The 72,089-nt window shown below is 39.2% G+C and overlaps 3 protein-coding genes and 1 long non-coding RNA gene across 7 annotated transcripts in view; 2 read left to right on the forward strand and 2 right to left on the reverse strand.

Annotated features, from left to right (window-relative positions):
- The first annotated feature begins 1,402 nt into the window (after positions 1-1,402).
- Positions 1,403-8,443, forward strand: LOC148096660 (major histocompatibility complex class I-related protein 1-like). Its single transcript, XM_087834714.1, has 6 exons — positions 1,403-1,550; positions 2,590-2,859; positions 5,434-5,712; positions 7,204-7,524; positions 8,084-8,164; positions 8,403-8,443. The coding sequence occupies exons 1-6, from the start codon at positions 1,403-1,405 to the stop codon at positions 8,441-8,443; spliced, it is 1,140 nt and encodes a 379-aa protein (XP_087690840.1).
- Positions 8,444-14,429: 5,986 nt separating this feature from the next.
- LOC148096661 (uncharacterized) lies at positions 14,430-15,667 on the reverse strand. Its single transcript, XR_015717077.1, has 2 exons — positions 15,569-15,667; positions 14,430-14,750 (listed from the first exon to the last, which is right to left on the reverse strand). It is a non-coding gene; the product is annotated as an uncharacterized LOC148096661 (long non-coding RNA).
- A 9,394-nt stretch (positions 15,668-25,061) lies between these two features.
- On the reverse strand, positions 25,062-31,552 carry LOC102793551 (major histocompatibility complex class I-related protein 1-like). Its single transcript, XM_087834724.1, has 6 exons — positions 31,492-31,552; positions 29,197-29,466; positions 27,761-28,033; positions 26,620-26,928; positions 25,330-25,434; positions 25,062-25,138 (listed from the first exon to the last, which is right to left on the reverse strand). Exons 1-6 carry the CDS (start codon positions 31,550-31,552, stop codon positions 25,062-25,064), a joined length of 1,095 nt encoding a protein of 364 aa, XP_087690850.1.
- Positions 31,553-61,560: 30,008 nt separating this feature from the next.
- Positions 61,561-72,089, forward strand: part of rxrba (retinoid x receptor, beta a) — a 22,422-nt gene continuing 11,893 nt past the window's right edge. The window contains exons 1-8 of one of the 4 annotated variants that reach the window (XM_087834703.1): positions 61,561-61,797; positions 62,587-62,735; positions 65,066-65,301; positions 65,821-65,974; positions 66,068-66,247; positions 69,064-69,084; positions 70,708-70,868; positions 71,100-71,229. In XM_087834703.1, the coding sequence (XP_087690829.1) occupies positions 62,720-62,735; positions 65,066-65,301; positions 65,821-65,974; positions 66,068-66,247; positions 69,064-69,084; positions 70,708-70,868; positions 71,100-71,229 (898 nt within the window). In that variant the 5' untranslated portion in view covers positions 61,561-61,797; positions 62,587-62,719. The remainder of the gene's footprint in view (positions 61,798-62,586; positions 62,736-65,065; positions 65,302-65,820; positions 65,975-66,067; positions 66,248-69,063; positions 69,085-70,707; positions 70,869-71,099; positions 71,230-72,089) is intronic. The other 3 variants (XM_087834705.1, XM_087834704.1, XM_087834706.1) reach the window with 3 other exon arrangements.

Genomic DNA, 72,089 nt, shown 5'->3' on the forward strand with positions numbered 1-72,089 from the left:
TATATTCATTTCTTATTCAAGTCTCACTAGAATAAAGACTGATGTCAGCTCTCAATCACTGTTATATTTAGATAAGTTTCTTAGCCATTGTCGCTTCATACTGACTTGATGGATGTTTACTCTTTGTTTTCAACTTTGCTACATTGTTCCTAAAAAATGTAATGGGATACTGTTTTTATTTATGTACATACATGCAATCAGAAACTTCTCATTAGATAATCATTTATAGGGACATGAGATTACAAATAACAGTTGTTGTTTGTTTTGTTTTTTTTAACATGACACAGAAAACTGAAAAACCTCAAACTTGTTCTAGGTGTTTTGCACTTCTTTTTTTTTTTTTACAAGATTAAAATGTAACAAAAGCTCCATCCTCTTTGATCACTCTTCAGGCAAGAGCAGCTGTGGACTGAGTTCAAAGTCTAAACTCCCTCTAAGGTATGAAGAAATAAAGTTTAATCTTTTGGTTAATTTGTACAAAGACACCAAACAGCTGCTTGTTGTGCCAGTAAAACACATTGTATCCGGTTTTGTTCAGTACAGTTTGTATTTCATGCCGACGTGTGTATGCTACATGTTCTACACCTAGCCTCTTCAGTTCACACCGTTATGAGCGTCCTAAAAGGAGTAACGGGGTGGGACACCAAAGTCGTGGTCAGGTGGCGAGAATCTAAAATAAAGACCACCATAATATCCAAGCAGCTTCACCTTTAAGTGGATATTATTGGGCATTCTAGATTACTGGACTGAATATTATTAAGCTGTAAATTCCACCTGTTATTCATGCTGCTGCAGACCAGACAGCACAGACTCCTGCATCCTGTGATAAGTGATAAGTGGTAATAAGTCCTCACTCCAAAGTGAAGCATGTCTGCCCCCAGGGACCATGCACACGTTTTATTCATGCTGCTTTCAAATCCGAGCTGCTAGAAAACACTGCATATAAAACCAGAACTGTGAGGGCGTCTCTGAAAGTTGATGCAGTAAAGTCAGCAGTGAAAGAACACTGTACAACTGCAAGAGATGCAAACTAAAGCTTTCAAATGTCACGTTTTTTTTTTTTGTTTGTTTGTTTTTTTAACATGTGCCGTATGTATCCTATATGTAAGCTACATCAGTTTTTATAAAAACCTAATTTATACCCTTTACAATGTTTCAGTGCAGCTGGAGGACAACAACAAATCTACAACTCTGAAACTGGACACTGTAAAACTGTGCTGACAAGTACAAAAGTAGGATGTAAGATTTTTGAACCTATAAAAGCATTTTTTTTTTTATCAAGCTTTCAAAATTTACCTTGAATCTTGTAAAACATTTACAATTGAAATGTGAACATTTGAAAGCTTGTTTTTAAGTCATGGCACAGCATTAATCACTTACTTTGGAGGCAGAACTTCAACGCATGTGGGAGGGGCAGGAATCTGATATTTGTACTCTTTCGGATTTTCAAGGTCTCCAGATTTTCATGGTTTCTTGGTCCGACAGCTTTAATCATAAAGAGAAGATGATATTACTTTTGTTGCCTCTCTTCTACCATGGTTTATTTGCAGGTAAGAAAGACTTTGAACTCCAACAGCAGCCCCCCTCTATTTCTCTCTCTTTTAAATGCGTCACTACAATAATAAAGAGGATATAAACAGGAGACAGACAAAATCGGGTTTTATCAGTTATGCTTAAAAGTTTTACTTTTCTTAATGAGGTGATATATAGGTGATATATAATTAGAAATATTTTGATAATGGAGCATAAAAACTGCACAAAGTTTTATATCAGATTTACCCTGTTACACATGTTTTCAAAAGATACATATCTGTAATATTTTTTGGCAGACTATTGACTATTAGACTATTGGTTTTAGTTGCTGACATTGTTTTTCTGCATATTCACAAACCGAAAAGACCTAAATGCAATCTTTCTCGAAATCTTTGCAATTTATTAAAAACTTAAAACAGTACATGAAGAAAATCGATATTTTATGACAAATGTTTTATTATTTAATGATAAGTCTTAAATATTTATCATGGACCAAAAATATCTCTGATTGTTGTTCTCGATTGTCTTTTGGCCCAAGCTGGACACGTTTTATTTTTCGGGATAGTGAGCACAAGTAATGTATTTTAACAGGAAGCAGACTATTTTTCATCATGTGACCTGTGTCCAGAGAAAAGGAGAACATGTCACCATGGCGATGTTGTATTTTAACTCGAAACACAATTTTAATATTTAACCTTAACTAATTTGTTGTTAGTGAAGTGAACTTGAACTGGGTCTCTGGTGTGAGTGTCCTGGCTTTACCATCAGCCTCCACCAGCCTGATACTGTTGTTTATGTGTGTGCGTGCGCTCGTGTGTTGTTTTTTAAGTGGAAAATTTTTTTTTTGCTTTAACGAACACGTTTTGATAGACAAAAGCTTGTGACTATTTCACTGCCATGAGAGTCAATTGTTTGGCCACGGGAGTTTACCAACCTGAGATTAACGTTCTCTTTGGGAGACTGTATAAAACATATTATAGTGAATTAATCATAATTCTGATGATGTTTGTATATTTCATGTACTTATTTACTTATTTTGTAAATATTGTTCCACAGTGAAACACTCGTTGATGCACTCTGTCACTGGATCCTCTGGAGACCCAAACATCTCAGAGTTTGCAGGTGTTGTATTGTTTGATGGCACTGAGGCCGTTTTCTGTGACAGCAGGAACAAGAAATTAGAACCAAGACAGGACTGGATGAAAAAAATATTCAGCAACGACACTCAGCACTTGGCATTGTACACCCAACAGTGTTTTGAAGATCAGCCAAAGATCTTCAGATTCTTGATTTCTACTGTAAAGCAGCTGTTACATCAAATAGAAGGTGCAGTATTTTGTGTTAAACCTGATTATTGGAGATTATGTATCGGAATTTCAGGAGCGGGACCACGCCTCCAAACACACTCCTTCCGGCTGTCATCTATATAGGTTCCCCCAGTTCTGCAAACTGATCATTCTCATTTACGTGCCCCACCCTCCTTCCATCCTTGTTCTCCATTCTTCAACTTCTTCACTTCTATTTAGTACATGGGGATCTGCCAGGCCCCCCCTTCGTGGCCTTTCCCAAACCGCAGCTTAATTCATGTCAAAGCATTCACTTTTACCTACTAAAATGCTGTAAAACCTAAAATGAGGACGTGGGCCCAGCGAGTGAAATATAAATCAAGGAATATACTTCAGGAAAAATGATTAATGTGAAATTGTTATTTTATCTATCTTCCACCTATCCAGTTCATGGTCAGGAGCTAATCCCAGCTGTTTTAGGGTAAGAGGCAGGGTACACCTTGGACAAGTCAACAGGGTGTCACAGGGCCAATAGAGAGGCAGACAACTATTCACACCAGCAACCAATTTAGAATCGCCAGTTAAGCTAACTCACATATACATTTTGGAGTGTGGCAAGAAGCCAGACTAGCTGGAGAAACACATAAGCATGTAAGCACAGGAAGAATCTGCAAAGTCCACACAGAAAAGGAACACCTGGCACCAGGATAGTGTAGTGTGATGCTTTGAGCAACTTTCTCACAGTATTCCCTAATGGCTGTGGCCTCTTGCAACATGATAATGGACCCTAACACAAAGAAAAAATGGATCAGAAATGAGGAGCACAGCAACGATTTTTAGATGTTGACTTGTCCTTCAAATTCCTCATATTTCAATCCATCCTAGCACTGTGAGATATGCTGGACAAACAAGTGATTCATTCAGCCCCCTCCTCACAGCTTACAGGACTTAAAGCATCTGTTATATACCAGCAAACCATCAGGGCTCTAGTGGCGTCCATACCTCGATGGTTCAGCTGCTGTTTTGGCAGCAAACGGAGGGTCCAACACAATATTCAACATGTGGCCATAATGCTCGGTCTGATTGGCATAATGTAGATGTATTTTTTTTTAAAAATTGTCAGACTTATGCCCCCAGCCTAGGGGTAACTTGCAACTCCCCAATCTTCCTATTCCCAAGAAAGCGCCAACAGGACAGGATAATTTCAGATAATGAGGAGCAGTTCATTTGCTTTTGAGTTGAGTTGTCCCCAATAAAACAAACATAAGTTCTTAATAAAGGCCAAACAAAGGACAATTCTCAATCCTATACTCCTGATCAATATAGAAGGGGAAAATAATTTTAAACACAAAAGTCTTCCCACTCTAACTTGCCATAAAGTGCTCAATATTTACAGTGTATGTAAGCAGAGTGTGGCGGGGTGTGGTCTGCGGCGCCGGTGCAGGGTAGGCAGGCGCACTTGCATGGCATCTGCAATCACTCCTCGCCAGCTTAAAGTGTAGGTTGTTGTTGGAGTGTGTGGCTGTGAGCTGAAAACCTACATCCAGTGTGTAAACAACCAACCGTGAGTGATAATAAAAGCAAGATGCTGAAAAGCATGTGCGTGTCGGGTCTGTCCTGGGTCATTTACACACAGTTATCAGACTAAATTGATAGCTTCTAATCTGGCTACGCACTCACGCTCAATTCCAATGACAAGCTGGAGCAAAACTGGGGGCAAGGACCATGCTGGATGTCAGCTAGAGTTGTAGAGGCTGCTGTTCGTCTAGTGATCAAATCCACCCATATGAGTCATAGGACATTGAAAAAATAAAGTTGTGAGTTGTAAAACTCTCCCCATAACCTTTCATTTGATATATTACTCAATATGGTTTCTTGAATATTTTTCAAAGCTCAAGTCTGACCTTGGGCACTAACCATGAAGGTTGAGTTCCAATGCTTAGCCAACATAGGTACTCGTGTCCCCAAGGCCTCAATATATTGTTGTGCAGTTTGAAGACAATCCATTAAAAAAAAAAATTTCACTGATTTTCACCAAAATTAAATTTTGCTTGTATCTACGACCATGCTGTAAATGACTGCGACTCGACACACCGTTCTTGTGCCTGGTTTTGGAGTTTTTATTGACTTTACACTCATGTGTCTTTACTTGTTTCGGCACCTACGTCAGCCAGCTTTCCAGCTGGGTGCACACACTCTTCTCCCTTCTGGTCTCCAACTTCACCATACAAATTAAAAAAAACCTCATAACCTCATTAGACCAATCATCTCAACTTTTCCCTCCTACCTCCCTGGCACCGCCCCTTGAGCTCAGTGCACCACCCCTCCCGTGCAGCTGAGCCAGGGACCACACCTCTGCCACACACGCAAAATTTGAAAAAGATATCTTGAAAACTAACATGGTTTATAGCCTATAACTCTGTCAGATGATTCTTGGGATTAATCAGTTTACTCCCTCATCTTTTTTATCATACAAACTTTAATAATAAAAAGTCAGCAGATGATCTGACTTGAATCATGTGTAAAGTGCTAATTTCAGATAATAGAAGTTGCTCATACAATGTAGAATATTATCATAGTTTCTTGCTTACCCTGTTTTTTTCTCTCTTTTTAGGTGTTCACATATTACAGAGAACAGGTGGATGTGAATGGAATGAAAACACTGATGAAGTGGTTGGTATGGTACAGTATGGGTATAATGGAGAAGGCTTTCTTGAACTGGATCTTAAGACACTGACATGGATCCCACTGAAACCAGAAGCTGCCATTATCAAAAAGGAATGGGATACTGACACAATTGTAATCAAAGACATTGAAAGCCTCCTCACTAAGGTTTGTCGAGAGTGGCTGAAGAGGTATTGGAGCTATGGGAGCAGCTTCCTGCAGAGAACAGGTAACAGGAATCACATGACCTGATGCAGTTTCACGGATACGGTATACAGTTTATATTGTATTGTTCTGATGATATCAAAAGAAAATGGTAAAATGTTTAGGCTTATTTTGTATTTAACTCTTTAAATGTTATTTTGTTTCTTTGTTTTGTTCTTTTTTTGGCCTGAAATTTGCATTGCTCTGTTTGCCTCATTCTTCCACACAGTCTTCAAATCCTGAAGGTTCTGTGGGCCTCTGATATGAAGTCTGACCTTCAGCTCTTTCTTAGATTTTTAAGTGGATTCAGGTCAGGTGATTGGCTAGGCCATTCTAGCAGCTCTATTTTCTTTCTCTGAAAACAGCTGAGAGGTTCTTTGGCTGTGTGTTTGGGATCATTGTCTCACTGAAACATCCACCCTATTTTCATCTTCAACATCCTGGTAGATGGCAGCAGATTTTTCACCAACTTCACTGTTGATATGGTGTTTTTGGGTGATGTGCTGTGCCTTTCAACTCCAAACACTGTGTGTACTATGGTGTGTATTGCTATGCATTGAACTATCTATATATTCCCCCAGTAATTCTAAGGCTTGCCTAAATGTTGTTTAGAAAACTTTCAACAGACTTCACTTCTGAAGAAAAAGCATGTTGGAGTTGTGAGCGTGCATACAGGCCATGGCAGCTGAGTGCATTACTTCTAGTTTTCTTTGAAACAGTTGTACCTTTTGATTCCAGGTCTTTCTGTAGTTCGCCATAACTACTGAAAGACCTTCTTTTACGACTCTTCTGATCATTGCTCACTGGAGCCTTCAATAGTTTAAAAATTATTTTGTAATCAATGCCATCAGCATATTTGCAAAAATAAGGTTGCAAAGGTCTTGAGAGCTCGTTGAGTCTACCCTTCGTGAGATGTTTCTTATGTGACACCTTGGTGATGAGACACTTTTTAAAGGTGATCAGTTGGGACTGAACCAGCTGAAATTAATTTGCACTAAGGCTTAATCCTCCATGTATTAATGTTAGGCTATGTATAGATTTCTAATAGATTTGTTGTCCAAAATGTGTGAGGGATATGAGGGAATTTTGAGCCAGGTCAAAATTGACCTGAACTACTTTGAAGGTATAGTGTATGAACAGTATTTTGGAGGCAACTCTAAAAGAAGCTAAGTCCAGGCACTGCTGTGCAGCTACAATGTTTTGCTGATGTGGTTTAACATTTTGATCAATGTCATCTACAGTTTTTAAATAAAAAATTACAAATGTAATGAAGAACCTTGTTATTCTTACTAGTGACCTAATTGAAAATTAAACAAAAAATGCAGCATTTTGGACAACTATCACTGACTGTCAGTACATAGATATATATCACTGTTAATTATGTAAAGTATCTGGTTATGTGATTTATTCATCTTTGTATTTCTACATTGATCATATGGATTTAAATCTCTACTTCTTCCATTCATTCACGCTTATTTACCTCTTTGCATCTGGTTTCCACCTTCCCTCTCTGCAGTTCTTCCTTCGGTGTCTCTCCTCCAGAAGACTCCCTCCTCTCCAGTCAGCTGCCACGCTACAGGTTTCTATCCTGACAGAGTCATGATGTTCTGGAGGAAAGATGGAGAGGAGATTCATGAAGGTGTGGACCACAGAGAAATCCTCCCCAACAATGATGAGACCTTCCAGATAACCGTTAATCTGAATGTTTCATCAGTCAGACCAGAAGACTGGAGCAGATACGACTGTGTGTTTCATCTCTCTGGTGTTGAGGACAACATTGTAACCAAACTGGATAAAACAGCAATCAGAACAAATTGGGATGAAAACAACAGAACAAGTGAGAGAAACACATTTAATTCATTTTATTTGCTTTTATTATATGTGGCGTTTGTCCACTTTTTGTGTTTAAACTCGGGGAGATCCCAAAGACCATTTTTTTCCATTGCCCTTAAAATTAATCCTATTTAAATTTCACATTTACTGTTTAGACTATGCAACCATGACAGTGATCCTGGAATTTAATGTTTTTAATCAATAAAAAAAAATCATGTTTATTTATGTTTAGCCTCACAATTGCAGCGCTGTTACTAAATGAATTTAGGGGTGTTTTGGGGTGAGAAAAAGGCATGCATACAAATCTTACATAAATGCCTCCTACAATGAACTTCTTTAGCTGACAATACAATATTTCAGGACCACTCTGGTCCTGTAAGATTGTAGGATATTATTTTTTCCCCACATAATCATCATAATTATTTCGCATCGGTATAGCTTCATACAGAGATGATACTTTATTTTTTCCCCCTTATCAATATGTGATTTTAAGATTTCATGATGAATGAATATCATAGTAATGAGTTCATGTGTGTATTTCATCTTGTTGTTTTTCTGAGCAGAATTAATCTCCATCATTGTTGTTGTTCCTGTTCTCATCGCTATTGCTGCTGTTGGATTTGTTGTTTACAAAAGGAAAAAAGGTGAGAGCTTCAAACGGACTGAACTGTTTCTTTAATCAAACTGAACATGTCTGCAATTATTTGTTTCCTTCTTATTTTGGCAACAGAAATTGCTCCTCGTAAGTAAACTGTTATCATTTTACTTTGATCTGTGGATTTAAAAAAGGTTGTGGTATAATATTGTACAAGAGAGTCTTATTATACATGTATAAATCCAAAATAGGACCAGTGGAATAACTATGTGTTTTCGATCTTACAGCTCCCGTTGACATCGATGAATTGTATGAGTCACTGAATTGAAATTGGAAACCCAGCCCACACAGCGCCATATGGAAAGCTATACACACCTGCAGTTAAACACATTAAAAGCAAAGATGTCACAGACTTTGAACTCGGACCCGGGATTTTGATGGGTTGTGATTACAGCATGTGATCCAAGCTGCCTCGAAAATACTTTTGTTTTCTTAATAAACCAAATGTTGTTTTTTTTTTTAAATTTTTAAAGTTTTGAGTCAGAGGCTTTAATCACTGGAAAAAAGAGAAGAAGAAAAAAGATTGGTCAATTCTCCAAAAACACTGTTCTAAATTACTTCATGTTGGCTTGAGTCAGGAGTGTATGAGGTCCAGTGTCTGCCCAGATAATACATCATTGTAAACAAATAATCTCAGTCAATATCTTATAATATATTGTTTGGGTACTATAAAGCACGATCAACATACCCATCTGTGATCTGGATTAACTTACTTATTCACTTAGTTACGGTATTTCGGATGACATGTCTGTTATCTGTCTTTAGATCTGTTTTGTCATTTAAATATTAAATTATAATATTTAATTACTGCAAATTATTTAATTGTGCATCATGAGCTTACCTGCAGATGCAGTCTGACAGAGAAGGAGCGGCACCATTAGCTTCTAGCGGGGTTTGAAGGCAGAGGCCTTGGCATTCCAGTCTTTGGTTGCCAAAACTGGCTTTGGGTACAAAACGTCACCTCTCTGTTGGGGAAGAAGCCTGAGCTATTACTTGAGGCTGAGGGATACTTGGGTTCTGGAACCAGCTAGAGACAACCCTTGACTTGCACTGGGGTTCCTGGTGGCGGAGTTTGACATGTGTCAAAGTCCAAGGCCATAGTCCTCAGTCCGAGAAGGGTGGAGCCTACTCCAGGTTAGGAATGAATGACAGTCACAGGACAGGGGTGTAATTACTTCAGAATCTTGTTCATTACTGAGGGAAGAGTGGAGTGGGAGATTGACAGATTGATGGGGCATCAGCAGCCATGCACATTACTAGACAGCTGAGCATGAAAATGAAGAGATTCAGTGTATGTTCCTACCATCACCCTACTCTACTCTCAACTCAAAGTACTTGAAACATAAAGGGTGACATCAAGAAAACCAGCCGTGGAACAACATACTTCTGCAATGCAATACACTGTCAGTGTTTTACTATTAAAGATTATAATGATGATCAAATAATGTAAATCTGAAAAGTTGATCAATTAATTTAAAAAACAGCTTTATTGTCTTTTATGAGGCCCACCAAAATGTGTTTTTCTCTTCTTTTCTCTCATTAGTGGAGTATACATTATCTATTAGTTTAGTTATTACTTGAGTTATTTCTTTGGCTCTGCCTAATGTTCAGTAATTTACTTCTGAAACTGTCATGGTCTGTGTCAATAGAAAATTGTACTTAGTAGTCAGTATAATCTTTTAATAATATAAGTTTGCATATGGTAGAATACTGCATGTTGACCTTTTGATGACTTAGGCTGTTGTTCACTATAAGACTTTGTGTGCATTCCAGAGTGTTCTGGCATTCACACCCACATCCTGGGAGCATGGGTGAGGTCGTACCTTCTCTTATTCTTTTATGGTAGGATAAACGTAGCTATGTCAGTTTTAGTCTAAGTGCCTTTTGTTCTGTTTGTCTGTCTGGTCACACCAAATATGAAAATCAGAAAAACTTTAGATTAAGCACAATTTCTATGGACACTAAGCCTTGCGGGATATAAGTGTTTAGGTCGGCTAGGCATTTGACCTTAACTTTTATCGTTATTACCCAAGGTTAAAGTTGACCTTGAGAAAAAAATTTGAAGACACCATATTAAGTAATATATCACCATTTAGCACCTTTGGCTTGGAACAAGCTGCAGAACGACTAGAAAAGTTGACAAAATTAATTCCGTTAAGTGCTTTTAAATCAAAACTAAGAATCCTTAAGGCCAATTCCGTGACGTTTCAGTTAGATTGCTTGTCATTTTGACTAATTGAATTTTATTTTATTTTATTTTATTTTATTTTTTATTTTATTTATTTTTTTTGCATTTGTGTGTTGTTGTTGCCTGATTTTAGTTGTGTAATTTTTGTAACTGTGAAATACTTGCTGCTGCCTACCTTGGCCAGGTCTCCCCTGAAAAAGAGGTTTTTAATCTTGATGGGGTCTTCCTGGTTTAAAAAAAAGGAAAGCCCATGGAGAGAGCTATACAACACTTTTTAATTTTTAAATACAATGTCCTAAAACATCACAATGACACACAAACAGGCCCAAAGCATGAACAGAATTTAAAATCTTTTTACAGCTTATAGAAGCCAACAGTTTTAGCCAATTCAGCAAGTTGTAATGAAAACATCAAACAACACCAAAGTTCTAGTATAACCCTTTCTCCTTGTGGGGCGTCCTAATTGTTCACATCTTGAAAACTCTGGATGTTAGACTGCAAACAAAGAGACAGAAGAAAAACAACTGCAACCAATAATATACTCAATTCAATTCAATTTTATTTATATAGCACCAAGTCACAACAATCTGCTGCGACCGGTTGGGGTACTCCTATCTTCAGGGGGAGAATAATGCATTAAACATAGTATCAGGTAGTTTGCCTGCCAAATGTAGATAATCTAGAAATGCACATCACAAATAACACTGATGTTCTGCTGCTGGTTGATGGTGTTGGCAATGGGGAATATTACCTCACAGCGTCCCTGATTGTTATCAGGAACTACTAAGTTGCTGTCCATGTCCACTCCTTTATAACCAGCATGTCCCTATGTTGTCCTTCGAGCAGGATAACAAGACATGTCACAAAGTGAGTTAATGAGTCTGTATATGGAGGACCACAAGAGCCACGCGCATCGAAATAAAAAATCCTGTGCTTAATTAATGAATTGTAGAATAAAATCTGCATTTGTAAATTCATTTTTGAATTCCAATTTAATAAACTGATTTTTAAAATGCTTTTTAAGTCTTCATTTCAAAAAACATTTTCGAATTGCACTTTAATAAACTTCATTTCAAAAACCTTTTTCGAATTGCACTTTAATAAACTTCATTTCAAAAACCTTTTTTGAATTGCACTTTAATAAACTTCATTTCAAAAATCTTTTTCGAATTGCACTTTAATAAACTGCATTTCAAAAACCTTTTTCGAATTGCACTTTAATAAACTTCATTTCAAAAACCTTTTTCGAATTGCACTTTAATAAACTTAATTTCAAAAATCTTTTTCGAATTGCACTTTAATAAACTTCATTTCAAAAATCTTTTTCGAATTGCACTTTAATAAACTTCATTTCAAAAATCTTTTTCGAATTGCACTTTAATAAACTGCATTTCAAAAACCTTTTTCGAATTGCACTTTAATAAACTGCATTTCAAAAACCTTTTTCGAATTGCACTTTAATAAACTTCATTTCAAAAACCTTTTTCGAATTGCACTTTAATAAAGTTCATTTCAAAAACCTTTTTTGAATTGCACTTTAATAAACTGCATTTCAAAATCCATTTCCCTTTCCTGTTCGCTCAGGGATTAACATGTGGATTAGCATTTGGATTAGCAGTTGGATTAACAACTTCATTTTAAAAATCCTGCTGCTATTCAAATGAGCCACACCGTGGGATGTAAGGAGCTCTCTGATTGGTTGGTCAGACACAGGCTGTCTGCCAGCCTGGATGTTTCTAGCTCATAGCTTCGCCCTGCTAAGAAGCCTGTGTGCTTGTACAAAGGCCGTTCCACCTCGGGATTTACACTCGGCTCGACACGGATATGTGAAGAATGAAGGGACCCTGCAGCGAAACGGAGAGCCCAACCTCTGGCTGAGTGCCTGTTTACAAAGTCTGACCACCTGTGAAGGTAACGTGCTAACGTGGCTAACGCTAGCATCACCGCACGTAGCCCCGTTATTTTAAGGTCATCTTAGCTTATGAAAGTTTTACGTCGCAGCAGTACAAGCTAGCTACGTGTTTTGTAAGCTGCTGTGCTCTTCACAAATAAAGCTGGAAGCAGCTCAAACTATTAGAACCAGCACTGAGGCCTGTTACATTTATACAGTGTTAGAGCAACGGCTGCAGCCTACAGCCTTTAAACTAGCGATTAAAATGCTGACAGTAAACTCGTCAGTCCAGATGTTACCACATTACTTTGTGATACTTGTGAGTTAAAACAACTGAAACAGGCTGATTAAAATAACAGCTTTCAGTTCTCTCATTCAGCATATAAAGACTGGAGATCACACTACTGATTTCAGCTCATTTAATATGTGAGTGCACAGATTCATTCTCAACTGGACATAAACGATGATCAAAGGTTGTAAATATGATGAAGTCATCAAACCCCAGCCTGTAACACAGTGCGCTGAATCTTAGCTTTGAATGTCCAGTATATTCTAATCAGTGCAATCTAAGCATTCACTGAACCTACAGTATCTACACCTGTGTGGTAAATGTGTGGTAAAGATACAGATAATGAAATTTAATTATTAATACAATATACGTCATGAGAAACGAAAGCTGAAATTGATTCAGTTTAGTACTTTTCTCTGTATGCTCTGTGATCATAAAGGCCTTAAATTCTGTGATATATACTGTAAATGATTTTCACAGAGGTCTTAAAGTACTTAAATCACTGCTGATAGTCTGGTTGTTTATATTTTCACATTTTTGTATCTGTAGGGCTGTTTGATGACAATTTGGACTCCTCTGGGAGATGAGGACACACCCACACCTGTTCCATACTGCAGCCAATGATGGTGTTACGGCTCTGAGTCAGCTTTGGGCCATCAGACGCACACACTGGAAAACCAGCACCTGGACTTCATGCAGGAGAGACGGCCTCAGTGATTTAGGTTCATAAGCAAGTTCAAACATTTCTGGCCTATTATCACTTAGATTTCTTAATCTTAAAAGTGAATGCATTTAAAGCAGGAACTGCACACCTAGCCATCAGAAGTGTGGCAGCATGAGTACTGTAAAGTTTTGTAGGGTCCTTGTTAAAAATTCCACAAGCACCACACATTTGTCATATAAAGTTCCATTTTTTACAGTACAATGTTGAAATTATAAACTATATATTCTAGTTGTCCACTTGTCAGTAATTTTTGAGTAAATGGATGTCATTGATAAATCAGTGTTGATTCACCTGCAAATGTTTTTAACAAACTTTGTTTTTTGTAGAATTCATCAGCAGCTGTGGAGAGATGCATTTGAATATCTTCTGGTTCCACTTCTCCTTACCTGGAAGCTGAGCATTGCTCATTTCTGACAAGGACATACACCTCAGTGCTTATCATGGGTGTTACATCCTTCGTGCAGCAATTCCAGAGAAAACAAGAGAGCAACGACCACTCATTAAGACCAGCCAGAAATCTGTCCCTTTCTGGCAGCTGTGGAAACTTCCAATAAGAAAGTTTGCAATCTTAGAACAATGCTGGATCATGTGTGATGTGTCATATCAGGATATTACATTTTGACTTAATTCTGCTCAATGTGTTTTGATCGTTGATCCAGTATTTCAGCTTTGTGTTGTGCTGCAAGTTTAAAACCCATTGTCCTCATGAGCACAGCATCTAACAACTCTCCTTGAAAAAGTCGATTGACTTTAACTGGACACAATGGTTTCCAGTGGGAGATATTTTCATCACTTATCCGTGACACTGGAGAAGTCACCTGAGTGAGTGATAAAACAATTTTCCATGGAAAAGTTCCAGAGGGACTAAACTTTGTTGTTTCTTTGGGCTCTATTTCAGCTCTAGCAGCATCTCTCAGAAGAAAACTGTTTTCCCAATAATCAGATGAAAAAATTGAACCAGGTGGTTTTCTCTGGAGTTTAAGACCAAGACTGAACTCAAACAGTGAATTGACATTAGACTGGAATTCATAAGATGATTAGAAATACTGCTGAAGCTGAATGATTCATTCATATATGATTTTTTTTTCTCCAATTCACCAGGTCTGTATAGTTCAGTATGACTGTGGTACATGATACAAAAGAATAAATACAGAAGAATAAAAACTTTGTGAATAACTTTACTCTTCTTAAAAATAACTAATAAAACAAGTAAAAGTACAAATGTGTACAAGTTAGAGACTTCCTCACTAAGATTTTAATTGTGTGTTAAAGAGAAAGAGATTAGGAGGTAAAATAGACGATGCAGAGTCCATCATCACTGAGGCCGTCTCTCCTGCATGAAGTCCAGGTGCTGGTTTTCCAGTGTGTGCGTCTGATGGCCCAAAGCTGACTCAGAGCCGTAACACCATCATTGGCTGCAGTATGGAACAGGTGTGGGTGTGTCCTCATCTCCCAGAGGAGTCCAAATTGTCATCAAACAGCCCTACAGACACAAAAATGTGAAAATATAAACAACCAGACTATCAGCAGTGATTTAAGTACTTTAAGACCTCTGTGAAAATCATTTACAGTATATATCACAGAATTTAAGGCCTTTATGATCACAGAGCATACAGAGAAAAGTACTAAACTGAATCAATTTCAGCTTTCGTTTCTCATGACGTATATTGTATTAATAATTAAATTTCATTATCTGTATCTTTACCACACATTTACCACACAGGTGTAGATACTGTAGGTTCAGTGAATGCTTAGATTGCACTGATTAGAATATACTGGACATTCAAAGCTAAGATTCAGCGCACTGTGTTACAGGCTGGGGTTTGATGACTTCATCATATTTACAACCTTTGATCATCGTTTATGTCCAGTTGAGAATGAATCTGTGCACTCACATATTAAATGAGCTGAAATCAGTAGTGTGATCTCCAGTCTTTATATGCTGAATGAGAGAACTGAAAGCTGTTATTTTAATCAGCCTGTTTCAGTTGTTTTAACTCACAAGTATCACAAAGTAATGTGGTAACATCTGGACTGACGAGTTTACTGTCAGCATTTTAATCGCTAGTTTAAAGGCTGTAGGCTGCAGCCGTTGCTCTAACACTGTATAAATGTAACAGGCCTCAGTGCTGGTTCTAATAGTTTGAGCTGCTTCCAGCTTTATTTGTGAAGAGCACAGCAGCTTACAAAACACGTAGCTAGCTTGTACTGCTGCGACGTAAAACTTTCATAAGCTAAGATGACCTTAAAATAACGGGGCTACGTGCGGTGATGCTAGCGTTAGCCACGTTAGCACGTTACCTTCACAGGTGGTCAGACTTTGTAAACAGGCACTCAGCCAGAGGTTGGGCTCTCCGTTTCGCTGCAGGGTCCCTTCATTCTTCACATATCCTTGTCGAACCGCGTGTAAATCCCGAGGTGGAACGGCCTTTGTACAAGCACACAGGCTTCTTAGCAGGGCGAAGCTATGAGCTAGAAACATCCAGGCTGGCAGACAGCCTGTGTCTGACCAACCAATCAGAGAGCTCCTTACATCCCACGGTGTGGCTCATTTGAATAGCAGCAGGATTTTTAAAATGAAGTTGTTAATCCAACTGCTAATCCAAATGCTAATCCACATGTTAATCCCTGAGCGAACAGGAAAGGGAAATGGATTTTGAAATGCAGTTTATTAAAGTGCAATTCAAAAAAGGTTTTTGAAATGAACTTTATTAAAGTGCAATTCGAAAAAGGTTTTTGAAATGAAGTTTATTAAAGTGCAATTCGAAAAAGGTTTTTGAAATGCAGTTTATTAAAGTGCAATTCGAAAAAGATTTTTGAAATGAAGTTTATTAAAGTGCAATTCGAAAAAGGTTTTTGAAATGCAGTTTATTAAAGTGCAATTCGAAAAAGATTTTTGAAATGAAGTTTATTAAAGTGCAATTCAAAAAAGGTTTTTGAAATGAAGTTTATTAAAGTGCAATTCGAAAAAGATTTTTGAAATGAAGTTTATTAAAGTGCAATTCGAAAAAGGTTTTTGAAATGAAGTTTATTAAAGTGCAATTCGAAAATGTTTTTTGAAATGAAGACTTAAAAAGCATTTTAAAAATCAGTTTATTAAATTGGAATTCAAAAATGAATTTACAAATGCAGATTTTATTCTACAATTCATTAATTAAGCACAGGATTTTTTATTTCGATGCGCGTGGCTCTTGTGGTCCTCCATACTTGTGGTCCTCCATAACAGTCAGCCTTGTTGATTTAGTTGCTCAGACAGCTCAGATTCTTTGTCAGGAGCTGAAAAAAAAAAAATCAAAAACCTTCAGTTTGGATTTCTTTTCATCTGTTTGTAAAATGGTCAATAAGTAAAAGGGAATACCTCTCAATTTTTCAGTTCAAGTGAGGCAGAGCAAGTGAGCTAGACTTCAAATAAGAAAGAAAGAAAGAAAGAAAAAGAAGCTCCATCAGTATCAAATGCCAGGACTGACATAATGAATCAATTAAATACACCATTAAATAATTAATTAAATGTGTCAATAATTAATTAAAATTGGAAATAATTTATTCAATAAATATTTACGATACATTTAATTAATTAATCATTGACACATTTAATTAGTTATTGATGTATTTAATTCATTAATAATGCATTTAAATAATTGACAGTTTTAATTAATTATTTAATGATGCATTTATTTAATTCATTTTGACACTATTGTCCTCTTCATGTCTCACCTTGAAATAATTTTATCTGTCAGCCTCACCCATCAAACTAAGGGTGCGGGGTTAACGCTGCCGCTGCAGCTTCTCTAACATTTGATTGGTTGCCGTGCAAAGTAAGTCAAGACAGGTCGATCCTAGATAATCGATTGCTTGTGTGGACTTGGGGCAGGCTGGTATCCCAGAATACATTTCAAATCACAGGCAGCAATGGTGGTGGCGTAAAGTTTTAAAATACCCCGTTTTTCTGTCATCAACTACACTTTTAATAGTGTTTTAACCGCAAATGTAGTGGCGTAAATCTCACGTCTGGTCAGGTTGTCAACATAGAACATGTTTACAAAAGTGCTCAGATGTTTTCAGAGATTTCACTAGCTCCGCTAACAGTCAGCTGACAGAGTGTACCAAGCTCAAAGCCCCGGTGTTCCCGGTGTTTACATATTTCACTCTCTGTGTTCCACATGTTGCATTCGCAGATTCTCATTTTACTGAACAATCGTCTCTTTCCGCCTGGTCTTGTGTCTCTGTGCTTCTGTAACATAAAGAACGAGCTGACATTTTTCTCACGACACCAGCGATCAGCTCAACAGCCCCTCAGTTTACCTGCATGCATCCTTCTCCTCATATATAATATAGTAAATATAGTTGGTTTTTTTTGGGGGGGGGGGGGGGGGGTTCCCGAGCGCAGAGCTGCTGGATCTCGTTTCCCTACAGAGCACTTTATAGGCGAACCCACTTTATCAGCGGCTGATGTCCAATCACCGGCACACAGCTTTGAAACCTCACCTGAGTTTTATCTCTCAGTGGTTAAACGCTGGACTTTATTCACTCAGGTTTTGTCGGGTCACGTTTACTTCGCTGTTTTATTCACAACTGAGCAAATCGGTTTGGCTGAGGTTAAAGTTACGTTTCATAACCGCATAGTTTTACTGAAGCTTAATGGTTCACTGGCACATGTGTTAGACTGAACCATTTTCTTTATCTGGTGTGTTTTGGATTCAACAGTGAATTTTGAGATTAAACTGACTGCCGATGTGGAGCACTACAGAGGGCGATGGACATCAATCTGGATGACCTTGAGGCGATCGTGGCTCAAGAGTTGGGAGTTTGCCTTGTTAATCGGAAGGTTGCCGGTTCGAGCCCCGGCTTGGACAGTCTCGGTCGTTGTGTCCTTGGGCAAGACACTTCACCCGTTGCCTACTGGTGGTGGTCAGAGGTCCCGGTGGCGCCAGTGTCCGGCAGCCTCGCCTCTGTCAGTGCGCCCCAGGGCAGCTGTGGCTACAATGTAGCTGCCATCACCAGTGTGTGAATGGGTGGATGACTGGATATGTAAAGTGCTTTGGAGTCCTTAGGGACTAGAAAAGCGCTATACAAATACAGGCCATTTACCATTATTGAACAAAAACCCACAGATCAGATGTTAATCGGATTTATTTGCTTTCTCTCCTCCTTAAACATGTTTTTAATGTTAGTTATAATTGAGAATTGGCGACTGAAACACATATGACACATACGAACATCAGGAAATAAAAAACCCGATAAATATAACCTCAGTACATGAAGTCAGCGTACAGCGGGGGTTATTACAGCTGTGTACCGGGGCCAGCGCTTTGTTGCGGGTAATAACAGCTCGAGCGCTTGCGAGGCGAGTCTATCCTACGCTTTGCCATGAAACTGGGCTGGGCAGACATCCCCGAAATCATCGAAGCACTTTTGCAAAGAGGCTCTATCTTGACAAACCGACCAGATATCTGAAGATTAAACCACTACATTCTCAGCTAAAAATATTAAAATGGTATTTGGTGACACACAAACAGGGTTTTTTCAAAGTACAGTTCTGTTAGTTTCAACATGCTGTTTGTTGGTGTGCAGAAACAAAACAATGGCCACCAGGCCAAAGCAATGGTTTTGACTCGATCAGTGTTAACCCCGCCCCCTGAGTTTGATGGGTGAGGTTTGTCACTACCCGATCCGTACCGGAAACCCGATCGGTACCCCGCATGCGCGAAAGGTGTCTACTTCCGGTCGTAGCGTTTTACGATAGTTATGGGTCAGAGTATCTGTTAAAATGTTAAGAATAATGAGTAAATCTTAAAATGTTTGCAATAATGAAGCATTTCAATACAATGTAGACAAAAACGAAAAATAAAAAGATAGTTACGAATCGGGACTCCCCGATCCTTACTGCGCATGTGCAAAGTCGGACCGTACAAATCGGGTCTACCCGATCCGTACCGCGCATGTGCAGATGTTTTCTTCTTCTTCTGTTCCTTTAATGGCAGTTTACTCCCCAGTGTACGAGGATACTGCCACCTGCTGACCGAGCGAATGAATCGTATTGTAAACTGAATTGGCGTCATTACAAACGTGTGTTAAATTTGATTTAGTGATAGTCGAGTGTGTTTATGCTTGTCTGTGTGGAGAGGATTGACTGGAATAGTGATGATGATGTCCGCTATCACTGTCAGTTGTCAGTAAACACTTAATCTGGCTGATGAATCTTCACGTGACACATTGCTAAGTCTGTATTATTAACTCTGTAATTAGGCGCCATTCTTCTTATTTTACGGCGCTGTTGTTCAATCGGGGATGCTCTCTGTTGAGGAGAAAAGCATGAATTTGTTTGTACACGGATTATCCATTGTTTAAATGTCCCGGGCAGTCGAAAAGGAGGCAGAGCTGTTGAGAAATGCTAGGAGCTAACTGGGCGCTAACCGTATCATTCAAATATCGTGTTGAATGATATGAGTGTCGCAATGTTGGCAAAGAGAGGAAGTGACGTAAGATTTGCGCATGCGGGGTACCGATCGGGTTTCCGGTACAGATCGGGTAGTGACAAGGTTGACGGATAAAATTATTTTATGGTGAGACCTGAAGGAGTCAAGTGTACGGTGGCCCTGAGAGGGCAAACGGGCTGCAACTTCAGAAAACACTTGCAAAAAGAAAAATGCTGCAAAAAGAAAAACACTTGCAAAAAGAAAAATGCTGCAAAAAGAAAAATGCTGCAAAAAGAAAAACACTTGCAAAAACAAAAACACTGCAAAAAGAAAAATGCTGCAAAAGCACACACAACACAACGGAAATGTTTCTGGGGAGACAATAACCAGACGGACCTGTTGCACGAACCAAAACATGCTAACAAGTGCACTGGGACTGGGTGACACTTCAACGAAGTGGAAGCAGAGTGGCCAAAGAGTAAACTTTCAAAAGTAAGTACTGAATATGACGTCACTTATTTATGTGCAAATGTTTAATAACAAAGAACATTAAAACATTACTGTTGGCCACATGCCGGCAGAGTTACGTGACATTAGCGATGTTTGTACTTTCAGCGTTTACTTTGTTTTAAAGTCTTTACTTTATATGCCGTTCGATAGTCGACCTTAATCTTACAGAGAATCTGATGATTTTGTGGATAATTAAAGTCAGTCATATATCCACAAACACAACAGGCTGAAAGTCAGTGATGCTGCTCGGTTTGCAGTCCTGAATATCACGGCACAAGCAGGATTCACTGCACTGTTAATGTTAGCTATGTTATATTGCTGCCTCTGTTCGGTGGTGTTGAGCCAAACGGACTTTAACGTGTGTTTGAAGGAGCTGACGGTTCACTCGTTAAGCTGAAAGAAAGATGCTTTAATCACAGGAGTCACACATGTGTCCACTGTACCATCTGGGAACTCTTCTTGTTTAGCACTCGTAATAACAAAATCCTCCTCCTCTTGTGCTGTTTTGTAGCAGTGTATACACCTGAGACTGTCACCTGTCTGTCTGTCCTGCACTGTCTCTTTTTCTTTCTCTCTCTTTTCTTTCTTTCTCTCTCTTAACTAATTGTCTGTCCTGAATCAGTCTTATTAGGTAATGTTCAAATAATTTGGTCATCCCAGTGTTTTCAGTGTGGGAGAAAGTACTCAGGGCCTTCAAGTTACACACTATGAAAGGCAGCAACAAGTTTAATGTTCAGAAACCTAAAGTATGTATCAGCAGCAGAATGGAGCTAAAAATAAATGTTTGTTTCAGTTCTATGAAGTTTTGAGTATTTTGGATTAGTAGTACTGCTGTGTTTGTTGCATCATATTGCTGTAATTGTTTATATGCTTTATATATTCTGAGGTAAGTTGATCTATAGTGTTACATCATATTCTATAAGGATGTTATGTGTTTGTATACTTTCTGCCCAGTTTGACCCATTTAGCAGAAGTCAGCCTGTTAAAGGCTCTGATATCTATTCTGTATGACTTAAAGCAGTTATGACATGGTCTGATTTTCTCACCCAATAAAGGAATGTTTAATATATCAGTCTACTCTTCATTCTATCAGAAACTGTTTTCACAGCTCGTAAATTTTCTTTTTACACATATATGTAAGTATTGAGCCAAATGTAATAATGCCAACATATTAAACGAACAATATTTGTCTGTTATATATAATCAGTGTTGGGAAGGTTACTTTTAAAATGTATTCCATTACAGAATACAGAATACATGCCCCAAAATGTATTCTGTAACGTATTCCGTTATGTTACTCAATGAGAGTAACGTATTCTGAATACTTTGGATTACTTAATATATTATCATGCTGTTTACAACTACATGAATGTACTATTGCTGTGATTTATTACTGTTACTGAAGGTCTGCGGCTCCGAACCGTAGTAAAGGGACCTCTGGCTAATACGGTGGGTTCTGTGTCGGCTGGTAGCTGAAAACTAGCTTTACTTTGTTGTCTGGGTCAACTTTGCTAGCGAGAGACAGAGAGAGGCGTTGAAAGGCTGCTCCAACGGAACTTATTGTTTTTGGAGGAAAACAGGAACACGGTGTACAGTCGAGTCTTAATAGCTTACTTACAACTGGGCTCGTCAGGCTCTCTTCTTGGCTGCAGTGGTTATTATTATATTTACATGCTTCCAGCTCCCGTTTTTGCTCGATGACAGCTCGTACTTTTCCTTTTTCTCCCTCCCTCGCTCACAGACACATAACGTGTACAGCAGTCCATTCTCCCTGCAGCACGGACTACACTGCCTATGATGCTACATTCTTTAGAGCTATACCTGTAGCATTCTGCCTGTTAGCTTAGCACAACAACAACAACAACAGGCGCTCTCTCACCCAGGAAACACGCAGAGAGAGAGGGTCACCCTGTAACCATGGCAACCGTAACGCTGCCACCTGGAACAACAGAACGTAGCTGTCAAACAAAACCCAAACAGGCCTGACCCGCCACAATATGAAACAGGGAAGTACCGCCGTGTAATCCATTTATTTCAACAAAGTAACTATATTCTAAATACCACCTTTTTAAACGGTAACTGTAACGGAATACAGTTACTCATATTTTGTATTTTAAATACGTAACGGCGGTACATGTATTCCGTTACTCCCCAACACTGTATATAATACATCTATATATACACTGTCAAAGATACAGTGGAACCCCGACTTACGAAATTAATTTGTTCCAGAGGGTCTTTCGTAAGTCAAAATTTTCGTAAGTCGAAGCACCTTTTTCCATCGCCTTTTGAGTGAGGCGATGCTGGCTGAAGACGAAGTTCTTGGTGGAGGAGGAGTGGCGGAGGTTGAAGAAAGCACACGTATGCATGCATACATATGTACATGTACATGTACATAACATTATGGAATTTAATTTAAAAAAATTAATTTTCTATTTGATCTATTTCGTTACACGGGCATTTTGCCGTACCATGGGCAGAAATATTGCCGTTAAGTGCCTTCGTAACTTGAATTTTTCGTTAAATGGGGTCTTCTAAGCTGGGGTTCCACTGTACTTGTCTTTGAGTGAAGATTTAAGGTGTTAAAATGACTGTTCAGTACAGAAATGAAGCCCAACAATCTTGTTTTTACAGTCCCGTGGTCTCAGCCTCAGATACTCAACAAATTAAAGTGATGTCATAAAAAAATGAATGAACAAAAAAACATTTTTTCTTCTTCATTTCTGTCAAACAAAGCTGTATGAAACGTTTCTTGCGTTTAGTATCATGGTTGCTAGGCAATCTGAGCAGCGTGATGAAGGCCAGACCGTCCCATTTCACAAGCCTCTCACTTCCGCACTTCTCATACTTCGTAGTACCCGCCGTACGTAGTCCGCGAACTGCGCGTACTACGAAGCGTGTGGTCGCTGGATTGGGACACAGCCCATGAATTTGGACACCCCCTAAGAATCCATGCAGTCAGAGGTGGAACTTTATTTTGATGGGCACATCATGTGGCCAATCAAATGCAAAGATAGACTGGGATCATACCATTATGTGAACGAGGAAGGGGGGCAGACACTCCCAAAACAGTAAGTGTCTGGTAAATGAAAGTGTTTTGGAAAAAAGTGAAGAAATGAGCAAAAGCATAAAATGAGATCTGGCTTCATTTTGATTATACTGGGTGTGTCTAAATGAGTCTCACAGGCATGAATGAAGATTTCAGTGCTTTAAATAGGCTGATTTTTGCTAAATGAGTCGAACAGGGCAGAATATTTTTTAAATAAATTTTTATTCCTCTACATTCATCACCAAAAAGTGGAAAATATGCAAATAAATCTATACATCTCAAAGCACTTCTCAATCAATTGCATTTCTTGGTTACACACAGTGATTAAATCTTCTTTTTATGTAAATTTATATATAAATTACTTTTTTCCATGAATATCATCACCAGGGAACAAGAGAAAAGGAAAAAAAATGGGGAAAAAAAAGAACAAAACATTATCCGGTGTCCAATATATAAAGTAACGGCTCTAACATAGTATCACATCATTTCCTAAAAAACACACAACATCCTTATAAAATATGATTTAATGCTGTAAATTAACTTACCAAAAAATATATAAAGCATATAAATACAACAGTACTATTAATCCAAAATACTCCATGTTTATACATGTACATAAGTGAAGAAAAGAAATACTGACTTTAATTTTCAGGTACATTCTGGTGCTGACACTTTTCGAACAAATATCTTTTCACTGCCTTTTATACTTTGTACTTGAAGGATAGTAGTAATACAGAGTAGATCTGCCTGCAAATTGTGCTAGATTTGTTTAGTGTAAGCTTACATGCAAGATATATTATTTCATCTTTTCCACCGCTACCTTCCAAATATTGTAGAGATGTGTGGTTTAGGTCCAACCCTTTTAACCCCACCATAGAACGAACCTGCCAGAGCTTAACTTTACATTTTTACATGCTGTAGTGACACTTCTTGTAGCATTTTAAGTTGCTATACATCAATATAACTATTATATCCTAAAGCTTAATAAACAAAAATAGATTTTTGCAAATTTGCATATTTGTATAATAATTGCAAAATTAAATTAAAAAAAACAGAATATACATCAAAATAAACTATTTCCAACAGTACAGTTTAAGTTTTAAGTGTCCCAGGAACTATACAGAAAGGCATTAAGTCAAACATGACTTTTAATACCACCGGTGAACCTTTTGAAAGGCCCTGGTGGGAAAAGAACTACATTTCCCACAAAAATGACATCACTCCTCAGGTAATGGTGGACATGTGATAGTTCCTGCTAACAACATGACGTTTATACCAACAAGTTTCCAGATTATAATATTTTTGTTGTTGTGTGCGCTTTTAACTCAATTTTTGCAAAGTCATTAGTGGAAGGAAATGGCGACCTGGGACAAGTTGAAGGCATGATATGTAACTACAACTTCTCCTTTTATATGCAAAAAATTTTTTTGCTCTAGTTTATTTGGTTGCAATTCTACCAGGATTTAAAAATTGTTATGCAAATGGGATCGCAGGCACTTCCATTTAGAAAGGTTAAATAGCTCTGTGTTTCTGTGAGATTTTGCATATACCAACGCAAAATGATCACAGATCCATCCTGGCCAACCCACTGAATATTTCCTAGTTCCACCACGGGCACGGACCCTTAGAGTTATTATAACTTTTCTCCACTTTCACACCACTCGTGGCTATATAAATGAATCATAAACATGAAGCTTCTTTCAAAACATCCTTTCAAATTAATAAGATGAAAAAAGATTTTCTAAAAAAAAAAATCCAAAATCAAGTTTATATAAAAGAACAAAAGAGTTCAATTTAAAAAATAATAATAAAAAGAACACTATATAGACGGTGCCGTGATGGTCTCTTGATTCAGTTTCACAGAGGCTTCAGTGCTGTTCTCAGGAGCTGTAATGTCTACAGAAAAAAATAAAATATTTATAAATCATTGTTTCATGTCCGGATTTTGTGATTTTAAATTCCTTACAATCAAACTTTCTATTAAATAGGAAAGAAAAAAGTCTAACATATACTATGCTGAGGAAATCATTTAACTGAGCCATGTACTGCAGCTGCTCACTGACTGATGAACTCAACTCCTCGCTCACCTTTCTTCTTTTTGTAAACAGCAAATCCAACAGCAGCAATGAGGACGAAAATAAGAAGAACCACCACTGTTGCAATGACTGGAGCTGTCATGTCAGAGGGATTATCTGCTCCATTTAAAAACACAGAAGATAAAATTTGCAGATTAAGCAGGTTAGAATAGAAGAAGTCCACCCTGTAGTATTCAGCTAGTTACTTTATAAACAACATAGGGGAGGTAAGGGGAGGTGATTAAACTATAATCTCTATAGGAGTCTGGTGTAACTATACATATAATTGCCATGTAAAGGTGCTATGCCAGGCAGGAGTAGGACCAAAATGCAGGACTCATGGGACGACGCACCGACGGGCAGAGGGAAACATAGGGCTTAAATACACAAAGTATGACCAGGGTATCGGAAACAGTAGGGAAACACAGCTGGAGTATATCTGACATAATGAGGGAGGGAGGAAGAAAAACTGACAACACTGAACACAAGACTTGGAACTGTCAAAATAAAACAGGGAATATGAGATATTGACTAGGATTTGGACTTGACATTGTGACATGGAGATATGATTGACTAGGGGGAGACAGAGAGGGAACATGGAGCACAGGGAGGGCATAGAGACAGAAAACTAAAGACTAGGAACTATAAATATAGCAAAAGCAGAAAACAATAAAGAGAAGCAAAACCACGAAAACCAAAAAATCAAAGAATGTAAAGTTAAACCACAAACTTAAGTCACACACTGGGTTATAGACCCAGTACTATGACTGAAATACTATACCTAGATAAAAGAACATGTATTTCCGTTAAGCAGAGCAGATGCACTAAATTTATATTGTTACATTTTTAAGTTTTTAGAGAAGCTCTTGTTTTCATTTGAATAACACCGCGTATATTCAGCAGCAGTTCCCCAAATATCAGGCCAAAAAATTAATAACCAAAGGTTTTATGGATTAAAGACACTTTGATTAATTTGAAATATGGAAGTTCAAAAATCACTGTCAGGATTTCAGGGTCTAACAGTGAAATTTAAAAAGTAGTTTGTTAACATTAACAACAGTAACAGCTCGTATGTGTGGAACCAGAAAACACATTTATGAGATACATTCACTGAAAATTAAATCAAATTAAAATTTTAGGGTTTTTTTATTCTCTTTTATGATCTCCGTTAGTTTTTATTCTGGTAATAACTAATTGACATCAGTGTCCAAACAAAAAACAGGACAAGAAATTCAAATATCAAACCAAACAGTATCCGCAGACAAAATAAATTAAATGCGTTTCTCACAACTTTATCATTACCAGTTCTCTCTGCCTGGTTGGTTCTGGTTACTGTTTTATCCAGTTGGATGATATTCTCAAGACCAGAGAGTTGAAAGACACAGTCATATCTGCTCCAGTCTTCAGGTGTGACTGATGAAACATTCAGATCAGCACTCATCTGGAAGGTCCCATCATTGTTCGGGAGGATGTCTCCAAGATCCACACCCTCATGAATCTCCTCCCCATCTTTTTTCCAGAACATCATGGCTCTGTCAGGATAGAAACCTGTAGCGTGGCAGGTGACTGGAGAGGAGGGAGTCTTCTGGAGGAGAGACACTGAGGGAAGAACTGGAGAGAGGGAAGGTTGGAAAGAGATGGCGTGAGAATGGATGGAAGTAAATATAAGAGGAAAAATTGGGAAAAACAGGAATGAAAAACAAAGATGAAGACATTTAATAAGGAGATATTAAGAAAATGTATTTTATGAGAGAAGCATGTTTAGTGTACATATTAGATGAAAAAATAACACAGTAGCAACAGACAATATGTCTGGCTGGAACTCAAATCAAATTTTTGAATTATTGAGTCATTAGAGCCAAAGAGTCACCGGCTTTAAAGCAGCTGTATAAGGCTGTATTATGTTATACTTATACCATAGTCAGTTTGTGTAAATGTCTTTCAACTATCCGTTTTAACATCTACCAGCAGCCAAAATCACCAACAGGTTAAAATGGGAACATGACCAAAATCATCAAAATAAATCACTGGCATTCCATCAGTGCAAGCAAGGCAACCAAAAATGGATATCATTTGAAGGCAAAGTAAAAGTCATCCCTGTCCTTTCATCTCACACAACTTCTGTCCTAAAGGCTTCTCCCATGTCTGTTTGCATTACTGCAATCTTCTGGCCACAGTTTACAGTTTGCTGGAATCAGGATTAACTCTGCTTAAGCATGATCCTACTGGGACCTGTGTGGACCATGTGTTTTCAGGGTATGTCTGTGTATTGTTAGACTGGAGCTTGTCATGCTGAGAGGCTGACAGCTTTTTTCTGATTGTTTGCATAAGCACATAGTGGATAAACCTCTGGTCTGATGATTGTTACCAAAGGGATTTGTGTAGATAAAGAGTCACTTTTGCAACATGGAAAAACTGGCTTTAAGCTCAACTAGGCTTCTACCTGTTTTATTCAAGGCGCTGCTCCCATAGTCCAAAAATAACGTCAATGTGTATGGTATTACGTCACGGAGGAGGGCTTCTATGTATGTAATTCTGTCATCATCCATCATCTGTTTTGCACTGTAAAGCTCTGGTTTCAGTGGGATCCATGTCTTTGTATTTAGATCAAAATCAAAGATGCCTTCTCTGTCATAACCTAAGTGTAAAAAGCTTGTCACCTCGCCAGAGTTTTTATTCCTTTCATTACCAATTATACACTGCAAAATGTGAACACCTGGAAAGACAAAGAAAAACAAAGACTGTAATTATCTGTGTTAATTGTACATTGTGATGCATTTCTGTTCTCAAAAGTCTGCATTGTGCTCATGAGTCATGTTAGATTATCTGTAAACCTTTATTGATATCTCTATTGGACCATAATTAGAATCACAGATGAATCAAAAGGAGGTCTGATGTGATTATTCAATATTAAAAGAAAAAGATTAAAAACTAGAGGTAAAGACTATTCCAGCCCAGACGTCAGCTGATATATATCTAGACTATAAACTGTAAGAAGCAGAAAAAATGTTAAATGTTATAAAGGCAACAGCTAAATCTAACTAGTTTTTAAAAAGTTAAGATTTAGAACAATGAAGTAATTAGGACAAGTAAATGTATGTTTTACATCAGGATTCTTGGTCTCAATTAAGAAGCACAAAGTAAGGCTGTAAATATCAAGCAAGCATGCAATTTGTTTATAAAGGGAAAAAAGAAATAAAGATGGGTTTCAAGACGTGTTTTTTAAAAAATGGACAATGAAGGGCCCTCTCTAATGTGCAGGGGCAGGTTAGGAGCAGCAATCGAGAAAGCCCTGTCCCCTCTGAGCCTCCTCTTGAACCTGGGAGCAGCTTGTCAGCTGACCTGAGAAACATGGGGGGGTGATTAAGGATGAAGAAGCTCAGAGAGGTAAGGTGGGGCAAGATGATTTATGCATTTAAAAACAAACACAAATATTTTAAAATGAACTCTAAGATATAAAGGCAGCCAATGGAGTGAAGCCAATGTGCTCTCTTTTGCAAGTTCCAGTTAAAAGTCGAGTAGACCCATTTTGAACTAGCTGTAGACGAGAGAGAAGACACTGTCTTACTCCAAAATACAGTGCATTACAGTAATCCAAATGAGATGAGATAAAAGCATGGATTACTGTTTTAAAATGCTGTCTGGATAAAATAGGTCTTACCATTGTCAAGTGCCTTAAGTGCTGAAAAATGGACAATAGCCCTAATTTGAGTGTCCAATTTAAAATCACTGTCCATCTTAAAAACCAAGTTAGTAACAATAAGTTTAAAATACACTGACAATTTTTAAGTCATTAATTATTTTAAATTAATTATACATTAATCAGTTTTGTTTAGATATATCCACGATGATATGACAGAATCAAAGAAAATACTGTACCTCCGCTTTGGTTTAAATGTTGGTTCAAATCAGAAATCAAACTTGTGTAAAAGTTTGCCTGGACCTCAAAAGACTCTTGGGTGAACCACTCCAAGATATCAGGTTTGTCATCAAATAATTTTTTCACCCAATCCTGTCTTGGTTCCAATATTTTCTTTCTGGTGTCACAATACAACACTTCTATGCCATCAAGCACTCCAACATACATAAATTCTGAGATGTTTGGGTGTCCAGAGCCTCCAGTGACAAAATACTTCAGAATATTGCTCACTGTAGGACAAAAGTATATGATGTTAGTAAATAACTCAATAAATGTCTAGATTTTGTGTGCACATGATCTAGCTTCGCAAAGAAAGAAAGTATTCCTGTCTAACCAGATTAAAAGGTATTGTGCTAAAATAAATAGAGTAGAATTACATGAAATGAATGAAATATTAAGTGAAGTCTATTCATATGTAAATTCATTAGAAACCAGTTTGTCGTGTTAGGCTGGCATCAGGCGTGGGTATGTTTTTTTTCTTTCAGTGGTAGGATAAGGAAGTTGTATGTTGGTTTTGTTCTTTTCTTTCTACGTGCCCAGTCTTACTTATATGTAATTGGAAATACATAATAATTACACCAAACAAACAAAAAACGTTCAGTTCAGTTTATTACATAAAACATTGAGAGGGTGAATGGTGCTGTAAAAACCGGTAAAGTTTTGGCACAACTTAAAAAACCCAAGAAAATCAAGATCATTGTCATTTACAAATAAAGCATATCACCTCTAATTGTGATTTAAATCTAAAGATGCAATGTTTGTTGTGGGTGGATGGGCAAAACACACAGGATAGGACAAGGGAGATCACAACACAGACAAAGGAAAACGCAGGGCTTGAATACACAGAGGGAGCAATCAGGGAATTGGAGACAGGAGGGAAACACAGCTGGGACAAATCAGGGCTAACGAGACAAGGGAAGTAAAACCAGATACAGTGGAGTAAGACACAGACTTTCAAAGTAAAACAGGAAACATAACACCGAGAAGCGGACTAGACAATGGGATACAGCTGACAGGCAAGACAGAACAACCATGGAACACAGAGACAGAAACCAGAAGACTAAAACTCTAACATAAACCACACAAAGAACCTAAACTTAGAACAATCCTATAACCCATTTGATAAAGAAAGCTAGAATTTAATGAAATAAACAAAATCAAAAAACCAAAAACACAAAAACTGGGTCATTGACCCAGGCACCCTAACAATATTCTTAGTAAGCAAGAATATTCCTTTTGTTTGTTTTCAAACCTTATCTGAATCCCAAGGCCAGATAGGTATTGTGGAGGGGAAACTTTAGAATGCCCCCCTTATTTCAATATTTCTATACACCTCCAATTCATGATAAACGATTCTTCTCATCTTTACGTCCTTCAATCCCTAATTTGAAATCTTTAAAAAAAAAATTTACCCCGATGTCCACTAAAGTCATATTCAAGGATTGCTGATTTTCATACAAAGTATAAAACAATTTGTTATTTCAAATGCAGTATTCTGAATAATGAATACATTCTCCTTAACTTTATACTGCTCTGTAACATTTGTTTTAGTGAGTTTGATTCTGGAATTTTGGTTATGGTGAACCTGGATCTTGTTTAAAAGTTATTCACACAGGAAATGACAGTTGGACGTGTGAATGGAGCTCACACAGCAGTATCAGTCTTTCTCGTTTTAACTGATCTCTATCCATGTTCGGGTTATGTGACCTGTGTGTTCCAAACCACACTTCAGAGGAGTGTTTCGAAAGGTCTACGCTTCGGAAAGTTAACACAGTGTTGAAACATTAGTATTAAGCTTTTCAGGAGATATAGGAGACTCAGGAGACCTTACTTGAATCTCCTATAGAAACTGTGACTCTTGTGAATCCTTGAGAAGAGGTCAAATCTCCTTTGTCTACAATTTCTCAATATTATTTATTACTTAAAAATCACCACAGGAGGTACCAGTATCTGATTTGACAGAGTTTGACACCAGATGCCCTGGCATTTCTCCAGCTGGAACTCAACCAGCAACCTTTAATCTGTTATTCATGTCAGAGCATTAATGTCTTTTTTAAAAGTAATTGTCCAACAGTCAAATAATTCTTTTATCAGAGTACTGCATGTATTTGTCATGTCTGTTGCAAATCAGTTTTAAATCTTTTTAACTTGAACAGTTAGATTTACCCGTCTGCTGAGACATTTTAGCTGCATTTTACTAAGAATAGCATTGCCAAGTAAATTTGATATTTTTTGATTGTGGATCATGATCTTACCTGCAGATGCAGGGTGACAAAGAAGGAACAGGATCATTAGCTTCACCACCATGTTCAGCATGTTGGAGTTAAACTGAAGAACTAACAAGAGGTTTTACAAGCTTGTTTAGTTTGAAGGTATTTCCTGGTTCAGGTTACATTTTCAGGTGTGTTCAACTTCAGCAGAAACCAAACAAGCCTTAACTCTTACTCATACTATTTTAATTTGACTGCCAGCAGCTTCTTTTGTTCAATTAAAGAGGGTTAAAAAGTGTTTGTACTTGTTCGTGCCTGTGTGGATGTGTGTGTCTATAAAAGAGGTGGAGAAAAGAAGTTTCTTTATTTTATCTGTCCTGCAGCAGAGTGAACATCCCCTCTGTATAAAGAGATCATTTGAAGGAAATGAACATGATTTATTGAAATACAGATTGTTACTAATCTATCCTTCATTAGCAGATTGGATTTGAACAATGTTATGAACTTGCTGGAGTCAAGATTTCAGTGGTGGCAGAGATGAACCAGGTGGAAATTTGGAAGATGATCTCCATCTAACAAGGATGAGGTAAAGATGTGGAAGAGGCATGCTGTGCCATTGTGAATCTAATGACAGAAAAGCACAATGAGCAGAAGCTGGTTGGCTCACAGAAAGAAGAAAATGACTGTGGCGGAGTGATGATGAAAAAATTAAGTTTGACAGAACTCTGAACAGTAGATTGCTAGATGTCTGGGTCATCTCCAAAACTTCAGATCTTGTGGGGTATTCCCGGTCTTCAGTTGCCAGTATTCATCAAAAGTGGTCCAAGGGAGGAACAGTGGTTAACCGGCAACTGGGTAATGGGTGGCCACACTCACGGATGCACATGGGGAACAAAGGCTCGCCCATGTGGTCCAATCCAACAGTTGAGCTGATGTAGCTTTAACTGCTAAAAAAAAAGTTTTTTAAAATAACATAACATTACTGTAATCAAGTTACTTTTTTCAAGTAATGAGTAAAGTAAGGGATTACTGTTGTAAAAAAGTAATTAGATTACTGTTACTTTCATATAAGCTCCCTGCGTTACTGCAATACTAAACAGTGATATTGTTTGTGAGAGTGTCTCTTGACAATGATGTAAGCGCATGCGATGTCCATGGTAGAAACAGATGTGTGTAGATCACCAATGGATAATTTCGAGTATGGGAGAGCGTAAGACCATCCAGCATTTAAAGCTTTAAAGTACTGACCTTACTTTGAGTTTGATTCAGTAGTAGTAGTACACTTCGTGGGAAGAAAACGTCTTTCTACAGCATAAAATTATACTTCTAATCTGAGCAATATCCGAGCATGCTGCCACAGGAATGTTAAACAAATCTCGTCAAGTCAAAGATTGTTGCATAAAATAGAATTTTTGCTTTATGGAATGTGCATAAAGTTAAAAGATTAAAACTCATAAAACAAGTTTTAAAAAGAAGCTTTTTCATTTGATTCAATATTATATGATGGATTGTGCAGACAAAATAGAATTGGGCTGAAAGGTCTATTGCTTTATTACTGTAACAGAACCATGGTTGGTTCTACGGTTGCTGTTCACACGCAGCTGCGGCTTTCCAGTCACCAGTCGAACATACACACCACCAACCGGTCCTGTTCGTCCACCTCCCTTGAAGCAGCACCACAGACAATCCCCAACCACATACGCCCATCGCCTGACTGAGGCCGGGGAGGCCGAACCTACTCCCCCCGCAGGCGGGAGAGGGTATCAGCCCTGACTCTCGGTGCCCCTGGCCCAGAGACAGAGGGCAGTGTTAGTTCAGGTGGCCACCCACTTATCCAGCAGTGGCGGTGACAAGGTGGGTCACCTGTGGTGGCCGTGGTTCTCCTGAAGCGATGGCCTCCAGCGGTGGCAGAGGGCACCCAAAGATTTTTTGGGTGGTGTTAATTACCTCCTGCTCAGCCTTCCTGTTCTCAGTAGTGGCCCCTGCATACCAAACACCCAGGCTGTAGGAGAGCATGCTCTCCACTGAGGAGTGGTAGAAGGCCAGCACAGTTTCTGGTCCAAGTTATTCTTTCCCCAGGACACGGAGGAAGTGCAGCTGTTGCTGAGCCTTCTTTACCAGGGCTATGGAGTTTTGGATCCAGGTGAGATCAGCAGAGATGAGGGTGCGCAGAAACTTGAAGATCGAGGCAGATTCCATCCGTTCTTCATTTCTAGTAAGAGGAGGTGGTCCTGTTTGGTGGTAAGGATGTCTGGGATTATGGTAGAGCATCCTCACATAGCTCTTCCTTTTGTCCACATGGTTCAGTGCTCTTTGAAGGGTGATGGGATCCTTTGTGGACTAATTTGCTTTATAAGCAAACTGGTGAAGGTCAAAGGCAGTCTCTAATGTGCTGAGACACTATCCACTTGAAACAAAGAGGCTGCATAGCTGCAGACCAGTCAGGGACTCCATTCTCAACCCTGTCCACTGCTAAAAGTTCAGTAGACGGGAAAATAATGAGCACGTGAGCATCAGACCTGGATGACAAAGCAAAGAAAGAAGGTGGTCTGGCCTGATGGATCACGTCTTCTTTTATATCAAGTGGCTGGCCAGGTGCATGTGAGAAGCTTTTGAATTTTACTATACTTTAAAAACGGGATCTAATTTTATCTGCTGACTGCAAAAAGTTCCTCATTTATTGTACATATTTATTTAACAAGTCACTGCATTTATAGATGAAAAGGTTTTTATTATATTCCAAGTTTTTTCATTCCATGTCACTGTCTGCAAGTCATAATCACTGAAAATGAAAATATTTTTCCATTAAATTAAATACTTACAGAGTCTCCACCTCACAATATAACATATCTTGATTATGAATGCAGTTCAAATTAAATATATATATTGAATATATTAAATGTTCAATATTCAATGTTCTGCAAATGGTAGCTCTAATTAATGTTATCGTTATTGCCCCCCTCCTCCCCCCATTCCCTGGACTTTTTTCGGGGGGGGGGGGGGGGGGGGGGCAACAATAATAATAATAATAATGTGCAAAAAACATACACACAGTCCTTTTCTTTTTATTTATTAAGTCACTCTTTTGCTCATACCTCTCTTGTTGCTACTTTAAGGTAAGTTATCCATTGTGTTGTGTTGTGTTGTACATAGTGCCAACATAGGACAGTTTTTAATTTTGTTGTACTATTGTACTAGGTATGACTGTGCAATGACAATAAAGAGTTATCTTATATCTTATTTTAGAGATATGTTAGCTTAGCGACCTTCCAACATTTGTTCCCACTTGCTTTGATTTGAACTTTTTCCAGGTTGTTAGCACACACAATAGTTAGTAACGAAAGATTATCTGTCCATCCATCCATTCATTTTCTTCCGCTTATCCAGGGCTGGGTTGCAGGGGCAGCTGCCCAAGCAGAGAAACACAGACCTGACCAATCCGGGTCAGGGATAAGTTCCTGCCCCAAGTGGAGGAGTTCAAGTATCTCGGGGTCATGTTCACGAGTGATGGGAGAAGGGAGCGGGAGATCGATGGATTGGTGCAGCGGCTGCAGTGATGCGGACGCTGTACCGGTCTGTTGTGGTGAAGAGAGAGCTGAGTGTAAAAGTGAAGCTCTCAATTTACCAGTTGATCTACGTCCCTACCCTCACCTATGGTCACGAGCTGTGGGTAGTGACCGAAAGAACGAGAACGAAAGATTAATTGTTTTAAAAATAATTGAGTAAACACATATAGATCTAGTTGATCTGAATTTTCTAAATATTGCTTTACATATTTTAAAACTGATGGTGTTGTCTGCATAGCTGTTACTCGCTGAGGTTTATTTGCTGAGGTATAGTGTCTGTGGTGGAAAAAGAAAAGGAAGAGATGAAAAACTAAGTTTTGCAACAGAATTATTAATTGCAGTTCAATAGGGATGAAAGAACTGAGTATGACTTAAGGAGAAAAAAGAATTTGAGGAATAAGCAATTAGTCAATTAGACTCTATTGAAACAACATAGAAGCAACATAGATTCCCTACAATGAAAGAAATAAGGACAGGATTCCCTTGAGTCTACACACTGGTGGTAGTGAAGATGAAGAAGGGGGAGGCTTTGATAAGGCTGTTTAAGTGACCATGATGAAGTGGAGATGCGGAGGATCACATGAGATGACAGTCTGAAAGGTGTAACGGTGACAGAAAAAACCTTACATTGAAACCACACAGAACAGAGGCTGATTGGCTCACCAAATGCAGTGAGAAAATGATTGGACTACAGTAGTGATGAGGGAGTTTGACTGCATGGAAAGGCATGAGGATGAACAAGTATGAAACACAAATGCCCAGGAATGCAGCCAGAAAAGTGACTATAGATCTTCTTTGTTAAACCTGCAGATAAGTGTCATAAACAGGAAATATAATTATCTTGAGCACATCTACTTCTGAAGAAAACAGAGGCAAGTAAATACCTGCCTTATTCTAGTTATGCTGGTTGAATGTGCTGCTTGGTTAGCAAGATGGGCATTTTTCCAAATCTGCAGTGAAGAGGTGGAGATTATGGGGGTAGGTCATGTGATACCGTGCAAGCAAATGGTGACATTGTGGAAAAAGGTAAGACAATAAGGCTCTGGTATTTATATAAAGAAGAAGTGCACAAGAGAATAACAAGGGGGCTGTGTTTCTACCAACCAATAAAATTATAATGAAATAAAAAAGTTGCGGAGGAAGCTGATGAATTAAAAACACATGTACAGCCATCAAAGATATATGGGATCATAAAGTTTATAATAATTCTGTGCAAGGATTAATGATACTTTGAATAAGAACAAGATAAAGAATGAAGTCATTATGTGATATTGTGTAAGCATGACTGTGATAGTTTGAATTGTTTAGAAATGAGTCTTTAGTCAGGTAAACATGCTTCACCTACCATATTTCATAAAACCAGGAAGCAGTCCTACATTCGAGACTCTTATCTTCAACGCTTTTCCACAACAAAATGAAGACGTTTCTGTTACTCCTGGGTTGTTGTGTTAAATTTGCAGATATGATCACATTTTAGACATTTCATGTGCACTGTGTGTTTGTGTGTAAGTGAGTTTAAATGTCAGGAACACTAAAATCTGTAATTTAACACCTATTTTAATGGATGTAGCAGCACTGCCCTGAAGTTGCCCTGCTGTTTGTAAATGTCAGGGGTTGTGTGTGGAGGCGAGGAAGAGATGACCCAAACGCTGGACTCACGGTGCAGGATAATGGTGTTTTATTGTAGGTAGGCTGGATGAACAGAACATGAACTGAAACGACTGACTGGGTGACTGAACTAACTGGCTGACTGGACTGGACTGGACTGGACCGGACCGGACCGGCTGGCTGATTGACTAAACTGAACACACATGCGGAAAGACGACATCGACATCAATGAGTCATTGATGAACATGCTCTACACCAGCTGAACTTAATCAACAAATGCAGCCACAAACTTGGGAATGCTCTGAGCTCCAAAGGTTTCAGTGGAGAAATACCTCAACTAGTGTTTCGCTGTATAATTATAAAATGAATGTGACTTTGAATTAGGAACATTGTTTTTATACATACTTTCTTGTAGTATAATTAAGGAATATTTTTGTCATTAACTATTCAAATTAACTTGGCTTTTCACTCCAGACAGTTTTCAGTGAAACATTTGTTTTGGGTTATAATCATTAAAAATGAAATATTTCTGTATTATTCATTGTGGTAATCATTCAGTAACCCGCTGAATGCTTTTGATGAATTAAATGTGTCTCCATAAGGATGGGGTAAATAAACTTGCATTTTAATCAGTCAAAAATTACAATACTAAAACAGGGCTCTATGTATACACTCCACTCAAGAAAACCTGACTTTTCTGGGGCTGATTACATTTTCTCCACCTTGAGAATAGGTAAATACAATTTCAGCACCTCATAGTAAAACTCAAAGTCTTACAACAAAATTATTCATAGCAGTTCAGGATGGAGAGACCATTTAAAAAACTGAACATGATTTAAAGAGAAACAGAATTTGAGAAAGGAGCAATTTGTTAATTAGGCTCTAATGAAGCAGGACATGATCAACTGGATCCTACACACTGGTGCACCAGTGTGTAGGATCCAGGTGATCCTGTCTTCACCTCCATGGAGGTGAAGATGAAGATAAAGCAGATGGAGACTTGGACTCTCACCCACATGCTTGAGAGTCTGAAAGGTGAACTGACAGCAGGAGAAAACTGAGATTTGAACCACACAGACGCTGATAAGCTCACCAGTGAGAAAATTATTAGAATACAGTAATGTTGACAGAGTTTGATAGCATGAAGAAGCAGAAGGAAGAAAGATCCAACAATAAACCCAAATGTACAGGAATGCAGTAAGACAAGTGACTACAAATCTTCTTTTTTAATCTCTTTTTTAATCACACATAAGTATCGTGAACAGGAAATAAAAATAAACCTGAACCAATCTATGTCTAAGAAAAACAAAGGTAGATAAATACCTGCCTCAAATAACCACAAAGGGACTTTACCAGTTATCCTGCTTGGTAAGCAAGACTGGCATATTTCTAAAACCCGCAGACGAGGCGGAGCTCATGGGAGCTGGTTATGTGATGCCATGCAAGCACAAAACAACAGGTGACATTTTGGACAAAGTTAAGGCAATAAGTTCCTGGTATTTCTAGATATACACATTACAGTAACATATTTCATAAAACCAAGAAACAGTCCAACATTCGACACTTATGGGGGGGGGGTTTACATTCAGATAAGGTCACATTCTTAGACTTTTTTATGTGATGTGCACTCTGTTTTTGTGTGTAAGTGAGTTTTAATGTCAGGAACATCAAAATCCTTAGTATCATATGTCGTTTACTGGATATAGCTGCGCACATTATGCTCACAGGAGAAGGCACCAGAAATAAATACACTGATAAAGACATCATCAAATGGAGTCCCAGAGTTTGCAGATTTTGTGTCTGTTGCTTTTCTTAAAAAGGAGATATGGCTTCTGCAGGATCAAGAAAACTGAACTGAAAGAAGACTGGATGACTGCACTATGTATACAGTCCCCTGCTGCTGCCTCATTCACTGGGACAGCAGTGATCTTTAAATCTGAAAATCACAAGTTCAGTGTGCTATAACCACACTGGAGGTAGGCCACAGAAAAAATGTTTTTCCTGGCTTGCTGTCAAACAGATGTTGCCAGGCAGGATTTTACAGAAGCGCAAAGTGACAATGTGCTCACATATTACTGTGGCACCATTGATGAATAGTTTCTCTATTTTAATCTCCAATAGATGAGGGCTCTGGGATCTCATTGTGCCTTTCTGCTTTACTCTGCTGGTCTGTCACGTGTCCATGTAGTTCAACAGATGGCAGGTTGGGAATGTAACGATGAGACCGGGAATATTATTGCTCATCAACTGTACAGTTATGATGGAGAAGCCTTCATATCTTTGGCCCTCTAACATGGATTACTCCAAGGCCGCAGGCTGTTGCCACCAAACATGAATTTAAAAAAAACTTTTTTTGTGAAAAGCAGATTATGTTTACAGTCACATGAATATTGAAATATAGGAAATTGGACTTTTTCTTGCAACTGTACGTACTGTAATTTGTTATAGACATGATGCAGAACCACAAACAAAGACTACAGGAATTTTTTTTTCAGATTTGCCAGTAGTTAGTACCCCACTAAACACACAATATTAAACAATGACATTATATCTTGATCATATATACACAAATATCTTTATTCTTTCAATTTCTCTGAATCTCCAGTTCCTCCCCCAGTGTCTCTCCTCCAGAATACTCCTTCCTCCAGTCAGCTGCCATGCTGCAGGTTTCTATCCTAACAGGTTCGTGATGTTCTGGAGGAAAGATGGTGAAGAGATTAATGATGGAGTGAAAAAAGGAGAAATAATCCCAAACCATGATGGGACCTTCCACACAAGTGTCGATCTGAATGTTTAATTGGTCCCATCTGAAGACAGGAGAAGATACCACTGTGTGTTTCAGCGCTCTGATGACAACATCATAACCAGACTTGACAATGAAATGATCAGAACAAACTGAGGTAAGTCTAAAATGAGATTTAGCAGTCTTTAACAATGCCAATGTGTTGTTTTAGTTCAACAGAGATCCAAACATTATTATCCTCATCATTGTTGCTCTGGCTTTTCTTATTTTCATCATCATCACTTGCAGAGTCGAATGAACAAAAACAAAGAAAAGTAGGAGACAGTCGTGTTTAATTTTTTTACAACTGTGTCTAAAACAGTCAGCAAGAACTAAGTAAACTAACAACAGAGTACTTATGATGGAAGATGGGGAAATATTTTTTGCATTTCCCCAGTATTATCATTAGGCACTACTTAAAATGACTTATGTTGTTGTCACGGCCAGGGGATCAGCAGGCCGCTGACTAGTAGCGTTCTCTCTCTCTTGCTCTCTCTCTCGCTCTCTCGCCAGGGCGGAACTCATGGTGGGTTCACGCCCTCGGTCCACGTCCCTCTGATGAGGAAACACCTGGGCCTCATCAGTGCAGCCAGCATTTAAGCCAGGGAGTGGCTTCTACTCATCGCTGGATCGTTGTGTTTGACTCGCGTCAGTGCAGCCCGGCTCTGAGCAAATTCTCTTTTGCTTCCCTGCGCAAAACCTCTAACGTGTGTTTCTTTCTGTACATAGATCCCCTGGACCCGACCCTGCATTCCCTGAGCGGATTCCTTTTTTGTGTGAGTGTTTGGAGAGAGAGTGGTCACGATAGGAAAGAGTCAGAAGAGGAGCAAGTGTCTTTTCCCTACCTGGATTTCCCCGGAGCCTTTTCCCTGTCACCGCTTTGTATATAGCACTACCCCTTGCACTGTTTGTATATACACCTGGTGGAACTGCAATAAATACTAACTGTGCCTCTGAGTCCTGCGTGTGAGTCCTCGAGCGAACCGTGACAGTTGTATTATTGTATTATTATTATTATTATTATATGTATTATTTAAAATTACTTACACATGATTTAAATTTACATATATTTTATTTATTATTTATTAGTTTTACCCCCATATTCTACTGTACTTACCTTCAGGTGTTTGTAAGTTAATAGAATTACATATAATTAGAGGGGACTTAATCCCTCAGTCACAGGCCACATTATAAAGTGTTACCATGAGGTCTCATCGTTGTTTATGATAATAATCATTTTTGATTAATATTGTTTTTAATATTGTCACCAGGGTCTCAGAATTTTCAAGCAAATCAAATACTTTAGTAATTTTAAAGTGAGTATCATCAGTATCTTTACAGAGGACAAAGAGGAGTGTCTTCACTAACACTGTGTTTCTGTCTTTACAGCTCCTCACAACAAGGCAAACAGACACTCCAGCCTGCATACCAATAATTAATGCATGCTGAGATACAAACTGTGTACACTTTTGTTAGACAACTTTCATAGTTAATTTGTCAAACTGTTACATTTTATGTGTTTTTTGGTGGGGGGTTACGTTATCACAGCTCACACATCACAAAAACAATATTCTAATATACTTCCCACCTTCATCTTTGAAGAAGAAAACTGTAAATACCCAAAGAGTCTGTGTTCACCCGTAACGGGTTATTTACAGGTGAATGCTGACTCAGTGGAGATGTTTCCATCAGCTGCCTCTAGCTTTATTCCAGCTTTACTACATTTTTAAAACATTATTCATTTGTTTGTATTGAACAATGACATCTACAGACTTTTTTAGATTTTAGACTTATTTTAAGCCCTGTAATTTTGACTATTGGACTTTTGGAGTCACTGTTTTCTAATGTGTAGGCGCAGTCTGGTTTTATATTATTTTAACTGAAATTAAACTTGCTATGTGGATTTCTGATACTTCTCTTTTACTCTTTGACTTCCCAATTATATTTTTCAAATTTCATCTTGTTCTAATATGATGCATAATCAGCTGATGAAAATAGATGTCATGAACAGAAACACACTAAATGTGTGAGGGTGAATGAAACCTGTAACAAACACGTGCCACCCAACAATTTTCATTTCAGTGAATCCTCAGGCTCAGTGTGTGTTTTTCCATGTTACCACCAGAGGGCAACATAGCAAAAGTCCCAACGGAGGAAACAGGCTGTCAGTGTGTTTCCACACCTCTGGCTTTTCAGAGGGTTTATGTTTTTTAAGGAAAACATTCAATTTGGCACTGAGATTAGTCTTTTATTGTTTTGTTCTGTTTTATTCTAGGGGAGTTATACCTATCAGAAGAAATGTAGCTTCAGTCTTGTTGTTGTCAGAATAATGATCCAGTAAAAAATAATAAGGAATAATATTTGCTGATATATTTAGATTTAAAACTGGGGAAAGTAAATTATTTAAGTTAACATGATTTCGTATAAGTTGGAAAACTGTCTCAATCAAACACAGACAATCATGTTTTCTTACTGGAAGAGCACAGATGTAGTTTTTTTGTGCCTTTGAACAGTTATTTTGTTGCTTTGTTTTTTCCTATTGATTTGTATCAATCTGATGAGTTTATGTGCTGATAAACATCTTAATCAGTCCAGCAGCTAAATACTTCCATTCCACAATTTTATACATTTTATATTTTGTGAGGATTTACTAATTGATTTTGTGAATAATTACTGTATTTGCAAAACGTGTGATTTGAGATAAAAATCTGAAGTTTCACATCTGATTGGTTCCAATTTCTCTTCTCTATGCAGGTTGTACTCACACACTCGTAGTACTGTTATTAGTTTTAGGGCTATTTTAGTCAAATCCAAAGTGCAGTTCAAACACTAAAAAACAATAAATGTTTTTTTCATAGTTGGAGAAACACAGGAAAGACAGATGTCAGACGCACTCCCAGACAGACAGACATTTGAATCAATCAATATCCTTGTCACTGAGTAAAGTCTACTTCAAGTTCACACGTTCTCAGGGGCGTCTGCAGCCGGCTGCTCATTTTGTCCAGGGGAACTCCGCTGACCCCTGAGCTGCTGCTGGGGATTGTCCCGATGCAAATCAGGAGGGAGAACCAATTCATCGCAGCACAATTCGATTAGACATCTGCATATTGAGCATCTGCACCCCTCGAAAATCTGCCAATACCTACCCTCCCCCCCCTCGCTGGCCCCCCATGAGGGTAGCCCCCACGACCCCGGGGCCAGCCTGTGTCCCTGCTCCCCACCCACCTCCCCTTGTCTCCCTCTCTTGTCCCCTCCTGACCCTGTCAGGCCCGGCTACAATACCTGACCCCGCCCCAGAGACGGGACAAGTGGAGTTCAAGGTAAATGTCCCTTTCTCTGCGTCCGTCTGCGCCCTGCCCTGTGTGGCCTCTGTCCGGCCGTTGTCCGATAATCACATGCACCGCGCTTTTTTTTTCATACTTTCTCACACACAGACACACACACACTCTTTTTTTTTAGAAGACATGACTTCATGACATGAAGGCTTTCCTTTCTCTGAAGCTCTTTCATTGTAATCATTTCTGGCTGCTGGCTCTTATTCAGACATTTCTGCTACTCTTTTTTTTTATTGATTCATCAGCCTCTTTCAGTGCTGAGGGAAAAAAGAGTGAGGATGTCAAGAGGTTTAAAGCAACTAAGAACTGAGCCTTACCACACACAACGCAAAGTTAAGATGTGATCTCCAAACCTTAAAAACCTATTAGACATTAAATTGTAAGTTTAAGCTTTTAAAGCATAGAAAAGCCTCAGAATGCATTCAAAAGATGATCAGATTTATTCACATTTACTGTTTCACACACACAAAAAAGAAACTTTAGCTCTGTGGTGCAAACATGTCGCTACATGATGTGACACTCTGTGTCCACAACAAACTTTTACACTAAAAACAATAAATGAATCTCTGAAAAGTCCAAAAGCTAACCATCCACGCGATGGTAACTTACAGACTGTGTCCAGATTTTAAGGTGTCCACCCTGATAATAAATGACTTTTGACTACTGACATATGAAATCATGTATGTGGCCAGCACGACAGGTATCAATTTAAAAATAATTTCCTTGATATTTAACAGGGATGTTTAGGTTTAGGTCTTTTGAATTTTTGACTGATGAAAGTTTTCTTCCATCTTTGAGTCATTTATTCTGCAGTGCTGTAGGATGCTGTTGTTGTAGAGGGGAAGAGATGCATGGTGTGAGCAGTGTTGGGAAGGTTACTTTTAAAATGTATTCCATTACAGAATACAGAATACATGCCCCAAAATGTATTCTGTAACGTATTCCGTTACGTTACTCAATGAGAGTAACGTATTCTGAATACTTTGGATTACTTAATATATTATCATGCTGTTTACAACTACATGAATGTACTATTGCTGTGATTTATTACTGTTACTGAAGGTCAGCGGCTCCGAACCGTAGTAAAGGGACCTCTGGCTAATACGGCGGGTTCTGTGTTGGGCTCGTAGCCGAAAACTAGCTTTACTTTGTTGTCTGGGTCAACTTTGCTAGCAGAGACAGAGAGAGGCGTTGAAAGGCTGCTCCAACAGAACTTATTGTTTCGGAGGAAAACACGAACACGGTGTAACAGTCGAGTCTTAATAGCTTACTTACAACTGGGCTCGTCAGGCTCTCTTCTTGGCTGCAGTGGTTATTATTATATTTACATGCTTCCAGCTCCCGTTTTTGCTCGATGACAGCTCCTACTTTTTCTTTTTCTCCCTCCCTCGCTCACAGACACATAACGTGTATGACAGTCCATTCTCCCTGCAGCACGGACTACACTGCCCATGATGCTACATTCTTTAGAGCTATACCTGTAGCATTCTGCCTGTTAGCTTAGCACAACAACAACAACAGGCGCTCTCTCACCCAGGAAACACGCAGAGAGAGAGCGTCACCCTGTAACCATGGCAACCGTAACGCTGTCGCCTGGAACAACAGAACGTAGCTGTCAAACAAAACCCAAACAGTCCTGACCCGCCACAATATGAAACAGGAAAGTACCGCCGTGTAATCCATTTATTTCAACAAAGTAACTGTATTCTAAATACCACCTTTTTAAACGGTAACTGTAACGGAATACAGTTACTCATATTTTGTATTTTAAATACGTAACGGCGGTACATGTATTCCGTTACTCCCCAACACTGGGTGTGAGCCACGTGCAGCAGACAGTTGTTCAGTTCAGATATTCCTTCCCCCTCCTTTGTGTCTCTGATATGGACGCTGGGGTCAGTGCTGACCTGTATGTATGTCTTGTGATTCTGACATTACATTTTAAAACTGTAGCTGGAACTTGACACCACAGGCAGCGACTCTTATGTAACCTACCAGAGACGGACAAATGTTTGCAGGTGCATCATAACTCCCAGCAACCACAGCAGTCTCTGTGGGTATATAAGATAAAGTCTTTATTAACTCAGTGTAACAGCCAGTCCAGACAAACAGAGACATCTGAGAGGACTGACCCTGGTGTTTAAAAATATATTTAAGATAATGATAGTAAATTTACCTTTTGCCTCGACCAATCAGGACAGTAGAGTTACTTTCTTTGTATTTGTGCAAAATTAGTTTTTATTTCTCTGACTGTTCATTAGGTCTCAGACGTGTTAAGCTTTGATCAATACAAAGACTCAAAGGAGAGGAAAACTTCAGTCTTTCTTCTTAAAAAATGGAAGTAAAGGTTGAATAAGCTCAAAAACTTGGGTTTTTATAACAGAAACATTTGTTCCTGTGTTTTAATTTACTTTTTACAAAGAAGAAATGTAGTGTGAAACATTTATGCTAACAACACAGCTCCAAGTCAGCAGAGAGGAACTCCACAGCCAGCAACAAATCAGAACAGGAAAGTCACTCTGAAAACGTGTGTTTAGTTTTGGTCATCAAAGTATTAAACACCACTAATGAAACAAACACTTGAATTTATCGCGCAGAATTCAAAGTTAAATGAATTGAATACAGATCCCAATGGATATTTAAAGACACTGGTATCACCATATAAGGTATAACAATGTATTTTATTTTTTAAAATAACTGAATATTAATGACTTTCTGCAACTTTCACACTTTGCACATCCATCCTGCAGATGGATTGGAATGATTGGGGAACTGGTTTTAGGACTTTAGCCGTTAGAGACATCACTGCTGCTGTTTTTTAACCTACTCTACTCATTATAAATTATGTATTCCTTAATCAATGAATGTGTCCCTGTGGCTGATGGGGTTTTGAAGACTCGTTTCTATAGGACCAAAGAGCAGGCATGGACTTGTTTCATCCACCTGTACTTCAGTGAAATTTCTCCAAACATTTATTGTAGGAATTATGGAAGTTTAGGCTGTAAGAAAAACAAGAAAAAAGAGGTCGTGTAGCATGAACACATCCATCACTAAACTACAAACACATGAACCAAGTTTGTACGTGTGCGTCATTGCATGTCTGTTGGTATGTGTGCCTCAGATGACTTTGAACCTCCTCTTTCTTATTCTTGGCAGGAAGTGAGCGTCAGCAGCTCTTGGTTGTAAAACTGCTTTTGGTCGCTCTCCCAGAGCGCAGTGGCAGGAGAGAGGACAGAGAATCTCTGTGTCATCTCGCTGTGGCACGGGATGTGAGGAGATCGCCGGGAATGTCAATAATCGCTCAAACCGAGGACGAGCTGCTGCCTGCTCTCAGTGCAACACAACGACCCGAATATCAATATGAGAGAAATTAAAACAAAACATTTCAAAAGAAGTTGATAAATCCTGTAAAGGTGAGTCACGTGCCCCAGATTTATTCATACATGACACTAGAGCAGGGGTAGGCAACTCCAGGCCTCGAGTGCTGGTGTCCTGCAGGTTTTAGATCTCACTCTGGGTCAACACACCTGAATCAAATGATTAGTTCATTACCAGCCCTCTGGAGAACTTCAAGACATGTTAGGAGATAATTTAGCAATTTGAATCAGCTGTGTTTGATCAAGGACACATCTAAAACCTGCAGGACACCGGCACTCGAGGCCTGGAGTTGCCCACCCCTGCACTAGAGGAAGATCCACCAGAGATCTGCATTCATATTTAAGGGTTGATGGCACCATTGCATTCTTTCTTAACCCTTTAAAGCCGGTTGGAGCGGGCACGCTCCGTTTTGCGTAACTATTTTTAAATCCGCATTAAGCGCAATAATTTTTTTTGCATATGAAACCGGAGGAGTTGTACTTACATCTTATGCCATCAGCTTGTCCTCGGTCACAGTTTCCTTCCACATATAGCTTTGCAAAAATTGCATAAAAAGCGCTTGCAGGAACAAATACATAATATTCCAGAAACACGCTTTGCCGATCCGATCAGCTGTTCATAACATTTCCTAGACATCAGCGCAAACTTTTGCATGTCCGCCATGACCTGCCCAAAACCGGAAGTGACGTCATTTCGCTGAAATGTAGTTTTTTACCATCAGGGCCTCATGAGCCTATACTGGTGTTTTTAAAAGTTATATTTGACTTTATGACTTTCTGTGTCGTTTCTGGGATGCTTAGGACTCATATTGCACTGCTGGAAATAGTTTATTTTGATGCATATGCTGCTTTTTTGCAAATTTGCATTATAATATTTATTTTCGTTTTTCCTGCAGTGTATAAAAATTGGTGTATTTAAAAAATAAAACTATGAAGACACTCAAAATAAATTTCCTGTGGTGGGAAACTATTTTGTGCAACTTTTTTGTATTTACAGTTTTGAGGGATAAGCCTCTTAAATTTCTCTAACTAGAAATATATGTTAAAAAAACAAAAACAATTTTCAATTTTTTTGTAGTTTATTGCACTTTTTTGCAATTTATGTAATAACTATGCATTTAATGCAGACATATTATTAAAATTTGGGCTATAATTGTTGTATTGATGTATAGCAACTTGAAATGCTTCCAAAAATGGCTCCACAGCATGTAAAAATATAATATAAGCTCTGGCGGACTTGGTTCTATGTTAGGTCTTAAAGGGTTAAACATCAATGCACTCACAGTCAATGTGCTTGCATTCCTCTATTGAATTTGTGATATGACAAATAGTGACTTTTTTCATATTGATAAACATGAAAAATTGTGTTTCAATCATGTAACCATTGTGCCCATCCATGTATCCAACCAGGGTCATGGTTGGACTTCGTTAGACGAGCTGACACTGGGTAAACGGTGGTGTAAACCCTGGACAGGTCACCAGTTTGTCACTGGATTAACAAAGACCTGCAGCAAGTTTAGGAAAACAGAAAACCTAAAATGGATGTGAAAGCATAGAAGAACGTGTCATCTCTCCACCGACCAGCACATTCACACCAATATCTGCTGTCCTTCCCTAACTGAACACTGTGTATTTCTGTTGCTCCTCTCACTGTGGAGCTTTTTAACACATTAAGGTTGATTCTGAGACTGTGGCTGAGTCTATCTGCACATATTTACTCCCCTGGGCATGCAACTATAAATGGAGCAAAACCATATGGTGACTACACAGTATACAACCTCTTTCCTCGCCTCATATACAGATCACACCTTTATAATTGAAATAGCAAAATGTAACCATCAGACATGTCAGTGTCATGGTAAGCTGTGTGGCAGGCTAGGGTAGGACCCAAACGCAGCACTCAGAGACAGAAAGCTTAGCTAAAGGCAGAAGCTTTATTGCTGGAAAATAAAAACTAAAACTAAGTAAATGACTATGATAGAAACAAACAAAAGATGAACGAGAACTAAAAATCTTGCACTTGACTACTAACAACTAGATGAGACTTGACATCACATGATGTAGCTTGAGAACATGAAGCTTACGAGGAACGCACAGCAAAAATGGAGAACATAACAACAAACAGAGGATGGGGAACAGATGGGAACACAACTGGGACAAATCTGACATAACGAGACAAAGGTTAAGCAAAAGCACACTGGACAAGGACTATCAAAATGAAACAAGAAGCATGACAAACAGGTAGACGCAGACAACACACGTGAGCTTGAAACTGTGACTGGGGGAATGAAACACAGACAAGACTCACAACAAACAAGAAAACACTGGACAGTGAAGTAGAAGATAATCACCAAGAGCAAGAAAGTAACATAAGCACAAAAACCGAACCTGATACAAAACCAAGAAATATTACCCAAACTCAAAAACACACAAACCCTGAGTCACCAGACCCAGGACTGTGACAGTCACTGCCTCAGCTTCCACCTGTGGTCTACAGAAGGATATTTACTCATCACTCCTGAATTTTAAAGCGAACATTTAACCTTCCTCTCGTGTTAGGGTCGTCACCGACCCATTTTAAATTTCAAATGCATAAAACAAATCACAAACATTTGTTTATTGTATCAAGGCTTTTTGACTTTGTCAGGAACCTCTATTTCTACAAAATAAAACAAAAAAAAATATTTTCACTAAATTATAAAATGCCCTAGTTGAAATTATGACATTTGTGTTGTTAGGGTCGGTTTCGACCCAGGTATAATATTATGAGTATAAAGCAATAATTAAAGCCAAAACTGAAATCATAAGTGCACTGTCAGCTAAAACATTGACAGGAAGCTCCTCTCCTAATCATATGAGCTTTAGGGGATTCTTAATTTGCTTGTTTTTTGCAGTATACCTGCACAAAAACAAAACAAAATAAAGACGGGACATGTCAAGACATGTGAGGTGAATTCACTCATTTGAGTGGCCATTTGACTTCCAGAGTGCACATTTACAATTTGCAGCATACAAAAATGAGAAGAAGATTCACAGTGAGCCAAGTTTTGCATCATATTTTTGGTGAAAATGAAGGAGAGGACACAGAGCAGCATAGAGATTCAGATGGGCAGGTTTCTAGGAGGAAGACAATGTGGACTATCATCCAGAAGACACAGACACATCTGATCATTTTCTGGGCAACGATGTCACTTCACACATTTGATATCATTTTGATTCAGGAGTCCTCAGATTTGAGACCAGACCGAGGTCTGACAAGCTTGCTCCCATCAGGGATGTCTGGGAGAGATGGGTGCAGCTTCTTTCCCTGATGTTCATCAGCCAGAGGTGACAGTGGATGAACGTCTTGTCCACTTTTCGAGGAAAATGCCCCTACTGGCAATACATACCCAGTAAGCCAGGGAAATACGGCAGAAAAAACTGGGAAGCCTGTGATGCAAAAACCAACTATGGCTGGAATGTACAGATTTTCACAGTCAAAGCTGTGAGTGGCACCCCTGAGAAGAAACAATGAAAATGTGTGGTCCTCGATATGACCACTGGACTGCAGGATCACAATATCAGCTGTAATATTTTATTTTATTTTTTACCAGATATGACCTCGGACAAGAACTTCACAAAGATGTAGCTGTATCATTGGGAAGTGATAAAAAGCCCACAATTACCCACGACTATAACCAAAAGAAAGGAGGAGTGGACTTTTTCTTTTTTTTCAGTTTATATTAAAGGTCTACTGCTAAAAAACAACAATTTTTTTTTGTCTTTTCTTGATGTAAATATCTAGGGGTCGAAATTGACCCGTAACACCATAGATGTCATTTTAGTAATTAATCTTAAATGAAAAAAATCAATAAAACAGATTTATTTAAGAGATGTGTCCTATACCCCTCAGTAATAGTCAGGTAACACAAAAACCTTTTATTTATTAATATGATTCTCTTGAGGTTAATTTTACAATTTTTTTTAATAGAAATCGAGGGGTATAGTGACAAAAAAAAGACCCACAGGCCCACACCAAAAGTATTAAAATTCACGGGTCAAAACTGACCCGTTAACATAAGAGATGATAACAGAAAGCTAACACAAGAGGAGGGTTAAGGAGAATGATGAACTTAGACCATACATGCCAAAATATCCAAAAATTAAATTCTGTGTTTTTAATGAGCTTTTAAACACAACTATGCATTATGTGAGAGAGTTAAACTTCAATTCAATTTAATTCAATTCAATTTTATTTATATAGCGCCAAATCACAACAAAAGTCGCTTCCAGGCGCTTCATAGATACAGAGAAAAACCCAACAATCATATGACCCCCTATGAGCAAGCACTTTGGCGACAGTGGGAAGGAAAAACTCCCTTTTAACAGGAAGAAACCTCCGACAGAACCAGGCTCAGGGAGGGGCGGGGCCATCTGCTGCGACCGGTTGGGGTGAGAGAAGAGAACACCTGAAATTACACATTTATGACAGAATTTACTATTTTATACTGTATACCAGGCATCATGCATGCTGTCATTGTGATCCAGTATATGATGTCTTTCCTGTGGTGCACAGGAAGTGGTTCTTCTAATGGTTTGGTTGAAATTACTCAATAAATACACAATGGAGTAGAAGCCACAAGACAAGCACATGTTCCTACCAAAGGATCTGCTCTCACTTTTAAGTAAAGAACTCACATCTCAGAAACTTTCCAATACTTAATAATGTATAAACATCACTATCAGAATCGGGCCTTTGCCGGTGAAGGCATTATATGGATTTAAATTGTGAAAACGTGTTTTCTCCATTTTGAAAATTGATTGAGTTGTCAAAATCGCCGTCTGTTTGTTTTATCTGCTGTGGACCTCGAGGCTCAGCGTTCTCCCATCAGGATATATTTGTAGCTACAACACAATGTTCAAAAGCTTTTGTCCCTCATCCTATTGCTGTGATCTGCGTCTCAGGGCTTGTGGACAAAAGGTGTCAAACGGAGCAGTGGACTTGGCCTGCCACGTCCTCCCGAGCCTGCTCCTAATCCTATTAATGTGGGCCGCAGAGGAGTATGGATCCCGCACTCCTTTCATCCCGGCAACTATTAAAGTCTAAAGGGGCCCTATGTGTTTATTCTATGTATTTGTGTGTCTGTGTGTGTGTTCTTGTGTGTGTAATTGCATTGTAAGCGTCTTCTTATCCACGTTGTCATAATGTGTTATCCACTGATGCGGCTCGAGGTTGGCCGTCGATTTCGTTCGCTACGGGGCAGATGGACATTTCAATCTCTCGCTCTTTGCTGCTGCCATAGTTGAAAGCTTATGAGAGTCCAGTTCATGTAGTCCAATTTGACCTCACGTAGGCCCATCTATTTAAAACACTTGACAATGACCTATAAAAATTACAGATACATCCTGAAAATATCCACGTTTCATGAATTTACAAAACAAATGTATCAAACTGGGAATTCTAAGGAAAAAAAGAAAAAGAAAGAGAAATTCCAACTTGGACCTCAGGTTTTCTGCTTCAATAATTAGCTAAGAGTGGCACACACACCTTCACATGACATGTAGAATATGTGTAATCTAAACAAAACCAGTTTTCAATCTTCATGTGGAGCAGTAAAGATACTGCTCCTGTGTTAATCATGTTAGCAACACGAACGCCAGGAATAACAGTGCATTTTTTTGAAAAATTGGAGTTTTTAATGACTTGTGTGACCCAACGAGTGAACCAGACTGGAGCTTTTGGTGGGCCAGTTCTGACCTGTAGACTGTATGTTCACATCTTTCAGTCTGGCAGGTATGTGAGTGGGTATATTTTGCAAGAACAGCTGATTAGTTAGCTGTACAATGTTTTACTTGCAGAAGTTAAACAATAAACGAGTTCATAAAAGTAACATAAGATCACAGACAGCTCACACTGGGTTGAAGGCCAGGGGAGTAACGGTGTCTTTTAAAAAGAGCCGCAACTGCAAAAGCATCTCAACACATGCAAACCTTTTTCCTTCGTGTCTGCACTGAAACAGTCTAATGCCTTATTTGTCTCTGGTTATGAACATGATTCAGTTTTAATAACAGTATTAGTGTATCCCTCTTGGTGTAGCCCTCATTTCATCATTACCTGCTTTATTATCAGACACCTTTTGTTGTGATAGCCTACAGTCTCACTTTTACAAGACAAATAGTAATAAATAGGGATGCATACCAATTTTTTCAAACCGATACGATACCGATACTTGGATCTGAGTACTTGCCGATACTGAGTACAAAAAACGATACTTCTACCACACACACACACACACACACACACTGCCCGTGGACTTTCTCTTGACATTTTTCATCGCTTTTCCAAAACCTGAGTTAAAGTTGGCTGTTCCGGTCCACACTGCTGACATTTTGTTTAGCCTAGCTACAGCAGCCTCCAGTTTCTCTTTTTTATCTGGAGCTGCCAGTCTCACTCGTCTAACCCTGTGCCTGTTTAGCGCCGGATGTCCCCCTAGTGGCCAATCTAAAAAACTACAACAGAAATGACAATCCACCCTCTGATTAATGAAATAAGTTAGTATCGGTTCATGGTATCGGTTAACTTTTACGAGTATGAGTACACACACATTTTACAGTATCGGCTGTAGTAATAAATACTATGATCAGTCTCACATAGGTGTTTTTAGGTGTTACTTAAAATGTGTTAACTGTGACTTTAATCTATGAAATCAAACATTGAACTTTGATTTTTTTCACACTCCAGCCTTTCATTTTAAAATCTTTTTAATGAGAAAGTGGGAAAAAAGGTATATTCACACGTTAACGTCAGACATCATCGGATCAAAGTAGTGTCCTTTCTGTCACGCCGGCAGCAGGAGAGGCTCCACAGCAGCTGAAAAGTTTTCTGACTGTTGAAGTACGGCGTTTGGTGCAGGTGAGGGAGCTGCCTGGACAGAGTGAGCTGCCAAGTTAGAAACAACTTCATGTCCTTTTTACCGAGTCGGATATTTGGTTACCTGCCTGTTACAGAAAGAAAAACATGGGGTGAAGTTAAAGGTGAATTGTGTGCAGTGTCTATGAACAACTGAAGGTCAAATTATCTTCAGCACTTTCTTTTTACATTTTAAATTTTGAGTTTTCCACCAACATAAGCTCATATTTGAACATTACCAAAAGAAGTACAAAAACTTCTGACTGAGCAGATTTTATTAGAAACACATGACATTTGCTAACAAACCAAATACTCTGGTCTCAGGTTGTGCTTTTCATGTATGCCTTCCTTCAGTATTATTCTCTCACACACATATTTACTTTCTCACAGTTGATGCCAGTAAAATGAGGCTCCAAGTGTGCAAACAGTCTTTAACAGATAGTCCTCCACTGCAAAGAAGCCTCCTCATTCGATTTTGATAAGCTTTAATCCATTTTTTTAACTTTTAAAAGTGCTGCTGGTCGCACGCTGCAGTACATGGGCAGCAATTTGTGCATGAAAGAAAAGTTCTAGGTAATGATATGAGATGGGAAAAACATGTAGAAAACGGTTTTCCCATGCTGAGCGAAAGTTTGATTCATTACCTCCCTTCAGTTTGTCTCATTGTCTGCGAGCAGTTTTGAGGCCTAAAACGAAAGGAATGAAATGTTGTCCAAAGGGCCTTTTGTCTTTTTTGAGGTATCACTTATCCGGGTAAAGTGCAGACTGTGGCCACACAGACAGACACGCACTCACATGCAGCCGGCCACATCCTCTCAATAGTCGCATTTGCGTGTACATTGACCAGAGTCAATTGCCTGTCAAATGCAATGTGCGATTAGACACCAGTAAGGCAGCGCTGCCTCCCAGAGCCTGGACGCTGTGGGAGCCCTGCTCTGTGAACCCCACGGCCCCTCTCACTCCCTTCATCCCCTCCGCCTCCCCCTTTTCATCTCACCACCCCAGTTCAATGTTAATGTCCACTGGTGTCCACTCTTCGGACGTCTCCTTCTAGAGTGAAAAAAAAATGAGAGAAGAAAGGATGAAAAAGAAAACGAAAATCAAACCTTCGCTCCTTCTTTTCTCACCCTGGCCTCCTCTTGTGTGCTGTCCAGCTGGCTGTGACCCTTGACCCCCTGACCCTTACTCCTGACCCCTGGACTCGTTCCCACGCCACGCCTTTTTGTGTCCACCTCGCCATGGCAACACCTTGGTCACCACTGCTGCCACGGTAACAGATGGACAGGGGCCTGGAAATAACTTCATTCAGCCCCGCCCGGAGGGGTGAGTACCATGGACAATCTGCCCGCACCCCCTTCCTCCCCTCCCTCCCGTGTCTCAAACACATACACATCCTCGGACACACTCACTCACACACACACACACACACACACTGTCACACACAGCGCGCCCCAACTCTGCCACCCTCTGTGCCACATTCTAACACCCCAATCCCTTTGGATCCCTCAGCAGGGGCCTCTGGGTATCAGGGCCTGATAGAGTCATTAACACAGAGATCCCAGATTCACCCTGGCATGCACACAGGACATACATGAGAATAAGAATAAGTTTCCGCTGTTGGCACAGAAAAGCGTGTAAAAAGACATCCTAAAGTCACCCACATATCCGATTTTACACCGGCGCTATTTATGGTTTTGGGGCGTAGGAGCGCAAACTTCTTTGCCGTGCTGTAATTATCTCTGCTTCTTTTATTAGCCCCATTGTTTTCTCACATCCTTCGATGAGAAAAGGGGCTCGGGGAGAGTTGTAAAGACACAGAGCTGAGCAGCGGGGGATCTGTTTGCCAACCCAGAGACGAGCGACAAACTGAAAAGAATCGCTGAAGAGCTCAATAAGGTGCACCGGGAAAATGAACTGCAACAGTTTCTGTGCTAATCAGTAACTAACCTCTAAACAAGGTTACATGTGTTTTGACTTCTTTTATTTTGGGGAGGAACATCTCTTGGAGAGAGACACTGAATAGATGTAAGAGGAACAGTGTAATTACTCGTGCTGAATGGGGCCTGCACTGTGCTGGAGAACAGAGAGTTTATGCTGCTGAAACACACTCTTTGTAAAGAGAGCTCTGATCCCCGCGGCGAGCAAAGACACAAATAAACAAACAAAACGGAGACTACTGACACTGAGGTCTCCAATCTCATGGTTATCAAAATGGTATTCATCTGTAGCAATGGTGGATTTGCAAAAAAAAACATTTAAGTGAGGTCAAACTTTAATTTCCCCTTAAAAGAAGAGCATTATATCATGTTAGGTTCATTTTTAATGTTTTTTGGTGGAAATTTAGCTTCAAACTTTTCAAATGAGTGTAGTTTGTTTTGTTTTTTTTGTGGTTAGACAAACCAGGCTGAGTGGAGAGCAGGTGAGGGGGGGGGGCATCACAGGCAACCAGCAAAGCACTGACCATTGAGGCGAAATCAAGCAAAGCCACTTATTCAATTTTTGGGATTTCGTATCCCCCTTACATCCCTGCATAGATCTGCATCCCACTGTCCCTCTACTCTCACACCCCCAACTCTCCCTCCCCTCCTGTGTCCAGCACCCCCTCATTCTACCCAGTCCCCCCCAGACCCTTCATTTCTCTCCCCTCCCCTCCTCTCTGCCTCTCACCCATTTCATTGTACCAAAGGAGATTTTCTCCATTGAGGCCCAGTCTCTTAGGTAACCCCAGCGCTGCATGAAATGAGGAGAGGGAGAGAGCGAGAGACAGAGAATGAGAGAAACAGAAAGAGAGAGAGAGAGAGGGCGGGGAAATTGAGAAAGACAGGGGCGAAGGAAATGTAAAGGCGGAGGGAGGGCCGGGCAGAAAGGGTTGAAGAAGGAGAGGAAGAAGGACGCCGGATCAGAGGAGGCAGAGGCAGAGAGAGTGAAAGATGGAGAAGTGGGACAAGTGCGGTCAGACGTCGACAGCGACGCCGCTGAAATTCGGCCCAGAGCCGAGGGAGGAAGACTGACTGGCGGAGATGTCCACCGCACATGTAAGGATGAACGCTCTGTGGCTGTGAGGGACTTCATCATATGCTTTTTGCTGTAATTGGTCGTCCAGATTTTAGGCCACGAAGGGTTCAAACACTGGGTGCTACTGCACTGTTGTCTTCTTGATTTTGTGTGCGTTTTGTTGTTGAGTTTTTGTATTTTTCCTTCTTTGTTTATTTGGGTTTTTTTGCTGTTTCGTTCTCTTTTTTTTTTCTTCCAGCAGATTTAAACTGTTTTAAATTTACACCTGTAAGTAGCCTGTGTGCTAACAGGAGCTGAAGAGCAAAGTTTGGGCCTTCAGGCCTGTTTTAATACCAGCACTTCATGGAGATTTGAAGCACAGTATTTTATTTAAAAGTGTAGGACAAATATTTCAAATGCAGGTATTAGTCAAGGACGATAAACTTTATTGCAAAGTCAGTTTCATGGAAAAAGTTTCAGCCTGATGTTAATTCGTGACAGAAATCATTTACTTTACAAAGAAGACCAACGTCCAATGTTTTTAAGTTAAATATTGCAATATAAAACTCTCTTCCTCTTTATTTCAGCAGTTTAGACCATAATTAACACCTTTTTTTCCACTTTTTTTATAATTTTACTACATTTGTTGGATTTTCTGGTTTTGTGGTTTAACCACAAACTTTATCCTGAACAGAGACTTCAACTGTAAGGAGAGGACTTTCTGAAACGCTGCCATCCTTTGTGGCCATGCTACTCTGCACCTCAATGGTGGGCACACAGCACATGGGGTTCCCATGAATAGACCAGGCCTCACCAAAGACCACATCATTTGGATAAAGATGGGGTCCCACAGAAAGAGAAAACGCCTCACGGAGCGAATCAGATAAAGAGAAAATGTTGCGTACGGCAAATCAGATTAGAGCGGGTCAGAGCTTTAGTTTTTCGCTTGCAGGCCCTCCCACGTCCACCCGCCTGCATCGAACTCTGTGAAATTTACTACCGCTTCTGCTCATGTGTCTGATAATAATGTGCTCCACTGCTGTGCTGAGTTATCATCTCAGGCTTTTGTCTTCTTTGATCCGTGTGACCGTTGGGGGATTCACTTCTTCTTTTGTACAAGGTCACATCGCTGGCTCCCTTTGGACGGGCCTGCCCCCGGGTGGTGACCCCTTCGTTCATCATGGTGTCACCGGCACAGAGGACAAGCATGAGTTAAAGCTTTCTGTTTCTTTTCTCTTCTTTTTTTTTTCTCTTCGCCTTCCCGCTCATTCCTGTGTGATGGGCTCACAATCCTTTTAGTTTTTTTTGTTCATCCTCCATTATGAAAGTAAAGCTCAACAAGTGGAGAAAAGATTTTTTTGGGTGGACCAACACCAATCAGTCTCTGGCCTTAGTGGACTGAAGCCTACTTTAAGTAGGCTATGCACCCGAGTGTCCAAGCGTGCACACTTACGGATGACCAAGAAAAGGATGGAGGTCCGGAGCTGATTGTCCAAACGCAATTCTTGCATGTGCTTTTGTGAAACCAGGAGTTGTGGATGGACATCACGCCCCTGACCTCTGAAAATCAGCGAGGGAGAAACCACCTTTGATGGGCTCTATGGACCTGCGGCTTTGCGGGTGGACGAGTGAAAGACACTGAAAGACAAACAGAGAAAGGAGCAGAGTGTGTGTTTATGTAAATGTAAAGCCCGTAAGAACCTCTCTTGACATTTTTTGGAGGTCAGCTTAACTTTTTCCCCCCCACGGGAGGATTATTTAGAAAACTGCTCAAAGGTTTCACTTGTGACAAATGACAAGCTCTTAAATTGTAAATATTTCAGTCAATCTAGGTGTGCAGCGAAGAGAAGCTGGTGAATAATTAATATCATCACTGATTTGAAAAGGCACCAAACAGAGGCAGCAGGTGGAAAGCAGCCAGAGGAATAGTAAAGAGAAAGAACTTCATCTTGAATTAATCTGGCCATTTACAAAACGCAAATAATGTGCACAATTGCTAAATAATGCAAACTTTCTCGGAGATGTGGTTAAATCAATGCCAGTTGGCTGCCGGTGACATTTGGTTTCACTAATATGTATTTTTCTCTCTGCACAGGTGCAAAGTCTAAATGCTTGGAGATGCCTGGCAGTGCAGATCAGGAGGGTCCCGTTTTGGAAAGGAGGTAAGAGTCTGTCTGTGGAGCAGAAAAGACTGAATAGCTCTCACCGCGTTAAGTACAGTTGAATGTGTCCGGTTCGCACTTCAGCACCAGAGTCTAGAGAGGGTCCTGCTAAATTTGCACTGGAAGGGGTGAGAGTGACAGAAAAGTAGAATGAATGAGGGGAGGGAGTTTGTGTGTGTTACTCTGTGTGCGCATATATGTGAGTGTGTGTGTGTAGTCTCCTCCTCTGTGTTTGCCCCTGTGAGTTTGCTTCTGTGTGTTTCTCTCTGTTTGACAAAGTTCGAGGGGCCAGGCTTGGAGAAAGAAGAGGGAAAATGAGTGAAAGTAAAGGATTTGAATGAGGTGGAGGGTGAGAGGGAGCAAGCTGGGGAGTGGGGTGAAAAAAGAAGGCAGGGATCTGACGGAGAGAGGGAGGGAGAGAAGGACAAGAGGACAGGTTTTGGAGGGAAAAGAAGAGCAGGCACCTTGAAATCTCTGTGGCGAGTTTGCTCGCTGCTTCACAGCACGAGTGGCGTAAATTGGTAAGATTTATAGATTGAAGCTGCAGGAAGCGACGACTCGGTCTGGAAATATGTATGGAGAAAGAGAGAGGGAGAGGCTGAGCGGGAGAGAGAGAGGGCGGGAGGGAGATCAAGAGCGAGGCTGCATTAATATGCTAATGGCCTGAGTGAATACACAACAGGCCCACTGACCAGGCTAATCACTGGTGGACACACACTGAGGCTAATCCCTCACGCAGCACTTACACACATGTGGTCACGCGCATGCAGTTGCTCATGCAGACGTACTGTACAGTGCAGGTTAAAATACTGGGACAGTTCGTTTGCAGTGATTTGTCTTGTGGTTTGAAAGACTGAGCGTGAGGTCAAAGTTCAGGCTTTTATGAGTAATTTCAGGAGCTTTTCTACCAGGTTGAATGCTCAGTGACAAAACACGAAATTCTGACTGCATTTAAACTGGAAATGGATTTCTTTTATTGCAGACTGAATGCACAGTCCAAACACAAAAACTGATGAATGTGAAGAGGACAGTGGGACGTAGACGAAGCAACTGGGTGCAGATGTTTTCCAGCTGGTGTTGTAAGTAGATTGACGTGATTTAATTTCATACTATCAGTATTAAATTTCAGATTACAGAGATATACTCAAAACATAATGTGTCACTGTGTTAGCAGACAAAATAGGAAATCTCCTGAACCACCGAAATGCAGCTGTTGCTCTTATGTGTCTCCTCTGTGTTTTATCTTTGATATCACTGCCATGTGTGTAATTGTATTAAGAGTACCAATAATAAAACTACAATTTAAAAATTTGTCTTTGTGTTTCGATGTGTTTCTTCTTCTGGAGTTGTGTGGTAAACTCTTGAGTTAAGTCTACATGTTATTGTATCAACTAATGAAGTTATTTTTCCTGTTGAAAACTGACAAATATATTACAATTTATTTTCACACATAATGAAGGATAACAGGTTTTGCTGGTTGTTGGTTTTGTCTCATTATTTAAATCACTAAAATTATTTATAATGTTTATGAAGTTAATTTAACTAACTTTAACTTAGAAAAGTTCCACAAAGTTTATGAGATAATGTGGCAAAACACATTATTCTCTTAAAAGTATTCAACTGGAAAACAGTATCTGTCAGTGTTGTGATAAAATCTGGAGCATGGTTATCACATCATGCGTTTTGTTATCGTGTCATACCATTTTAGTCCCCTAGAGGGTGACAAAGCACTAACAAACTTAAAGAATTCAGCCACAGCAGATGGAAGGAAGAACCTGCTAAATCGTGAATCATGAGTTTTCCATTAGTTGTTTTTGAAACACAGTTTGGGAACACAGGAGCAGGCTTTTGTATAACACTGGGTTTGATCTCACTGCTTTCTGATCTCTGCATTAATAAAAACGGAAATTGTAAAAATGGAGGCAAAACATTCGGATCACACAGTTTAAGCCAGTTTAAACAGGGACTGATTCTCAGTAAATTTCCATATAAATGTACAATCCTCACTGACATCAGGTTAAACCGATGATGTGAAAGGTGAATAAAGAGTGTGTACTTTATATCCCTTCATGCTAAACAGACTTTATCAAATTTGCTGATTACTTTTATAATCCTCGTTAGTCATGTATAAAATACTATTCCAGTTTGATGCCTCTTCTCACACATGGCAATCATTGCATTCTGATTTTATTTACATTAAGTTTTAAATTAACTTTTTTGCACTAGGGTTTGTAAATTTGTAACATTCACACACATTCTGGCTCTAATATTTCAAAATGTAACGGATTATTTCTTATATTTTATGTCAAAATGTAAGCAATGTCGAAACTGCAGTTCATTAATGGTAAAATTAATTAATCTAGGTAAAATGCACAGGCTGGCAGACCACATGAAAGCAAGAAAAGCATGACAGGGAACGTTTTTCATTCATTCTAAACTAATAAATCTGAACTCAGCCAGTTCAGCCAGCTTGCAATGTCGATACATCTCAGACACAAAAACTAAAAACTGAGTAAAGCTAACTAAACTAAGCTGTTACCTTGATAAACATTCCAGAAATACTAATGTATGATAGATGTATAAGCATTAATTTTGGCAAAAGCAACAAAAACTGTGACAATTGTGAGTGCCAGCATCCCTTCACTGATGAATTTCTTCCATCAAGAAGAAATCTTGCATTTAACTAGTGTTAATGTATGAATAGAGGCATCTACGCTTGAGTCACCTTAGCACTGTGAAATCATTACAAATTATGTGACTTCTCCTCAGATCTCATTGCTGTTTCTTTCATGTTTATATAAACTGATTGTAGATGCTTCATCAAGTTTTAAATGATTTCCCTTTTACATAAAGCAACAGACTTTTCCAACATCCCTTTTGAAAAGGAAAATGGGAAAAAAGATCATCAATAACAGAAAACAAATCTGCTTGAACATTCTATGTTGTTACCAATGCAGCTGTTGAGAATATAAACTATTAATAACTTTCACAGCTGATATATTTACAAAGAATAAAAAGTACATTTGTGGTAAACACAGCTGAATTTGCATTGTATTGGGACATGCATAGCTTTTTCTTGATAACACCACAAAGAAAAATCTTTTCTTTTTTACCTTTGCAGGTGCAAAGCAGCCACTAACATGTTTCTTTTTCAACCATCAGTCTCTTCCGTATGCCTTACATATCTGCCCCTCCTGCAATAACAAAAGAATATTTTTGAATAATTAGGTAGTTAAGTGTTTTGAATACTGAATCTGAAAAGACCACAAAGACTATAAAGGATTATTATGATTAGCATTGATTTCTCAGTGTCTCCCAGTAACCTTTTCATCTATGCAGCTGACATACTGAGCTGAACTAGTCTTGACCTCTTGACCCTCACGCTGGATGTTGTCTCCCTCACTCAGTGACATGTGGGGCACAACACTCCGCACAGTCCACGTCCTGCTTTAAGAAGCAAGGGAAGCCAGCGTTGAGCTGTGAGAGAGCACTAAGCCAAATCCTCCACCATCATCATCATGTTTTCATCCTTGCAGGGGGAGGGAGGGTTGACTACGAGGCAAAGTGGGGGGAGAGACAGACACACACGAGGCCTAGTCGCCACATCTTTTCATGCGGAGAAGCTGAGCCGCTAAACCGTTAGTAACTTCCATTTATTTGCACGAAATATTTACTTAAAATATTCAGCATGTTTTTAAAAAGATTGCATGGTTAGGGGAAGAAGGACTGAGTGATAGGGTGGCTTGTTCTCGGTAGTTTCGCTCTCCTCCGAAGCTTTCGTGGTAACTAGCATGCTAGCCAAGTTACGTAGCTAAGTGTAGTTAGCTTTAGCGATAGGCTTGTTTTGCCAACTTAAACTATGCTTTTCACGCAATTTATTACCAGAGCTTGTTAGCTTTAACGGAAGTGTTAATCGGTCTAATGCCACTTGATTTTGATGTAATACAAGCCACTCTGCTTCTCGGTAGTCACAGACATTGCAAGTTAGCTAGGTTAGTTTACGAGGTTTGGCTAACGTTGGCTAGCATGGAGAAACGATGGGTTGTTGCCATCTGTCTGGGCTCCATCTCATTTGGTTTGGGGTGTTTTATTCACCTCGTTGAACCCAGATAAGATGAGCAGTGTTTTGGTGTCAGCATGCTGCTTATTTGCGGAATATAACACGGGTGTTTCGATCTGTACTGTAACAGACAATCTTGGCATCAGCTGAGCAGCTGGCTGCTTTAAAACGTCCAGCTGTAACGTTACGTAAAATCACCCAAAATGCATCAAATACGCAAATATTTCTAATGCTAAACACAGGTAGAATTCACAGCCGTGTAAAGATAGGAGCCACGATAGTTTTGTTTTGCATCTTTATGCCCAAATGGACCCTCTGTGTCACACTCCTGTTTTATACGGTGCTCTTTCTTCTGTTGGAATTTCAGAGCCGTTTTTGGGTTCCCAAAAAAACTCCGGCCCGGGCCTCAGTCCGCGGTCTAGAGTTTGATATCGGGCTGTTAGAGACGGAAGCACGTCGGCTTGTAGCTGTCAGTCAGCCCCTGTGCCCCAACCACCATCATGGGAGACAGCAGAGGTAAGCAAAAGGAAGAACTAATGTGCAAAGATTAATCTTTCAGCACTGCAGACAGGATTATTGTCTAGATGACTTGCATCTGGAAACTAGTGTTAATAATAGATCAATGTTACATTATTATCTGTTGTAAAATCGTAGCTATGAAAGATATGTGGTATGAAGGAACATAAACTAAAACAAGACTTGCTTAAACATCACAGTGCTAAAGCTTAAACAGATGTGTGTGTGTGTATGGGTGGATGACTGGATGACTGGATGTGTAAAGTGCTTTGGGGTCCTCAGGGCTATGCAAATACAGGCCATTTACCGTTACATCTGACACAGCTGACCAGGTAGAAGTTTTTTTTTTTTAAATAAATCAGTGTGTGGTGTCCAAAATATCATCTGCCATTCTTCTAAAAGTACGTAGGTTTTTAATAATTGTTTTACAGTTAAAAATAAAATCTCCCATTTGATTGAATCGGTGTTCAACTCTGCCTGTTCTAATGTAGGAATAGAATTAAACAATGTACTATAAAAACATGTCAAAGCTAAAAAATAAATTATGTATATAATTCACTGTGAGGCAATCATAAAGTTGTTACTGTGCTAAAAAGAAGGCGCTCTTCACTCTTTGATTCTGTTTTTCATTAACCTCGATCCAAAACGTTTCAGGCTATCAGCACTTTGAACCTTTATTCCCAAGCCAGGAAAGTAATAACAACTCATGCCAGTGATGGGGATCTATTTATTTATTTATTTCCCCCTGAAATACACGAACAGCTGAAAGTATGCACCACTTAAAATTAAACACACACACAAATCTGGGTAATATACGGCACAATTCGTTGACTTTGTTGATTTGTTTTTGAAATAACTGTTTTCTTCTCGGCCTGCAGTAGATGATTTGTGAGACAACGTGATTCCTTGATTTTTGTTCCTGGGGAAAAAAAAAAAGGGGGGGGGGGTGATTACATCAGACGGCAGCCAGTACATCGCCCACAGCAGCAAGAATGCAGCACAGCCAGCTGTAGAAGGGACCGACTAGTTTAAGGAATGATGATGGGGAAGAACACAATTTACATATTATTTCCAACAATATTTTATGTCATTATTTTTTTAAATAAATCTGATTGAAATTGCACAGTCAAATAGGGTCTTCAGACAAATAAGTACATTTATTCATATTAATATTCATATTTTTCACATATTGCACCAATAACATAGAACAAACACACATTTCTACTAAAACTCATGCAAATTGCTGTATTAAGAAAATTTTTATTTCCTTTAGAAATATAAGGAATAACTACTGAGTTCCATTTGACTTAATTTCGCCCTAAAATCAATGTTAAAAGCAAAGAGAAATTTATATCACCTCATCCACGATAACACAGGTATCTTTACGTATATAGAAATGGCATATCCTCCCGAGAACCAAAGAAAAAAAGTATCTTTCAGTTTAACTTTTTTTTATAATTTCCTGCCTCTATGGAGCTAAAAGAGGCCACCCAGTCACACGAGATATCATTGGAAAGGTCAGGATGTCCTAAATTGAGCACATCAGGACTTAGTAGGGTTGCTTTAGTAAGTCAAAAGATATAGACCAAAAACAAATTTCCATTACAGAGGACATAAATGAATAGGCTGGGTCTCAGGAGGACATCGTGATATAATTAAATGAGATGAGCTTGGACACATCTGTTGTACGAGTAGGAGCCCTGTGTTTGCATCCAATGATAATTTACGGCTCAAAAAAGGAGCTTTTTCAGCAACCTCCAACAAATCACAGTGCTTTGCAAATGATGCAGGGAAGCTGTTCCTGATAACGGTGGAAACCACTTGAGGCCGAAACAAACTGTTGACTGCAACCAAGCTGTGAAGGAGTCGATACTTCCTGCTGGTGACGTGTGACCCAAATGTAAACAAGTGACTCAACTGAGCTTTGCTGGGGCACTGATCCTTGCTCTCCATATGACAGGAAGAGCAAACGGTGGATGGACATTACTGATGGGGTTGCATGGTTGTAAAGCAGCTTATGAAAAAGCTTGATCCACGATGCAACATCCCTTGTAGAAATAATGTTTTTAGTTTTGTCATGTGACAATATTGTGGAGCTCCTGATGACTTAAAGGCTTAAGTTACTTTAGGTATTGTTGAACTAAAGTGTTAAGCAGTTGTTTTATACTTTCTTAGTGTAAGCTCTCACTTAATGCAGTTTGTTTTCCATACTTTTCACACACATGAAACATCACAGAGAAAGCCATCCATAGACGTAGGCGTTTTTGCTGTGTACTGTTATTATGAATAATGAAATTTACTGTATTGTTCATCTTGCCGTTTCTTATCAGATTCCCACAGCCCAGACAGTTCGTCTGTGTCCTCCCCACCTTCGGGCCAGCGCTCCCCTCCGCTGGTTCCCTCAGCTGCAGCTTCCATGACCTCGCTGCCTCCCATCACCACTGCCGGGGTCAACAGCCCCATCAGCAGCATTGGTTCCCCCTTTTCTGTTATCAGCTCTTCGCTGGGGTCGCCCTGCCTACCTGGCACACCGTCAGTGGGTTACGGCCCAATTAGCAGCCCCCAGGTGACATTTTGCTTTGTTTAGTATGGTTCAGTACATGTGGATGTATCCGTCATTTTGTAGGATTTAGAGCTTGCTACAGCTAAAGTGATGGCTAAACCAACTTTACTCTGTAAATCAGTATCATTCAAAATATTTCACGTTGTATATGCTCAACATTAAACACAAAGTATTCAAAAAAATGCTGTTTTTGCTTTAGTGTTTGTCTTTGATATCAGAAATGTTTGTTCTTTGTTATGAGCCCATTTATATTGTTTTCTGTTTTTTTGTTATTTACATGGAAGATTCTAATAGCTGTCTGTTTTCAAACATGTGGCAGAGAGAGAAGAGTAAGTAGGTTAAAAATTAGGTGCAAATGGCCCATGTTTCATTTTCAGTGTCCTCTAAAGTTTATAGTGCAGTCTTGATCGTAATATTAAACAGTCTTTGGATTCTTACAGAGATGAAAAGGGAATAGTGAATAATGTATCATAAAAGGCCTGGTTGTCATTGCATTTTGCATCTTTTCTGTTGCTTTCTCAGATCAACTCAACAGTGTCGATGTCGGGGCTTCATGCAGTGAGCAGCTCCGATGATGTGAAACCTCCACTGGGCTTGAAACAGCTGTCATCTCACAGCCCTGGGCCGATGCTTTCCCAGAAACGTCTTTGCTCCATCTGTGGAGATAGATCCTCTGGTGAGTAGACGTCTAAAATACAGCTACTTTCTTTGTGTTGCCTCTGAGTTAGTTTCATGTAAGATTAAAAGCAATTATTCCCTTTTCTCTTAGGTAAGCATTATGGAGTCTACAGCTGTGAGGGCTGCAAAGGTTTCTTCAAAAGAACTGTGCGAAAAGACTTGACCTACACCTGTCGGGACAATAAAGACTGTACTGTGGATAAGAGACAGAGGAATCGCTGCCAGTACTGCCGCTATCAGAAGTGCCTGGCCATGGGCATGAAGAGAGAAGGTGAGCCAACAGGAAAAGGCCTTGTAATCTGCTTGTTCTAAATCTTCTCTGTGTTATTCCTGTTTATCCAAACAAGTTTAGGTTAAATACACAAAGAGCCAAATATTCACACACAAAATACTTTCTGCATCCTTTACAACTTGCAGTGTCCTAAAATCCTTTTTTAAAGGTTTAAAAGTTTTTTTTACTGTTAATAGTTGGACAAGAGTGTTGCTGATTCAGCTTTGCAATTTATTCTTGTATAACAAAAGGCCAAGAGTAATGTCCTGAAAGGCGCTTTCAATTGGCCCAGTGTTGTGTTTCGGCCTTGGTGCCTTTGCTGCAGGAACCAGTATCTAAATTAAGTTCCATTTTAAACTTCCAAAAAAGTCCCTGCCTTGTACTTGTGAAAATGTAATGGGTGGGGTTTGCAGCAGTGATCATTTCTGACTGGTGGAGTAGCCAACATGAAGCAATTGAGCCAGCCCCTCACAGTCACACTGCGCAACAGTTTGTAAAAATCAGTTTGGTTACTTTAAAGTACGCCACAGAAATCTTTGGTTACTGTTTGTAAACACAGCTTTGAATCTTGGCCCTAATGTCCCCATTCAAAGGGTGAGAGAGAGAAATGGAGAGCAGCTTCAGTGAGCCGAAGCACGAGTGAAGGAACGGAGAGTGAAAACAAAGAAGTGAAAATAGGACATAAACATTTTTCTGAAATACAAATAAGTAAGCTCACATCTCGGTACAACCCTGCTCAAAACTGTAGCTTTGCCAGGTTTTGTGTGAAGTTACCAAAGTGCGCATTTCTTCCATTGTGGTTGCTCTGCTGTGTTTTTGTGTGCACTGTAGTTCAGTCTGACACAGCCTGAACACAATTTTGTGCTTTTTTTCCACAAATTAATTTGACTAATTTGTGTCTTTAGACCGCAGTGGAACAAACAGAAAAGATTTGAACTAAGGTTTTAACTTTAAAAAAATGTTTATCTTTGTGTCACTACCAATGAGCTTTATATGTCCCATAAATTGGATTAAGGAAAAAGAAAATGATATTTACTCAGACTTCATGCCTTGTTAACAGTTATTAAACAATAACAATGTTAAAATGGATGACATGGCAATTAGCACGAACCATCAAACGCCATTCAGAATTCTCACTGCTGTCCTTAAGAAACCTTTACAAACATCTACTAATCTGTATCTTGCCTTGTACAAGTGTCTTAACACTGAAAGTTACCTTATATCCATTTTAAGCCGGCCCATCTGAGATTATCTGCTGCTAAGCGTCTTAGAGTTGAGTAGTGTAAGTAAGCTAACCATATTGCACCCTGTGCTTTCTCGTGTCCTATTATTAGATCAGCACTGAATTCCTTACCGTTGTACAATGCATATTTTAGGAACATTGATAATGACTTAATGCAAGTTAAATGTAAGCTATGTCACCACTGTTGTCACTGTGGTTGTGGAGTATTAAGACAGCACAGATTTAGGAACATTCGAGGCAGCATGCTTTCTGTGGGACTTAATGTCTGCATAATCTGCAGTTTCTGCAGCCTAATGCTGAGCCTAACTTTTTAACTTCACCTTACATTTTAAGAGCTATGATATACCATAAAAATAAAATTAATTCTTCCTTTAATTTAAGCGTTTTTCACACGTTAGCACTACTCCATGTGGTTTAGGGTGAGAAAGCTGCTTAGTGCGTTCAGTAGGCAGCGCTAATGACATCATTTCAGTAGAGGTAAATGTTCTGGACTATGTACCGGAGTTATTTGCACATCACCACAGTCCACCTTTTTACAAGGGAAGTGGCAAGCTAACGACTTGCTAATGTCACGCTCACTGAGTTTGTGGTTTGTGCTGTAAAATAACAATATAGAGAAGTTGACGGCTGCAATACATGTGTAAAAACTACTTAAAAAGACACTTCTGTCTTAATCTGATGACAATTTAACAAATTGGTATTGTGCCTGTATAAGCACGCAGTTCAGTTAACGATAACAGACACGATGGCAACCCCACTAGATCTGTCCAACCAGAGCAATCAGAATGGAAGGCATGCAAAAAATCAGAACCAATTCATATGAGATATCTTTATTGTATATTTTCGTCACCAGTCATAACAACAAAATAAATTATTCTTAACAAGCTTCCATGTGATTCCAGGCATCATTCGGTCGCTGCAAATTTGAGTAAAGCGGTTGAAAATGTTGCTGACGCCACTGTTGTATTCCTATCTGCTACAGCATGATTGTCCACGTGACACAAATTTCAACATTAGAAGTTATACGCAAAGCTTTGTGTAGCTGTCAGCGCTCCTTTTAATTTGCTGTGGCCAGGCAGATTTGTCCACACATCTACTTTGTATGCTTCCCCCAAAAGTGCTCCACGCTTGCTACAAAATAATATAATAGAAGTAACTACTCTTCCTCTGTGTCTGCAGCTGTCTGCATGTACTTCTGCAAGGGAGCGTAATCTCTGCCTGACACTCAGATTAGAGAGCTAATCTCACTTCATGCTGATTATGGAAAAGACTTGTATCTTAAAGGGACTGTAATGATCTCTTAAATTATATGCAACTTCCTCTGCTTTCTATTCTTGCCTGTTAAATGTCACAAATCATCCAAATCTAATTGATGAGCTTGATGAAGCAGCAATGCTACATATTCCATGACTGAAAAGGCTTTAATATGTGTACGATGGAGGATAGAAAGAGCGAGTAAAGAGTGGTAGAGAGGGAGATGGGGGTGGGTAAGCCTTGTAAACACTAACCCCTTTCCCCCTCTCTTCCTCTTTTTGTTTCCTCTCGATCTCTCTCCCCCACCCTCCTTCTGTAGTGGCCAAGATGAACGACAGATGTAAGGAGAAGAGGGAGGGAGGGGTGTGTGTCTGTGCCTGTATGAGTGAGCAGGAAGCAGAGATATTACATTGCCTATCAATTAGGAGCAGCTAGTTTAAAATATTTTTCCACTGTTTCTTGCCAGTGCTGAGAGGAGGACCAGTGCCAGCCTCGAATTACTTCCCCATGTGTTTTTAACCTTCATGGTTACAGGGAAAGTTTGCTGAGTATGCCCACTCATTCAGTCATCATTACACTAGTTTAAGTTACCTACTCTTCGCTCTTAACCAGGTGCAGCCCAGTAGAGTCACACTTACAAAAGAGGTCCGTTCAACCGTGTGGAAACATTTATTTAAGAATAAACTGATGCTTGGTAGTACCGTAGTAAGAATACTGTGAGGATACGTATCCAGATTCTTTTAATTAGCCAACCAGCTGTTGTCTTGCACTGCAGACAGACGCCACTTCACTGTCTCATACTGGAGCTGGCATTGGTAGTCCCGGTTCTGTTCTGCTCTGCCGCCTTAGTGAGCTAGCCGTAGTGGTAGATAACCAGTCCTCCACCTGCTGCGGTTTCTGGTTTCAGTAGCCTTCCAGCTCACAGCAGATCTCCCAGCAAGCAGAACCAGAACTACTGTCGCCAGCTTTAGTCCAGGATGGTGGACAAGAGAATCACTGGAGTGGCAGCTGAATGACTTTAGGACTGCCACAATCAGCTTGTACACTTATTAAACAGGCTTTATTTGAAAAAAATCATATTACAAAATTTAGGTCAATGGCATAAATCTGGTACCTTAAACAAACCAAAGCAGCCAAGTCACATAATCTGCATCTGCTGATGTCTGTAGGATATCAGACTGTCAAAACATTCGACTGCAAATCATTTGTAACGGACTATGAATTTGATTATTTTAACGTAATTGTGCATTTATTTCTTTTTAAAAAATTGCTTGAACTTTATGAAAATAGAAACCTAGTTTTATTACAGCAGGGATTTAATAGTTCCAAAAACTTTGTTCCAGCCATTAACTGTTAATTGCCTGGAATTGGAATTCAATCTAGGAAAAAGCGCTTACACTCTGAGTTTGATTTCACTGTAATTTCTTCCTTATTGTCTATAAAATGGTTTGTTAATAATTTATGTGGTATGTCTTAATTGGTCTATTTCTGCCTTAGTTGTGGACCTGAAAGAAGTATGAAAGACAGTATGAGAGACTTTTTTATGAACTGTGTATACATGTGCCTCTCTCTCCCTGCTGTTTGTTTCTTTTCATATTTCAAAATTCATTTGAATCTTTCTGCTTCTTTCCTTTTGTATGCTCAACTTTTCCTACACCAATCTTTATCCCTCATTGTTCACACATTATCTGTTAATCTCCTTTTCTGCATCTCTCACTTTATTTACCTTGGCTCATTCTTTGTTTATTCTTGTTCTCCACATTTGCCTGCCTACCCAAATCATTTGCTTTCTCGGCCATTCCTCTGCTTGTGTACTTTTCCTCCTCTCATAATAACATACATTCACTCATTTTACCCACCCACATTTTTTTTTCTCCTTTCTGCTCTTCCTACTTTTTCCTCCCTTCCAACCTTCTTGCCCTTTATTGTTTTCCCCTGTGTTCCTCTCTCCCTTGTCCTGCAGCTGTCCAAGAGGAGCGGCAGAGGAACAAGGATAGAGATGGTGACGTGGAGTCGACCAGTGCCGTCAACGAGGAGATGCCAGTAGAGAAGATTTTGGAAGCAGAGATGGCCGTAGAGCAGAAGACAGAGCTGCATGCAGATGGAAGTTCGGGCGGCAGCTCTGTGAGTAGCCTGGAGGTGGAAATAAACCCTTTAGATGTTTTTAACAATAGAAATAATTATCAAAGGAAGTCAGAGTTTAAACAAACTGTATAGCAGTTACCAGTTTGTGTTTCTTGAGCTTTGCGTGATACAGTTACTGTTAGACGTCAGATTAGTTGTAATATTATTCATTGCAGCATTAAAGCTGCAATAAAATCACTACCACTCATACTGTAAATCTGCTTATTTCAGCCCAACGATCCAGTCACCAACATCTGCCAGGCAGCAGACAAGCAGCTCTTCACGCTGGTGGAGTGGGCCAAGAGGATCCCTCATTTCTCAGAGCTGCCCCTGGATGACCAGGTCATCTTGCTACGTGCAGGTAAGTCAGACTGATTTGATCCGGTTTAATGACTCAGATGAGATTCTACTGGTTTTACTCTTAGTTAAAACTATCATGATATACTCCAACGTTTTTAAAAATGCACAAATAACAGGGCGGTTGTTGCAAACAATGAACATTTTTTTTGTGGTTCTTTGTAACAATGGCATTACAGTTTGATCTTCACCATGCATGGATTGATATAAAGTACACCATATGGTCAATCCATCAAAATTGAAACATTTTAATCTTACATAATCTTTAGTTCTCAGGATTTATATTGTGCTGTAACCCGATCTTAAAACTTCCAGTGCAGCTTTTAGCCTCACTTGTGCATCAAAGAAGAATGCAAACATCACTTTTGCTGATCAAAGAAATTCAGGAAACAATTTAACAATGTTAAGTTTAACTCTTTGATGTTATTTTGAATTCATTATTTTGGTTTTTAAGATCCATTGTTACGTCTTGTTCTCAATAAATTTCACACTGTGTCAGTAAAGATTTTCAACTTGAATAATTATTTCATCAATCATGTTTCATTTAAGTGTTCCCATATTTATTTACTTATTTATTTATTGAGCAGTATATTTGATGCAGTTATTACAACAGCAGCCGCTACAGCCAAGAAAAGCTAAGCATAAACTTGCACACTATTTTTGCAAGGGTATTTGACATGTTCTGCTTTTTGTGCTTTGTGAAGTACAGTTACTATAGAGGTAAATTTGGGTAATCTCTTGTTTCTGACGGGTTGTCACATTGAATGGATCCGTGTCTTTGATTTTGCACACATTTAATGATGAGTGTTCTGCCTGATCTCTCCCATTTTTCTGGGCTTTGCAGGAGCACAGTAGCTTGTGACC

The sequence above is a fragment of the Neolamprologus brichardi genome, chromosome 22, assembly GCF_056152115.1.
Source record: "Neolamprologus brichardi isolate AB-2024 chromosome 22, ASM5615211v1, whole genome shotgun sequence".
Classification (NCBI taxonomy): Eukaryota; Metazoa; Chordata; class Actinopteri; order Cichliformes; family Cichlidae; genus Neolamprologus; species Neolamprologus brichardi.

What these genes read in the sequence shown, in the direction of transcription:
- LOC148096660 (XM_087834714.1), top strand. Translation starts at nt 1,403, where the DNA reads ATGTGGGAGGGGCAGGAATCTGATATTTGTACTCTTTCGGATTTTCAA. An exon ending in GGATGAAAACAACAGAACAA is followed by an intron (nt 7,525 to 8,083) that starts GTGAGAGAAACA and finishes TTTTCTGAGCAG; the next exon opens with AATTAATCTCCATCATTGTT. An exon ending in TGTTTACAAAAGGAAAAAAG is followed by an intron (nt 8,165 to 8,402) that starts GTGAGAGCTTCA and finishes TCGATCTTACAG; the next exon opens with CTCCCGTTGACATCGATGAA.
- LOC102793551 (XM_087834724.1), bottom strand. Translation starts at nt 31,552, where the DNA reads ATGCTGAACATGGTGGTGAAGCTAATGATCCTGTTCCTTCTTTGTCAC. An exon ending in TTGTCACCCTGCATCTGCAG is followed by an intron (nt 29,467 to 31,491) that starts GTAAGATCATGA and finishes TTTGTCCTACAG; the next exon opens with TGAGCAATATTCTGAAGTAT. An exon ending in CAACCAGGCAGAGAGAACTG is followed by an intron (nt 25,435 to 26,619) that starts GTAATGATAAAG and finishes TAAATGGAGCAG; the next exon opens with ATAATCCCTCTGACATGACA.